A 72,089-nucleotide genomic window follows, 5' to 3' on the forward strand; every position below is an offset into this window, starting at 1 on the left:
AAATATTAATTTTATGATTACAGGTTGCACTTCCAGTGATCAGTAGAGAAAACCTGCATCTTATGAGGCATTGATGCTAGACACAGTGCTTTAAAGTGGATTTGCACAGAGCAGGTCAACCTGAGAAGTCTTCATCAAGGCTTTTTCAGGCAGTTGGCAGATAAGCACCACAGATCCTGGTTCACCATATTTCTGAACTGCAAGTGGGCATTTTTAATGTAAAGAAAGATTTTTGTATGTATTTTTTTAAAATTCTGTGCAATGAGTAAAATGGTTTTAATTTAGCAGTGATGCCATTAATATGCATGTTTAATGATTCATGTTATGTTATATCATCACACCTGCTTCTGGACAGTTACATTGTTGTTTAATGAGATTATTTTCCAGTCTTCTTTATCTCTTAACAGTACTGTGTTGCAAAGGAGTACTATGGCATTGTGTATTCACATGTATCACTTGACTGAATGTAGCAGTGTGTGTTTGTACAAGAGTATGTTTGAGAGATGTTAATAAAATACATTTTTGACATCTACTGGGCACTGTTGTCAATTTGCAATGAAATAAAATGCATTAGGAATCATTCTTCTGGCTCTTTCTTATGGAGGTACAGTTTGTTTTTGCAGTGACTTGCAGCAGCAAAGCTTAAGAGTTTCCTCATGAGAAAGTGTCGTGGGAGCAGAATGGAGGTGTTGCTCATTCTTCCTCCTGCTAAACTCAGGTCAGCGGGGGTCAGTGTTGGGCATTAAAGGGGGATTTGCATCATGGGAGGGGTGATTCGTTTTTCCCACCAATCCAAAGCACATATATGAAGAAAAAACACCCCCAGCTTTAGAGTTGCAACAGTAAATGCACGCCAATAACCTGCACTTTGAAGCTGGCCAATTATTCCATCCATCCACATTTTTATTTTGTCCCTCAAAGCAGAGGTGGGGGTGGGGTGTTTTTTGGTGCCTGATTTCGTTAAAGCAGTCGGCTGATAGAAGGACTTTGAAGTTGATGTGAAAAATATGTGAGTGCATTTTTTTTTACAGCGCGATCAGTGTTTGGTCTCTTCAGGTGATTTGTTTATTATTTAGAAGGATTTACTGTGGACAAATTAAACAGAATTAAATCCTAGAAAAAAAAAAATGAATTTGTGTTTTATTGTCGACCCTTGAAACTAAATGATCATTAGTTTGCTTTCTTTTGCTTTCCTGCAACCATTCTCTGTTTTTTTTGTGGTGCTTATATCTTAATGACATACCGGTTTGTTTGCGAGCCCTGAGAGTCCTGTTGCATCAAGGTAATTGAGATGTTGTGGTTAAATCACCATGGTAACAGTTTTTTTCTTCTTTCTCTCTAATCTGGCTGTTATAAACTTCAACATTAAGACGCTGAAAAAAAATCCGCCTCACTTTCCACTGAGCAAGCTGGGGGCTTTGGAACCAAATGTGTCCTATTAACTTTATACACCAGCCTGTAAAACGTGTGCGTGTGTGTGTGTGTTTGTAAAGAGAAGGAGGGGTCTTATTTTATTCAATTATAGGACTCTTTTCTACCCAAATCAAGGAAGGAAGTTGTCTTGACTGGCAGTCTGGCTGAGTGTGGTGAGACTGGAAACAATAGTTTACACATTCAAATAACCCAAAGTATCCCAAACATCCTGCACAATTACATACTATGGTGCAAAAACACACAAATCCAAATGTACAGCAAAACTGGGAAAGTTAATACATTTTTTGCTGGAAAACTCTTTTATCATGCGCGTTACATATCCATGAGCAACCACCCGTCTGCACTGCTTTGTCTTTAGGTTTGATTTATGCTACTTATCAGTTTTCTTTGTGTTGATTTGTAGTTTAATAGCAGCTCATAAAATCTATGTTTTGTTTGAGAATTATGCAGAATACAGCAACTCTGGTGGCAGAATGTGTGGTAGTGGAAGGAATTTACAGTTTTCTCAAGTACTACACTTGTAATTTACCCTGGATATGGACTATATTTTATTGTTTTTTCCAAATACAAAAGGGACACTAGAGCTGAGGTGTTTTGTTAGATGTTAGACTGCAGTGAAAAAGTTGATCAAATTTTTATCAGTTCCTTTTTGGTTTTCTTTAAAAGATTTTTGTTTATTCTGTTCATATATTCAGTGTAAGACCAGTATTTATGTTAGCTGTCTATATTCACAACGTGATACACATTCCTAGTATTAAGATAATTTTATTCAGTTTAGGATGTTACATTGCAATTATGCATTTTGTTCATAATGTATCACTGTGAAAGTTGTATAAACAATAAATGATAATGCTCATTTTGGGTAATCTTTGTAATAAAACCTAACTTTGCAGTCACTGCAGGAGATAAAAAGGTAATGTGCCTCTAAAATTTAAAAGCAGCACTAGAGATGCTTTAAAATACCTTGGAGAAAAAAAAGAAAACGCTCTGATTTGTACTGCGGAAAAAGTACTTTGTTCCTTTGAATGGCTGCTAAAATGCGTACAGTCATTCACAGCTTTTTTAGTTTTTCCATTGCAAAGGATGAATTGTGTTATTGATGATCCAAAAGTGAAGCATTTGATCTAAAAAAAGAAGCATGGGGAGGAGGAGGAGAAGCAAAATGAAAAGCAAACATCTTGAATCAGTCGAGAACCAGATGGTCTCTCTGACATTAAGAAGTCTCTTTGGCATTTTGGTCTCAGAATGTTTTCCGAGGAACTTCCGCAAAGCGTGGTACAAAGCCCGCAGATATTTAAGCAATATCCATAGCAATTTACTGTTTTATTTACAAACTGAAACATATGTTTCTAGACCTTTGCAGCCCATTCCCCTCCCATATCCTCCCCGTTTCTACACTGATTTACAAATTTTCCTCATGCTATTTGCTTTTCCCTCTCCATGCTTTTTTTTTCTCTTCCCATGTCTATCCTTATTATCTTCATCCATCGCTCATCAGTCAGTCAAATCCATTTACATCCAGAGATGCCTGTTGACAGCACGCTAGATGCCCTGGCTTTACTGTACCCTCAGCCTTTCTGTGTGCGATGCTCTCAGAGCCTGTGGGACCATCATGCTCGCATCTGAAACATTTTAGGGAGACACATATTTGGTGTTTTAGAGCACAAAAGGATATGCCATGGCGGAGGCTGTTTGAAGTGGCTTCATAGGGGGAACCAGAACCAGAACAACGGATTTGAGAAACCATCAAGAAACACTAATGCAATGTAACTTTGCTAGGGCCATCTAATCTTATGGAAGCGGATACTGATTAAATGTGAAGGCAGACCTCTTTGAAGCTGACTCTGTTTATGTTCCTAATGCAATAGCTCTGCTAGAGAAATGCAGCATTCCTCTCTACCTCTCAGGCAGTGCTTTGCTGTATATGTTTAGCAGACTGGATGCGTGATAGTGTCTAATCCTGGAGATCCCAGGTTGACACTGCTTCCAGAAACATGAAGCGAGCAGTGAGAGACAGCAGCGTTTGACTTTCAGACTGTTCAGAAGAAATCATGCTAAAGCCGATTTGTGCTTAAAGCTCTTTACTTTAGAGCCAAGCAGGTGTTTAATGCACTGAAACGTCAAGGTATTCTCTATTTGAGTGGGTTTAATGTGCATTTCCCATGATGAAAAACCGTCATCTTGTCTTGTTTTGTTGGAAACATCCAGGCCTACAGATTTAGTAAACCGTCTCCCTGTCAGCAGAACTTGATAAGCTGAAGTGTGAGATGTGCTCTGAAACAGGATTTTCCCAACCCAATGGGTCACACGGTCATCTCTGATCTGCTGACTCACTGAGCGGGTTGTTGGTGTTTACAAAGAAAGTGAATTGAACATTTTAGTTTGAGCGGCTGACTCAGCCGTGAAAATGGTTTTCATGTGATGATTTGTTATATTTAGAAGTGATCACATCAGCAGCTTTTCTCCAGCCTAGCTGTTCAGAGTCAGCACAATAAAATTGAACTGCAATAAGCAGCAGGTTTGTTGTCATATGATTGAATATGGAAACACAGAAATGCATTTATCTCCATTTATCGGTGAAGTTCAGATTAATTTGCATTTGTTATGTGTTGCTCTTGTGTCACATTATCACTTGCAGAGGGGGATCATCAGACCTGCTGTTCGCACATGTGGACCTGATGTAAGACTGAAGCAACATTTCACACATGTAAGCACGCACACACAAACATCAACCACTTCATTACAACTTTTAGCATAAGTTTGCAAACACAAAATAAACATTTTTGCACATCTTTAATGTGCATGTTTTTAGAAACTGAGCCTAACCATGTATATGAGTGCATCTGATTAACAACTACAGCAAAGGATGATTGTTTATTAAACTAAATGGAGACAAAAAAAAGAAGAAGTTCATTGTGTTAATCACATTTATGTTTACATCAACTGAGTTGACAATGAAATTCCAACTCCACTTAATGCAGCAGATTTAAAATATTTTCATTGTGTTCACTTTTATAGACTAAAAATTTAAAGCTCTGTCCCCAACTAAGCCCTTTCAGGTCCATCATATCTTGTAAACATCATGCATTTCTTCCCAGGGTGCCCTGGAATGAGCCATGCGAGTCCTTATCCAGCCTGACCTGCTGCTCAGTGCACCATATCCCCAGCTCCGCTATACGCTCCACTGGGACTATTTGTAATGTGCCTCGGACGGACCCCAGCACTTTAACACTGTAATCAGAGCCAGAGCAGGATATTAGCTAAATTACACATGAAAGCAGGGATATTTAAAGGAAGCTTGAGCGCTAAATATTATGATAAATTATGGTCTAATACAAGAAGGTACTTCAAGAATTAGACAGGCTTGCACGCAGCAGAGCAAGGATGTGTTTTTAATGTAAGACTCTACTTGCATTTAAAAAAATAAAGTATTCACAAACATTTGGGCTAAATAAAACATCTTACTTTAGGATCTCTTCAGTTGCAGCCCCAGAGCTTTAGATCATATCACGCGAGCGCCATCAGCAGAAAAACTTCACTCCTTCCTCTAAATCTGCATTTTCATTACAGCACATCAAAGCATTTTAAAGCATTTCTCCTTTTAATATTTAATACAGATGAAGGAATAATCAAAGTTTATGTTTGAGGGGAAAAATCTTTTAAATTAGAAGCTGATCATCTAATCTCAGACTTGATGTAATAAGTTTGACATTTGTTGAAATGTGGAGAAGGTGAAAGCAAAACAATGAAATCCAGCGCAGACCAGAAAGAAGCCGTCTGGTGTTTAACAGCAACATATAATATGTTAAATATGGTCTTTTAGAGGGTATGTTAAGGGGAATTTAGTGCATTGGGTTTGTGGTCTTTACGCTGAGCTTTTATTACAAGTTACTGAATCATGGTGTCCAACATCATGAGAGGATCAATCACCATGTGCTCATTTCTGCAAACAGAGGAATGTGTGGACAACATTTTATGTCATTATTTGAAGACTAGAAGAGACCTATATGTCTTACAGAAAGAGAAAATGATCCTTCAGCGCTGGCACATGTTAGAGGAATCCTTACCTCCTCAAGCAGAATTTGAGCTGCTTTTGTTCATTGTTTTCTAACCTTAACTGCTTATCAAACCCTGTATATGAGAAGGATCAGATTCTGCAGGTGAGTCAGAAAACAACACCACACGGAAACCATCTTAATGGGTGTCATTTAAAAGATTTTTCATTGTAGCCATTAAATTTGAAATTGTTGCCATTGACTGATTATCAGAAGTGAACACATCTGGTTTCTTAACACCCATTTTTTAACTCCAAATTTATCATAGCTGTCACAGTCTTGGTCTCTCTGGAACAAAGTTGAACAAAACAATGAGCTGCTTGGGGATACTTAGAACCTGACTCAGCAAAACTGATCATTTAAAATAGATTTAATTATGGAATTATTATCCAGCAATTATTCATAATTGCTATTCATATGGAGTGAAAGTAGCTAATTCCATCATAAAGTGTGGACAAAATGTACCAAGTATCTCACTAGTAAAGTTTTTTGAATCTGGAGATATTTTACATCCAGCACATATTACAAGCTTGTGGCACATCCAGGCGACATTTGGCTGTCATGGATATCTGACTGATTTAACAGTGCTACACAGTGATGCCATCAACATGATGAATGCTTGAGGACCAGTAGCTGCATCTGGCGTTTATATGGAGGCTCCAGATGGCAGGATAGGGTTAGCTCAGCGTGCATAGCAGTGCTGCTACAAGTAAGTGCATGAACGTGTGCATGAACAAACCTGAAAAGGCTGCTGTTTAAGTATTCAAAGTACTATTTAACTTGATAATCTAGAAAAGAAGATGTAGAGCTGTTTGTTTCTGTACCGTCACGTTCTGTACCATCTCCATCTTCAGTCAGTCATCATCCACATCTCTTGCAATAAAAAGAAAAAACCAAACAACAAAAAACAAAACAGAAAACAGCTTCTTACAAACAACCTCCCCTATGACTGTGCAGCTACACCCATGAGCAATCCCCCCACCCAACCACCCTGCTCCTCCTAAAACCCTTCTAAGTGGATACCCCACAGGAAGGGTTTCTCTGGGAGGGGAAATGGGTCCCAGATGTCTGCCTTTCTGTCACTATGCTCCTCCTGGGATGGAGCCCTTGAAGGATGGGTATGAGGTGGGGGGGAGAGAGAAAAGGTGGATGGGGGGTAGTGTGTAGTGAGAAAATGTCAAAAACAGCAGCTCAAGGGGGGCTATGAAACTCTCAGAATGAAGGTGAGGAGTTATTTTGTGACTGGTTTCTTTAATCGGATTTCCAAACACATCAGCGATGATTGGTCACATAGCCGGACTCCTACCAACCGACTACGTCACTGCAGAGCTTCATCCTGTTGTTTCCTGATGGAAATTGAATTGAATTACGAATTTTAAGAAACTTTTTTTTTTTTTTTCCTTCTGAACTTCAAAGCTTCGACTTGACGGCTTTTCTGTGCAGTATTTCTGTCAGGTCAGAAACACATGGTGTAGAGACAGAAAGAGACAAAACATCTACTCTTTTTTCATATCCAAGCTGCACGTAAGCCAATATACTGTATACTGATATATGTATGATCTATATTTGGCTTCAGAAAGGGTTAATTATGACCCCTGTGGAAACAGAACAAAGATGAGAGCAGGGCCTAAGTGTTTAGTGAAACATTATGTCAAGACTCTGACAAGGAAATGAAATGTGCAACATCAATCAGCCTATGAGGATCGAGATCAAACAAGCCTCCACACTCCTGCATCTGGTTCTGTTTGGACAGCCTCACTTTTTTCCCCCTTCTCCTTTCTTCTCCTTTTCCTTTTCCCTTTTCTTATTCTTCTCAGCTTCCCTCCCTCCTTTTCTTCCCTTCTATTCTTCTTTGGGCCACAACATTCCTGTTGGCCTACCCGCTACGTTAGCTCATTTTTTCCATCATGGTGGCACTGAGCCATGCTTTTGCTGAAGGTGAGCGGCAGCTCCTGAGATTAGCATCAGCAACGATGACTTTCCTGCTCTTCCACTGTGTCTGTCAGAGCTTGAGTTGAGTCAAGACTTGACTTAACGGGTTATGTAAATTTAACCTTAATGTCCACTGTCTCCATCTTGCTTTGATATTAGCTGTTTTTATTTTTTTTCTTTTCTCTTTAGAGATGATTTGAACTGGGATTGAATTTCTTGAAGTTCACCATCGTTTTGTTGAAAGAAACGTAAACCAGTGCAAATACATGAAGCTTATCAAGAATCTCTGCACTGCTCTTTGCACGTGTACGATACTTAAATGCTGCAGAAATATCACACAAATTCTCTACAAGCTGTCAGACGAAATCTAAGAATACAAGGACTGAATTTCAGCTTGTTTCGCTCCTATGCTGCTGAATGCACATACACATCATGTATGCTGTCATCAAAAAGTCTGAAATTTCTTCAGCTTCAAGCAGCAGAAAACTCCCCACCGGATGCGCCGCAGTGATCTGTACATGACTCATTCAGTCATGATGCATGTAGGTATAAATGGCTGCTGCTTCTGGGAAACTGATACAGTGCATTCATGGATTTACGCAAGATTACATGACTGGTCAAAACTGCAGGCTCTACAGACTGAACAAACAAAAGCGTTTCTCAGCAGGGCCCACCTGCTGTGTCACAACTGCCAATGCAAGGAAAATATGTCTAAGTGGCTGCAGATCCATATGTGTTGGCAGTGTGTGTGTGTGTGCCTTGAGGCCATGGATGGCACAATTAGGTGCTCTCTCACCTCTGCAGGCTGGGGTCATTGGGCCACTCAGGTCAGCGGGTGATCCAGGGTCTTTCCTGCGCTACCTTCCTCACCCAGCCCAGAGGAGTCAAGCAGCGATAATAAAGAGTTTTGTGCATAAAAAGCTGCCTTAAGAGGGGATGGAATTTTTAAAAATGAGTTTTTTATTTATACATCAGTTTTTACAGATCCAGTAAATAACCAGGAATGAGCTTTTCTTTATGTTGCATGTTCACGCATCTTCACACTTTCCTACACACCTATTGGAAGCTGCTGTGGTCAAACATATATATGACTTCATAGCCTGTCATGGCTGAACCGAAATTTCACATCATAAACTACATAATTCCTCTGCTGAGGTATGATTCAGTGCCAGTTTTATTATACTTGGTGGTGATGTGGAACATGAGAAAAGCCATGACACTCTGCTGTGAATACCTTTTGTTTAAACCTGCAATATGGACACAAACTTCAGGACTAAACTCTCTGAGTGCATTTCTTGTTCAGCATGAGAAGTTCCTGTAATTCTTCCAGTTCACAGTATTTTCAATGACACATCCCACCATGAGATCTGTAGCTCTGTAGGTTTGTTTTTTTTAAGTTTCTGGTCATCGGCATGATGAAAATAATGACAGACAAATGTTAGCGTGAGCTCAGTCCTGTTTGAATGGTAATGGGAAACATTAAAATGCGACAAGAACAACATGTCATCTATAAAACATGTAGATTTGCTGTTAAAAAGGTTTTAAGAGTGTGTTTCTATAATTACTACCGTGATTGAAGATGCATCCAGGATCATGCGTTAAAGCGTACATGTGGTGACTGTCAGAAAATCAAGGTTTGTGTAGACATGAGGATGCAGGCGGACTGAAGGTCCAGCCCAAATCTGGAACCCATAAAGCCTCAGACATCTCTGCAGCATTAGACACGGCACTTCCTATTGGTTGAGAGCACCACTTACCCCTTTTCTCTATCACCCGCCCCGCTAACACATGCTTCCTGCTTTCACGGCTGTCTTGGACGGAGCCACACCCTCTGGAAGTCTTTTGAGCCAATCGCGAGGCACCGTCGGCCCCCGGTTAGCGTTTGGTTATAAAAGAAGCAGAGGTGGACCTGCCTGTCAGATGGTTTGTTGTTGTTCTGTCTGGCAGACTGAGGGGGGGGATGCAAAAGTGAGAAATTTAACAAGGTAACCAGGAAACAGGACAACTTGAGGCGTCCAGTCCGATGGAGCTTTAGCAGCCGTGACCTTGTTCGACGGACCGGAAGAATTTTACTTCTCAAGTTTACCAAGCTGAGGTTTGTTCAACGTTTTGACGAAGGCAAACTGTTAAAGACAAGCAGTTCAGAACCCTTTCTTTCTGGCGGCATTTAGAAGATCATCACTGGACATTACAATGAGAGAAGAGGTGTCCTGCACCAATTCCCCTGAAGGAGGGCTGGGGGCCAGCGAAGAGGAGCTCGAGAGAGGATCCAAAAAGATCATTCAGCCAGGAAATCGAAAGCGTTCCCCTTATCCTAAAAAGGACAGCCTCAGTCAGGCGGAGGAGAGCAGCACCGGCAGTCCCAACAGCCTGCTGCCGACTGGGCCGAAGCGGCTCAAGAAAAGCCCCTCAACAGTCGTGTCATTGGCTCCCACATCTTTGGGCCCCAGGCCGGAGCCGCCCTTTGAGGAACTCCACTCTCAGCGAGTTATTGCCAATGTGCGAGAGCGTCAACGCACCCAATCCCTGAACGATGCCTTTGCCTCTTTACGCAAAATCATCCCAACGCTACCCTCGGACAAGCTGAGCAAGATCCAGATCCTCAAGCTGGCCTCGCGCTACATCGACTTCCTTTACCAGGTGCTGCAGAGTGACGAGATGGACGCCAAGCTGGCCAGCTGCAACTACCTGGCTCACGAAAGACTCAGCTATGCCTTCTCTGTGTGGAGGATGGAAGGGGCCTGGGCCATGTCCACCAGCCACTAGGACCCTGCAGAACTTCTCTCATACACCCTCTCATGTCCATATCTTCACCCCCCTCCCAACTTTGTCTGTGTTTGCATCCATATCCCGACCTCTGACCCTGTGAATTCTTCTTCTATGGTCTGCTCTGAACTAAAATCTTTGCATACTATTACGATCCTACATGACTGCTGTGCTGCACACTGGTTTACTACCCCCATTTTTTAACTTTTACAGCTGAATATATGACTCTGCAGCCTTCCACCTCTGTTCCCCTCCACTATTTCCACTTCACTCCCTTGTCTGTTCCACAGTTTTGACCAGTGCAGCAAGTCACTCTACTGAAGCCCCTCAGGTATGGACAACATACACAAAGAAACACATTTTTACACACAGCGAGAATCAGGAAAACTATTACTATTTCTCAAGCCATTAACATTTGTTTCCAGATTTAGTTTTAAAAGTATTTTAGTACATTAGTTTCAGCCTTACAGTTCAACAAACAAGTACTGGAAACAAATACAGAAATATTTGGAAGACTGGAAAAAACATTTGGATGTCTGTGCAGGTGACAGACTTGTGTATCACCTGCACAGACAGCAGTGACATTTTATTCTAGGTTAATGTTCTTTTATTTCAAAGTAAATGATTTAAAGATGCATTCAAATGAGTGCAGATAAAAGCTATGTAATCAGAATGCTGTGCAGGCCCACGATCGCTGACAGAAGGCCTTCTCAGCTGCCACGTTTGAAATATAGTCAGAAAAAAACATCTGTTCACTCTTGTAGTTTTGGAAAGGTTCAATTTCAGGGAAAACACACAAAAACAGCCCTAAAAACAAAGCAATAATTAAATAAATGTTAATCTAATAAATAATGTTCTTAATACCGTTGGTCAATAACATGAGATGTATCTATGCTGCAGTTTGTGCTTTATAAAACCTTCATAGTTTTCTATTACAGTAACGATTACATTTCTCAGGTATGTTATTATTTTTCAAAATGGTTATTAGTAATTATGCAGCTCATCATTGTTTGTATAAAACTGTTGCATTAAATTGATTTGGCTAATTATATTCTGCAGCCCAGATAAAATCCAGCAATTAAACCAAATTGTTCTTCTGTGTAAATAATTCTGGTTGTTTGGCAGAAAAAAATTACTTTTTTCTTACATAAAATCATTTTAAAATATACATGCATGTAAAATCAAATCAAATCAAATAAGATAAATACCCAAACCAAGGTTTGAATAATTATAAATAAAGTTGAAGTGATAAGTTTATGTAGAATATTAAAAATACAAATTTTAATTTTTTTCAATAAATTTTTCAAAGTTAGTTTAAAGTTAGGAAAAACTAATTATTACTTATTAGTAAGAAATGTCTTTTTGTATCTTTGTAACATGTTTTTGAACATGTATAAAACAATCACTGTGTTAATCCACAAACACTGATCAGCTGAAGCAACTTTTCCAAAAAATATGACAAAAATGTAAAACATTAAGAACAACAAACATGATAAATGGGATCAGTTTATGCACCAAGACCCAAAATATCAAAAGAGCCTCTCAGCTGTCTAACTTTATGAACTGAAATGAACTATTATCACCATTGTAATCTATCCTCTCGGGCTCCAGTGTTTGACAGACCTCTGATGAATTTAAGACAAATGTTTTCCTCCACAGTCTCCGGGGTCTGTTTTCTTTTTGCAACTATTTTAACAGACACCAGATTCCTGCACAGGTACAGCATGAAAGGAGCAAAAGAAAGGGAGAGTGAAGGAAGAAAAAAAAAAAAGTAGAGGCACGCCGGTCCCTCTCCCCCTGCAGCCTTGCCCTCTTTCCTTTAGGATCCTGTATCGTGCAATCAGGCCTCGCTGGGGCCCAGACAAGCAGGAACCTTTAGATTGGAAACAGTTGTGAGGTATTAGGAAGGTGTGTGTACCAGGGTTAGGGTCAGGCGCTTGGGCCTGTGTATGTCAGTGCATGTACATGTGTGTCCTTGTGTATGCGCTGAAACAAGCTTTAATTAGCGGTGCAGCAGTGTGTGCGGCTGAACATGTGCGTATATGTAAACAGGAATATACTCATAGATGTTTTTTCGATGATTATATCTCTCTCATCTCCGGATTTTAGTTTTTTTTTTAGCTTCAATTCCATCAAAAAGGGAGTCAGGAAGCCCTTCCAGAGGGCGGTGAAAATGATGTAAGGCAGAGACAGTGTAGATGTGATTTTTTTGTGTCTGTGTGACACACTTTTTCATCCTCTAGCTGACAGGTCAAGGTAAATACGTTTCCAGCAGGCGCATGCACTGACAGATCTTGGAGCAGACCTCTAAGTGACTGCAGTCTTCACACAGTTACACGTTATTCACTGTAAGAATCAATGAATCACAGATTATACTCCAAGCCTACATACATGTACACATAACGCTGTCCAGACGCACACATGTGGCTGCCGCCCATGTGCTCACTGCAGGTGTTCAGCTCTGAATCACTGCTAAACCTCCAGTGGCCTCTGCAGCAGACATCATCAACCTCCAGCAAGTGGTGCAGCTGGAGAGCTTAGGCTCCTGCATGTGGAGCCAAGTGTCCTTGAATGCATCTCTGCAGCTATTACCCACCACTTTACCTGCTCTGCCTGTTATCATCAGCTCTGCGGGGGCCACCACAGAAAGTGCTAGAAACCTGAGGCTTGCAGCTGACCTAAACCTGCAATTTTAGGAACAAGATGAAGCTGGAAAGGGTCAGGCAACTTCAAAGGCGGAGTGTGCATGAACATGTGTGTGACGAGAAACACTGTGCAGATAGATAAGGTTGTGTGTGAAAAAACTCAGCGCTCCTCTGTGGTTGACAGCATTTTGTGCAGGAGAGAAACAACATAACTAAAAGCTAAGACAGTCAGGAACTTAAAATAATGAATTTTCATGATAGTGAAGCCAAATGACTTAATGATGGGATTGTTTAAGCCATAATGCATTTGACTGCATTATGGTGCATTATCTTCACTTGCTCAGTAGATGAGTGGAGCAGCGGTGTTCTGAAATTTAAAATAGCTCCTTATATTTTCCTTTGAGAGCATGCACACAGACGTTTATGAACTCATATGCATTAAAAAAAACACAATTTCAAGGCATGTGGGTTTCTGCCCCTGCGTGAGACTTTCAGAATATGTTGATTGTTTGGTTGAAATAGAAGAAAACAATACTCTCTCTTGTGTTTATACTATAATCAATGCTTCTGGCTGCTCCTTCCTCTACCGGAACTCTTGCCCCATGTGTGTGTGTGTGTGTGTGTGAATGTGTGTGTGTGTTTTACAGTTTGGACTGACAAGCTGTTGGATGCTCTTCTGTGCATGTTAAATCTTTGGCTTTTTCTCCTGGCTGATCTGGGACCAGATGTAAAGTCTTCTGTGGCTCATCTACGTTTTTAAAAGCCTCATCCAGAAGTCATGGCTTCTGATAGTCATCTTTATTTTTAGAGCTCCAAACTGAGCTGAACGCAGGTGGGAGGGTTGTGTGTGTGCGTGTGTGTGTACAGTATGTGTGTGCATTAGATTGCTGTATGCCTGCCTGTACATGCATTCATATGTGTGGTGACCAGACAGCTGCGGGGAAAGAGGGCCATGGAGGAAGGACTTGAGATCTGACACGTAGGCAACGAAAGGCTGCATAATTTGGGCTCAGAATGGATCAGGATCTGTCAAACATACTCATGTTTTACAACTTAGAAGCAAAGAAGCAAAAATTCAGATAAAAATTTGAGTTGTTTTGAGAAATAAAACAAATATAAATACTTCCCTTTCATTATATCTAAAAAGGTTATGTTATAGTTTATGCTGCTGTTTGTTAATTTACACATTCATGCCTCCATTGGCTTGATGGAAGTCATGTGGATTGGATTTGTGTGTCTCTGTATGTGTTTCTGGAAGCACGGAAAGGCACGCTGTAATTAGAGAGAGCTTCGGATGAAATGTTTGCTTGTTAAAACAAGAAAAGTTGAAGTTAAAGAGCTGCAGGGATTTTTCCACTTTCCACTAAACACAAGTGTTTGTTTGCTTGTACACACATTTTATGACCTCAGCTCAGCCAAAGTCCAGCAAAGTGTGTGTTGAGGTGAGTGTTTTAGCCTTGACTTTGGTGTGTGATGTTAACTCATCTTTCTGTCTCTCTGCAGAAAAATCGACAAACGGGAAATCCTCCAAACTCGAAGAAATTTTCTCCCGCCTCACCAAACCCCCCCTCCGCCGCTGCCCCCCCAACCCCCACTTCTTATTTTTCTTTTTTCTCTGGACATGTGTTTGACTCGTGACAATATAATACAGCCAAATAGCTTTCACTGAAACTCAGTGTGAAGACGTGACAGTCCAGTGAACAGATGAACTTTCTGAATGATGAAAAAGAAAAAGCAAACAAATAAAAACAGCTGGCCTGCGGTGACAATGAAACAAAATGGCTGCTGGTTCGAGTGCCTTCTGTAACACCCTGATAGCCATCATCCACCCAGCTCGTCTCGCTGGATGACTCACTGCCTGACAGACATTAAGATGACTAATGATAATGGCTCAGTGATGGTTAGAAGGCGGTCACAGCCAATGAATGTTTACAGCTAAAATGCTAATAAGCTAATCGCTCTGGCTCTCATGGCGGGAAGAGCTCCAGGAATCTGACGCAGATTTTCTACTTTGTTGTGCTGCAGTAACTGGATAGCTTTTGAGTTTTTTTTTTTTTTTTTTTTAGAAATACATCTTGTTTGTGAATTTTGTATATGCACACTGTCATAAAACCCTGTTTTTGCTTTACTCTGCTTTAATGACAAACCACTGATCACAGTTCAGCCACTTGTTTGTTTTTATGTCAGCTTGGCTGATGTTAGCGAGAGCTACAGAGAGCTGTACTCTGAATGGCGGCTTTAAAACATCTCCTTAAACTGATTTTTTTTTTTTTTTTACTGAATAACTGAAAAATAATGCAGCGGAAAGTTTCATAGAAAATGTGCCAAAGTGTTGATGAAGTGATTATACACACAGACACACACGCACACACACACAGTAGAACAGATTCATTTGGAAGTGTGTAAGTAATTGCTCTTTGATCGTGCTTCTTTTATACTGTTGTTCATTTTGCTTTTAATCATGTGTCCTGTTTCATCTCCTGTGCACAATAAAAATTTCCTTAATGCTGTAAAGAATTGCGGTATTTTTATAATCAAAGGGGTCATGCTTTACCGTTTTTCTTTTTTTGCCCCAAAAATTCAAAGGTGGGAGGAAATTGGAAAGAATTTAGTCATACAGATGACAAAGAAACAGACAAATTAATTCACATGTACATAATTTATCTTTATTAAAGACTTTTTGGAACAACATAGAAAAGTCAAAAGGCAGACAAGAGACAGAACAAAGGTTATTATCTACACTGTACAGAAACAGTCAGTTATAAAGAAAATGGACTTGGCCTGCACGTTTATTTAAGCTCCACGTTTTAAGGCTTCCTTCACACAGGTTGGTCATGACAATTCAGTTGATAATTTGGTCTCCTGATACACACAGGTTGAATTTTTTCAGATCAAATACAAAAATAGATCATTTGTGTTAATTAAGACAGAAAGATAAGACATAAAGTTTGTCAGGTTACTGTCATTAAAACTATTTAAAGCTACAGTCCACTGTCAGGTTGTCAAAACCTGCAGAAACAGCTGCAGTCACCGTCATGTGTTTTCACATTTTTCATTTCATTAAGCGACATTGAAAAGGTTTTGAGGTGCATGCACAATGCAACGTGAATAAAACGTAGCAGAAAAAAAGGCAGACATACTGTATTAGCACCAATATAACTGCGTTAGACACGCAAAAACCACTTCAAAGACACAAAATTTTAAAGTATAAATACACGTCATGTCAAATGAATCTGTTTATATATCTGTGCTTTTGGTGCTTTTTGACTGTTTGGAAAGAGAAAAGAAACATTCACAAACTCTTCAAAGTCTTGGAAGTTCTTTAAGCCGTGCCAGTCCAAGGACAGCACCTTGTTCTCATAAACTTTGGTTGCACTTAACCTGTGTCCACTTTCACTGTGTGCATCTCATTGTCTGTCTCTTTAACTGCGTCAGTATTGTTTCTCCAACCCAACTGCTAAGATGCCATTGTTTGGTCCGGGGAGTGAAACACCCCCTGATGCTGACAATAAACCGACCAGCTTATAAATGAATAACAAAACACAGATCAGACTGTCCTCAAGATAAAAATAGCAAACAAAATTGAAGAAATACAGCAGGAATGCTCATCCACAGGAAAAAAAAACACTGGTCCACTTAACAAGAATATTAAAGCTCAGATTTTGAGACTCAAGTTATTCTGAACCCTCATCTCTGTGACCAAGCTAAGTGCACTTTATGTTTGTGTGAAACACCATCTTAAATGCTTTGGATGTCTCATCCAAAATGTCAAAATGTGATCTGCATTGTCACATGTACAATCATTACTGAGTGGTCACGCTGCACCGAGGCATCATGGCTGGTTTCCCAATGATTAGAGGTATAAGCTCTTCACTGTGACGAACGCCATCAATGCAAACTACAGTATGTCTTTATATTTAAGATGCACTTTGTCAGACTTGTGTGTCTTCTTTTATCTGTCAGGGAGTGAAAACAATAACTGCAGCTATCTCTTGCTGCATGTGCTCGCCTGACAGGCCAAAAGGAAAAAAAGAAAAAACAAAGAGAAAGATTTAAGAAAGCATGTGGACATAGAACAATATGAAACATATGTATCTCAGACTTCATTGTAGCTTCACTGGAATCCTTAAAAAATCTCAAGCTGATGGTCCCAGAAATGTGTGCGATATGTCAAACGATGTGATCTTTAAGTGAAGTAAAGCTACCAAGAAATGATATGTTTGATTGTCAACATGCTTTTCCTTTTTGCCTAGTTGTATAATAACACAGTGCAAGACAAGTAGGAAACTCTGATGTTTTTCCTTCATTTGATGTGTAAAAATGATATGATCTGGCTTATTTACAAGTGAAGGGAGCGTGCCTTCTTCCCCTCTGACTCCACTTCACCTTCCAGACAACAAGAGCCTGAGAGCTGCTGCGTAGGTTTCGCTAGAGTCACGAACAAAGTCAGCCTTTACAGTCACAGGGTTTTACTTTCTCATGTCCATGCTACGTCGCGTTGTGCCGGGTGCTACAACAGAATAAACATTCTTCATTAAGTGAGAGACGATCAGAGAAAATCCTGCAGAAACCTCAAGAAAGTAAGAAATGGGCCAAGATGAACGCTGTTCCTCAGTATGTGTGAGAGTCAGAGTTGTCACACTGCTGCCAGTAGTTACGCAGGACTTTTTGTGCTTCCAGTGATGATCCAATGCATAGCTTTTTATGTGCATGTGTATGTATGAGTGTGTGTTTCCACTGAGACTAGTTTGAAGATAACAGTCAGGAGCTTTTCCTCAGAGAGAATCACTTTTCTCTGCTATGTTTTCAGGCTGTTTCCTTCAAGAAAAAAAAAAAGAAGAGAAATGTGTTTTTATTTTAAAAAGTGCAATATGGATGTACAGCATAAGTGGTGAATGGTAATCCCCACGCTGTCCTCACCTTTCAGATTTGAGGGATCCCATGGATAGAGATGCAATGGCAGAGACTGCCTCGCTGTCTGAGTCTCGTCTGGGTCTTGGTCTCTGTGCCTGCAGGTAGGATAAATCCACTGTGGCAGCCAAATCCCTCACACTCTGCCAGTATTCACCTGCAGGAAGCAAAGGGATGGAAAAGGAGGGAGAGGAGGAAGGAAGCAGAAGAGAAAAGATTAATGGCTTCAGTCGCTGGAATTTCACCGCTGTTTTCATCCTGAATTGTTCCTTGAGGGATCGAGGCTGCACTATCAGGAAAAAAAAAAAGACTTGGTGTTTGATCCACTCGTTGTTGCCGTTTGATCCGAATATAAGCAATGACTGCAGAAAGAACAGCCTTTCCGACTAAATATCCCTGTTGATCGTTTCGAAATGTAAACTCTGCTTCAGTCTGTTCGCTCAGGGCCATCAGTCCCGTGTCACACAGTGGAGAAATAAGATAAAAATAAAATAATCAATGATTGCAAACGTGTTCCTCTGTAAGTGTGTGTTCTGCTGTGCATGCATCTTGCATATACTTCACCCCAGGCCTGAATTATGGGCTTAACATTCCTGCGGCTATTCAAATATTTTTAATTAATCTAATTTGGTTGGGATAACATTTGTGTGCAATCAGGAGGGGATGTTGCGAAGGTCGTGTGCCAGAAAAGTGTTTGAAGATAATTGGAGCCAGGGCAGCTGTGAGTGTGTGTGTCTGTGTGTGTGAGGCGGCTGGAGGGAAGGATGGGAGACAGGGATGTAAAGGAGGCGAAGTGGTCGGAGAGCAGGAGCAAAGAGGGAGGAGTGCTAAAAGGGGTTAGAACAGTAATACAGTGATGACGTTGGGTCCATCGCAGAGAGTTAGATTAAACCTTGACTGAAATGTTTTTAACCTTTAAAATCCAGGTTAAAAACATTTCTTTTGTCATGTGTCATGTAAAAAGTCTGCACAGGAACTTTTAATTGATATTCCTTTTTTATTATTTTAATATAATTTATGGCTTTATTGTGATTTTTGCTATTTGTTGTCATCTTTTATGCTTCTTTACATCATCTGTAATGCTTTTAAAGTTTCACAAAAAGCATTGTCTTTTCTATGAAAGGAGCTGTATAAATAAACTCGCCCTGCCTAAAATCATCAGCATTATGTCTTATAACTGATCCAGTCTTTAATCCTGCTGATACAGATTAAAAGCAAAGGTTGCTGTCATTTTAATAAGCAACAATAGAGCAGCAGGGTGGATTAAAATTTAACCTCTTATTGCTTCAAAAAAAACTTAAAAAGGGATCTTATCTTGGCAAACTGGGATACCATTTCTCCATTCTCCCAACCATGATCGATAATGTCTGAAATAAATGTTTAATAATAATAATAATAATAATAATAATAATAATAATAATAATAATAATGTCTTATTACCAAGCAAAGTGTGATATGATTATAGTCCCAAAAAGGCTTCAGGACTTTTAGTGTAACATGACAGCATGCAGTTGGAGCAGAAACAGACCAGATTTCAGCCAATGAGAGAATTAAAGTTCCTATAGCTTCAACTTTTAGCTATAATGAAATCAATTTTAAATCCTAAAATCTTTAAAATATGACAAAAGATAAATGTGTATCAACCAACACCATGGAGCACCAACAACTTGACCAGATACAGACCATCTCCTGCAAAGTATTTGCAAATTTACTCCCTTTAAAACAGCTGAGGGAAATTTATTTTCAGCTCATATCTATTACGACAGTTGCTCTGCTTGTTATTTGCAAGACTTTAAGTTTCTTTGATGATGCACCAAAGAGTCATCACAGACAACAGACATCACTCACGGAGAGTTCCAAACCCTGCAGTGGTGTATTATAAATAAGTACACTCGCTTAAGTACAAATACATATGAACAAAGTTAGGGTACTTGAGTCTTTTTCTTTGTCCTAATGCTGAATCCGGCTTCATTATTTTATTTTTGCTTTATTCCCTTTACTTAGCAGCTTTGGTGTCTTATTACGTTACAAAATTTTTCTCAAATCAGGTTTTAATCTAAAAAAATCTCTTTTGTTCATTATCAAATTGTCAAATAGCAAGTATAGTAATAATGTTTAGTAATAGTGTTTCTTTTTATTAACAGTGTTAAATCATTAAAGTTGTATATCTGCCTTTGTTATCTCACCTTGAACCTGGAGGACCCTCTGCAGTGAACGCACTGCGTTTTCACATGGCTTCTGGTCCAGCACCGACTGGGACAGCGGCTCCACCTGAGACACATTGCATTTAAAGCGTGCAACATGCGGAATTTATCTGTCAGAAAACACCTGCGTTTCTATTTGTTCATTTATAAAGCTCACCTCCATGCCAAGCAAGGCGCTGACGCAGGCTTCAGAAGCATCACAGATAGCTTTGAGGTCATGCCCCCCCTCCAGAGCAAGGACAACCCGGCCGCCTGCCAGTGACATCAGCTGACGGGTCAAAAAGCCGAAACCTGGTAGAGATCAAAAACACACACACATGCTGAAGCTGAGGAAGGGGAAAAAAAAAACGATAAAATCAGCCGCACTGACAAACTGATCACATCATTATTTGGACTGGTGAGTTCTGCTTTGTAGTTGCCTCCCCGCTCCACACATGTCCAGTTCAATATTTACCACATAGACAAGATTCATGAAGAGGACATTTGTTTAGGGATAAAAAGATAAAAAGATGTCTGCCTGAGCCTTACACTTGGCTGTAACCTTGTAGCCTCCCAGTGAAGGTGCATGTCCTTCCACAGCATCAAAGCCGGCTGACACCAGTACCACATCAGGGGAGAACTCGTGGGCAATGGGCATCACCACAGCTCTGAGGACAAAGAGAGAGAAAAAACCAAGGCAGTAAACCAAACTGCTGGGTTGCACCGCTTCATCTGGTCCGGCGGGAATTTGATCGCATATTTAAGAAGTGCTGCTTTCAACAGGTGTTCATGATTTGTGTGAAAATAAATGAATACAATATAATAATGTGTAAAGGGAAGTCATAGAGTTATTAAACTATTATCAGAGCACGATCAAACAGATTGGCTTCTGCAATGAAAAAAAGAAAAACTCCAGCTGCCTGCACAACGTAACACAAGAGCATGGAGGCGAGTGATTTTCAGCTCTTTATAACATTCATGTAATGAAGGACTTTCCTGTTAACTGCAAACATTTACTTGATTGTATACTCTCTCCATTTAAAGATGATGAAAAGAGAAAATGATCAACGGCAGCGCTCCAAATGCTTGCTCTTAGCTCTAGATCCACCTCTGATAGGCAGCCAACACTAGGTGTGGCGCACGTCCCAGGTGTGAATGTGTGCAACTGTTTACATGTGCAACAGTCCTGTTGATGAAAGAAGTAGGAGTTCTCTGCAAATATATGTATATATGTGTGTGTCTTAAAATAAATCATAGCTGCAACTAAAGATAGGTGACAAATGGTGAAAAGGCGTAAACATATAGAAACATAGTGTGAACCCTCCATGTTGAGGAGCCCTGTACCTGCTTTTAAGCTCTGTCCTACTTCCTCGTCTCCTGCTGCCAGTTATTTAGCAAGAGTGCACGGCCCATGCCGCACTTGATTCTTTCTCACTCACTCTTTTTCTCTCAGCGGCAGTTCAAAGGCATTTGTGTGCGTCTGGTTCCTATTAGGAGCTCGTCCCTCTTCTCACGTCACTGACAGCCAGCCATCTGGGATCCATTGGGCCTAATTACGCCGCCTTTGGATTCCCTAACAATGCACCCCCCACTTCTTCTCTCTTCTTCTGCACTCGCCTTTTCTCTATAGTTCATTGTTTGTCAGTAGAAATTTAAAAACGTCGAAGAAAAAAATGAGCATTCGCGGTACTTGCATGTGTACTACCTGTGATCAGACGCAACTTAAACTGTGAACATTCCTCACATGGATGTACAAATGAATAAATTTAAATTTCAGCGCAGCTGAGCTTTCTCATGATTGTAATGGAGTCTTACCAACGCTCTTAACCACAATATTTCTCCTGTCACCAATACACACCCAAAAACAGACGCACTTCATCAACAGCAGTTTTCTGTTCCATCCCAAAGAGACTTGCGCACACACACACACACACACACACACACACACACACACACACACACACACACACACACACACACACACACACACGTGGTCTATCATACTATCATGTACAAAATGAATGACAGAACTGGCACCAGCCTAGAAAAACTTAACTGCATAATCATGGAATCATGATGCATATAATTTTCTGTGTATACCATGTTATGCATTTATTCACATCATTAATGCCAAAGCTTTCTGAAAGTTCATTCAGACATAATGCATGCTGACTACACCTTAGACTGTCTTTAACTAGAACTGTAGTAACTCTTCCTGAGGAATGCAGGTCCCCCACAATGACAAATGACAGAAGTCTTTGCCTGGATGAGCATCCCGGACATTGCAGCTGCACCGTGTGTGCCACAAACCACTGGACCACCAGGACACGACTCCGTCTCTACACAGCTTGGATTTGATCTATGTTCCATGGGTAACACACAATACGGTACAGTACTATATTGTGGTTAACAGAGGAAGTTTTACACATGAAAACACTTGCAATTTCCTAAACTGGATGAAAAATAGTAAAACCAGACGCCTGCTCAGGAAAAGACCAGTTGTTACTTAATTATCATCCAGAGCTCCAGTAAACACTGGACTTAGTGTTTCCAAGCCTGCCTATTGGGTGGATGGATTTTACCAGTATGGGTTAGCTCATTAGCATCCTTCCACTGATGAGGGGCCCACCCACTGTGTCTGCTGCATGCAGCACCATGCAGAGCTCACATACCATTTCATTCATCTGGTGGCGAGCCAGTGTTGCTGACAGATACATTTTATGTTTATTACAGTGTAGAGCAGAACCAAACCATTTTCAATGGGGAGAAATGAAAAGTGTGGTACGAGCAAGGTGTGTCTGGGTAACACTGCTGCATGGCTTTGTATTTAGCTGACTTTTCCCCAGTTTCATCAAAACAATGCTTACTTTCTGCAACAGCGGCAACACATTGGCTCGTATCCATCTAGAGTCGAAGTAATGATGTGTTTTACACAGAAGCTCAAAGCTAAAACTGTTTGCACATACTGTACTCCTGCCTCATGCATGGAGATTGTACTTTGTCTTGCTGTTTGATAAGACCACCAGGAGGAGGGTCACAGTCTGTTATGTATATAACACAGGCCTCAGAATGACCGTGAACAGCTAGAAGGTACAGAAAATGGATGGATGAAATATCCAGAATACAAATTATTCTGTATTTCCAACTTGAATTGAATATATCAACCCAAAAATCTCCACAGGGAGCAATACTCACACAATATGTGTAACGTAGCAGACACATAGGAGGGGTTATGATATGATAAAGGGGTTACTCTATGATACACATAGAGTATCAACAACATGATGATAGGAGGGGATCAGAATCAATAGGAAGCTTAACGGTAGAAGCTGTAGAAATTAATATTTCTACACCTTAGTGACAGAAAACTGCTACTTTTGGTGGCAAAGCAGCGCAACAACTATACTCTGACTAAAGATTGAATACAGTATGTGCAACTGCATATATTATGCAGGAGTAAACACGCTAAAATCTAATACATCCCTTTGATTTCTTTATTATTTTATTTTAAAGAGCAAAAATGATTAGTCCCTCTCTTTAACTCCTTAATGCTGGGGTTACAAATTTACATCAAACCACTTATAACTTATGCTTCTTTTATTTATTTATTTTTTATATCTAGGTATTCAATGTATTTATTTGCTTTAATTAATTCATATTGATACATTCATGTCTATATATTTCTTCTTATATCAATCTTTATTTATTTTTAACTATACATTTATTCGTTATTGAATGTAACATATTTTGTTCCAGTCCTCCAGCTTTGTCCTTAGAAAATTGTTTAAAACAGCTGAGGCATTTAGGGTATAAGTTGGCATTTAAAGACATAATGCAGTCCAAAGAAAATCACAGTTATAGAACATTCTCTCACTTATTCCTGCACCATCAAAGCCTCATGTGCCTTGGACTAAGAAAACAAACCTGCCATCAAAATATACAAAAACGAGGAAAATAAGTTCATGAGACAAAATGCAAATAATAATATTAATGAGTATTTAATAAAAAAAAACAAAAAAAACAAAAAACAAACAAAAAAACAAACAAAAAAACCCCCCAATCCATACAGCTAAAAATGGCAAGAATGGGGCTGATTCTGGAGTTTGGAACCAGACAAGGATGATTCTTTTGTTTATTAATTTTTCCTATAGCGGGTGAAAAATTGTTAAACCAGAAGAATCAACTGATCTGCCACCAAATCTTATAATTTTCCTTCAGGATCAAAACTGGAATAAACTCCAAAATAGCTTCAGAGAAGGAAACGTTTTAACAGAGTAGGATGTCCAAAGAAAAGGCGGCCACAGAACAAGTTGTCTTAATATTTGGGGGCTTTGCCATGAGATGAAAACACCTTCTACTATAACACAAACCGAGTGTCAGCAGGTGCTTAGTACCGATCTAACAGTGAACTCTTTATTTACCTGAAAGCAGCCAGGTATTCTGCATCACCCATTGGAGGGTTCAAACCTCCAGTCCATCCGACATTCACGTTGAAGCCCTCGCCTGCACCTGCACCCACCTGGATGAATGGAGACAGAAAAACAAAATAATCTGTGAGTTAAAGTTAATGAGTCCCAGAAATGGTTGAGAAACTTGTGACAGATTTGTGTCAAATGTTCACAAAATCCACACCGCTGTTGCAAAATTGTGCATTGCAGCAACCTAAAAAAAAAAAAAAAAAAAAAAAAATGTCTGCATCTCTTAAAGGAAACACGCGGGAGTAATTATGATTCCCAAATGAAAGACGGATGGTTGTTAATTCAGCACCCCTGTCCCTCCGTTTTGATTTTGACACAATTTGTCAAAAGCTCTTATAAATCACTCCGAAGCACAACAGAGTTACACCCGTTTATGATTCCTCAGCTTTAGACTCCAGTTTATCTCGCTGTGTGTGCGTGTATGTGTGTGATGAAAGTTTTACATGTCTGGTATATATGACATGCCAATGTGCCCCGTACAATGCAACTCACTTTTACATGCTTTAAATGAGTCAGCTGATGATCCAAAATGCCAGGCAGAGTGGATGCAGCTCCTATCAGGGTGACCTCACATACTCAGGGCAGAGAGTGAACTGAGGTCTGAGCCTTGGAAATAACTTAAGGATTCTTCTCTCTCGCTCTGTAGTCCTGCTAGCAGCCATTTAGCTGTTCCCCAAACCCTTCACCATCAGTCAATGTGTTAGTTTGAGGGGAGATTGAGGAGGTTGATTGACACACTCTTGGCAACAATGCGTGGTAATTTCCTTTGTGTGCAGTTATGTGTGTGTGTGTGTGTGTGTGTGTGTGTAAGGGTGTGAGAGGATGCTTGAAAGAGAAGGAATGCTGATGAGCATCGCAGAACGTCTGTCTCCATTCTTCTCTCAGTGAACGGGATGTTCACAGGGCAAACCAAAAACACATGAGGCCTTGTGTCCTCTGCCAACTGGTAATGTACCCGCATGCACACGTACGTGCACACGGATACAGAGCTGTACACACAAATTTTCTGCTATAGCTCCGAGTGTCTTGCACTTTTCTTTGTCCTCTTTCATGTTTCAAGAGTTGCTGGACTGGATTAGGCCTTCACTAGTTTCTGTGAGGTTCTCTGCACTCGCTGTTATGACTATGACATCACAGCCCGACCCCATGGTGAGTTATATACCTACATGGGGGACAGCGAGACTCCAGAGGTTTACCACACTGCTCAATAGAGGTTGAAAGTCCACTTAAGGCAAAGCCACATCCAAGCCAACAAAGTGTTTTATGTACCGTCCTTCATCAGCGGAATTTATGGAAAAACACTGAGTATTATTGTGGGGGAGGCTGGCAGAGTAAGAAGAGGGAATGCTGGGATTGAAAGGGTGGTGAATGCCAGAGTGGGATGAGGGTCACCTCATCTTACTGGAGACAGTCACCACACTTAGTTTCTAGTATGACTCGTGTGTCCACATCCTGCAGAGAAGACTGTACACTCAGACCCTGACGTTTCTCTGGTAAAGTATCAAAATAACCTACACAGGTATGCAAAAACACAATAAAACATGCAAACGAGGAGTTCACCAGGAAAATAATTTTGTCTAAATCAGTTGTCATGCAAACAAACTGTGTTTTTATCTGAGTCATACTGAGCTGGAATCACACTACATCTATAATAGAAGATATTTTAGGGTAAACATTGAGGCGTTAGTAAATAAGCATCAGTAAAATGTTGGATCTTATAGTGACAACTAAAACTCATGACATATTTCATTCCAAAGCTTTAACTTATTTAGAGCAACCTGATCCATTGTTTGTTAAAGGTACAATCTGTAGTCATAAAGACATAATATTACCACACATTAATTAATGACTAGTTTTGAATTATGTGGATTCACACATGATTTATTATTCAAAACATTTTTGACTTGAAAAGGACATCCTGCACAAAAGACCCTTGGAGGTACTTACTGTACCTCTAAAATAATAAAATTTACTTCTTGGAAAACATATCTATCTTCATAAGACATGATTGTTTTGAAGCGTGCATCTAAAGAAGTAAAATTAGCAAAGAGAAAAACAGCTGTATCAGTATTTCAAATCATCTGTTCTGCAGAAAGATAATAGTTACAATAAAAACATTTAAAAGTAGAAAAATGCAACGTTGCTGTGGGGGACTGTTTGATATGTGCACATACCTCACATGGATCTCCGCTACCAGGAAAAAAGTTGCCGTTATCATAACGGTGCAGAGAGATGTACAGCACACCTGGGTCAGTATAGAAGGCTTCCTGGGTCCCGTTGCCATGGTGAACATCCTGCACAATAATAAATAAGGAAATTAAGAAGCTGTCAAAAACTGCTGCAGGTATTTTACTTTGATGCGTTCCTATAGTGGCATAACCAATCTAAAAGAGCACAATAAATTTTACACTACACATATGAAGCACAATACAGTGAGCAGACTCTGCAAAATATCACTAATCCATTTTAATCTTTAATTTTTAACAAAGCAGGTTATAATCTGAGTTTGATGTGGCGCTGTGTAAGAAAGCATGCATTGTGCAACGACATTGTGCAGACTCATATACACACATGTTGAGCAGAGACAACTAACTGGCTGTGGATCAATATCTGCACATGCATGCGTGGGTGAGCATTCATTTGCCCGTGTGCAATTTTTATTCACACACTGTAAGCATATGTGACAGTTCGGCTCACACATGGATGACAGAAATAATTGTCCAAATTATATAAATGATGATTAGCAGTGCTACTGTATTTGGATCCATATTTGGATTCATAATATGTTTGTGTGCCATCACATGTTGCCCATGCAGGAACCAGTGACGGTGGTCATGTTGCATGTCCTCACCCAGTCTATAATGAGGATCTTGCTGACGTTGAGTTTGTTCTGGAGCTGCTTGGCAGCAATGGCCACAGAGTTGAAGAAACAGAAGCCCCTGTGGACAAGAAGACAGGAAGAGTGGCAGCCACATGTATTCATCAGAACAGCAAACTGATATAGCAAAATCCCCATATGAACCTGCAGAACCTCTGAGATACGTCTCAGCTGCTCTTAAAGCTGTGACACAGCGCTGACCCGCTAACAATTTCTGCAAATGTTTTAAGAAACAAGGATGCCTTATTTGTCATGATTTTGCATGTCATCTTTCTCATCTGACAAAGAAAAATGGCTTCTCATCAGATTACTATGCTGCGTCTGAAGCCCTGCGCTCCTGAGAAATGCACAAGCCACTAATTAAGTGACAAACAGAAAAACTTATAAATTCAGTCCACATTCGTAACGATAACGCAGTCAGAGCAGCTGTCGGGAGGTGAGGGATGATTTCGGAGAAATGAAATCATAACTTCGAGTGGCAGTCCCTTAAACGTTTGCCGAATATGACAAAGGTATGGAAAAAAGTGTTGATGTGTGAAGAACAATGGAGGAATGTTGGAAAAGGCAGTGTCAGCATAGGCTTTAATGTGTGACTGCCTAAATGTGTGTGTGAACTGTATGGATTGTATGCTGTTTAAACTCTGCTCATCAAGAAAAGTCATTATCATCCCATAAATAACCCATGACAAGCACTGCTGAGCTCACACACACACAGTCCCAGCTGAATGTGGTTAGTTGGCTAATGCTTCCTATCAAAGACTGACACAAATCAATGCGCACATATATACGCATCAACGCTGATACACACATGTACAGAATACACACGCGGGCAGTCCATGCACACATGCTCAGCTCTTTTGAGGTGCTTTGCTTTGTGTCCTGAAAGCATAAAAGCGTACCACCAGAAGAGGTAGTTTGCCTAAGGCATCAGGCAGGTAGTACACATCACACAAAAACACGTGCACAAAAACGCATACGCACACACATTAACACATAAAGGCTGAAGCAATCTCCCCCCCTTTCCCTCCCTCCCTCCCCCTCTCTCGCCTTCAGAAGTAAAGCTGATTTGTAATAAACGCTTTGAAACACTTTGCAGGCCTCCTGGCTCCTGGTACATGTATGTGGTTGTGTGTGTGTGTGTGTGTGTGTGTGTGTGTGTCTGTGTACGCTGCTGTATTTACAGAGGAAAGGAATAGGTTGCATGATGTCCAGGGGGCCTCACTACTGCAAAGCCATTCTGTAAAAAGGACAAACAAAGGGATTGTTTACTTAACAAGGCTACACTGCAGCTTTTCACATTCTCAACTTAACGTCGCAGACGTTATAAAATATTTAGCTTCAAATACACACCTTCAACTCTCTCTGTGCCACCTTCAGTGCCAAGTCTGTGACACACCCTGCGGCGATTCTGGAAGCAACTGCTGTGTGATGTTCGTTCCAAACTGTATCAATGTCTGCCTGTTGGTGACAAAGGAGGAGACGCAGCATGTTAGCTAAAGATGCAAATGAGCTGAAATGACAAATTAAAGTGTTACTGGGTTTACTTGAATTTATGAATGAGTGAATGAATGAAAAATGTGTGACACTTTAGTCCATTTATCACAACCACACAGGACAGTTTCACCATAAGTATGAGTCAGCAGCTTTTTCGCTGACCCATCAGAAATCTATTATTAGCTTTTCTGTCTTTAATCCTTTAAAAACTGCAATAAAAGTCTATTTTTTCATATATGAGGTCTTTACTTGGTCTTTTAAAAATTGTAACAAAAAAACATAACTGTTTTTTTGGTGAATATTTATAATTTATTACTATTTTTAAAATTATTCTAGTGTAAGCTTCGGCTTCCTGGTATTTATTAGGGGGCAGAATACAAGTACTGGAAGGTGTTCAACGGGATTTTGAGCAAATTTTTTATCATAAAGTGATGCAAAATGTCTCAGAAACTTTATGTATCAAATATGAGATGTTTGGCTTTATAAACTGAATTCACTTCGCTTTATTATAACCAACATTAGTATAATTCATTCATCACATTATAACTGTATATAAAACTACATATAAAACCAAAGCATGAAAAATGACCCGGATAACAAATGCAATCATAATAAATAAACCAACACATGAACAAATAAATCCCAGAATGATTCTCCACATGTATGATTCTTAAATACAATTAAAAAAATAGCTTTTAACTTCTGTGAAACTTCAGAGACTTTTTCCTTCTTCACTGATCTTTACCGTGTTGAGTATTTTGCACAACCCCCAGCTCGAGTTTGCGGTCTACTCCATATTTTAAAACTCATCTCTGGCGGTATGCTGCTGTTTTGCTGGGAACAATGAAATCAGAGGAATTTCTTTTATCACGGACTTTGCCATCTTGTTCCAATCACCCCGCTTCACCAAAGCAGCCAAAGGCCGGAAATCCAGTAAGAGCAGTCATCTTATCAGCTACCACCCAGTCCCCTTCAGATTTTCCTCCTCTCCTCTTTCTCTTTTTCTTTATTTCTGTTACGATCTATTCACTTCAAAAGAAAAGTATCTGCAGCATTTTCCCCACATCTCACCTTTGTACACACTTTGACTTCTAAGGTTTCAAACTTATCTGAGCCAAAAACAATAGCATGTATAATTTGTAGTATCATTAGCTAAATTGTGTAATGAGCCATAATCAGCCGTGTAATGTTTGCTGCTCAGTAAAGCAATTAGATAAGAGGAAAGATTCCCACATGACTTGTTTCTTAAAAAGACCATGTTAGTGTGTGTGTAGCTGCGTGTGCTGGTGCTGTGTTGATGTGCAGCACTCACCCCAAGTCCTCCGCATGGTAACTTCACAAAATTTGGTTGAGATCCTGGTGGAGATGGTTTACGGTGATTTAAATGTTGATTTTTTACAGATTTATTGTTAGATTTTTCAGTGTTATGACTGATCTTACCTGCAAACTTGCGATTGTCCAGCTTGAGGCGGCTAAGTGTGGTGTTGCCAAATAGGTGCACATGCTTTTCTGAATGGACTGATTGCAGCTCTTCCAGGCTGGCCTTTCTGCTGCGAATACACTTAAAAACACACACATATGGTATGTTTGGCAACTCGTTCTCTCTCAGTATGAACTGTAAATGATCTTAGCTGTAAATTGAATTACGTTCTTCATACTTCACACTGGTTCTTTAGTCCCCTCTCATGCAGTCTAGACCAGATGCTCTGGATCCTCCCTGCATGTTCAGGGTGGCGACTGTTGTCTCCACAGGTACACTGATGCTTTTGCATCTGCACATCATAAACCAAACCTAGACACACACACACACACACACATCATTATCTTCATCAAACTCCTGTATTCTCGCTTTGACTGTATTTCAGTAGCTCTCCTGACTGAAACAGTAACAGCTTACCTGTTGTGTAACGTAGCCTGACGTCTGTAGCAGGGCTGGACAGTGACATCGAGGGTATGGCAGTGGATGGATGTGAAGCAGGAGGCAGGGAGGTGGACGTTGGTAAGGATCGCGACCGAATCACAGGTTGGTGCTGATGTTGGTGAGGCCACATTATTGTAGGCACAGCCAGTGAATCTGGCTGCAGACCTGGTCTGAGGATCACCTGCCTCTGTTCCACAATAACGTGAAAAGAGAAATGACAAACAGTGATGGAAATGGAAGTATTTAACAGCAGCTGCAGACTGCTAGGAGTAAACCTCAAGACACTGAATGTGGTGGTCTAATGCTTCTCACCAGTAGAATACATTTACAAATGATCTGGACGATTTAATGCTGCACACTGAGACCAAGCAAGTGATAAAGAAAAGCTGGCACTGCCAAGCAGGCTGCAACAGCCCTGTGTGTTGCATCTTAACTCCCTGCTTGGATTAATGAAGCAACAGTGCCTCCTGATGGTGAAGCACAGTTCAGAAAGTGAATCTGAGCAAATGGATGCATATCATGACTTAGCTGCTGCAACTGTTTCCACCAAGAGGTCGTAATCATGTCCAACTGTGTTGTTTGCTTGTATCAAGAATGTAACAGAACTGAGGTTTTCCGTTTTGTGTGTGTGTGTGTGTGTGTGTGTGTGTGTGTGTTTCAATGATAAACTAATATTTCTCTTTGAAGAAAAGGAAAAAAGTCATGAATCTCTTGTGTGTGTGCATGTGTGTGAGAAGGTGAGCTGTGTGTACCTGATTGAGAGCGTGCGATGGCTCGATCAAGCTCTCCCTGGAGGAGGTAGTGGACTCTGTGTCATAAACGGAGTCTGTGCTGGCAGAGCTTTGTCTCCTACGGTGGCCATCCTCGCTCAGGGATCCTGGCTCAGAGCCGCACACAGACCCCGTCCCTGACCCTGGTGCTGATCCGATCTCCTCCAGGTCCATGTCCTCTGATGGGATCTGTGTCAGACGAGGCTTCTCTATGGATTTGCTATTCGGCTAATTCAAAGGAAAAGTTTTACATTATTCAAGTCTGATAGTCTTAAACATGCTCTTTGTTAAACAAACTGGTGATACAAAGAAAAATATACAACTCTATACTTTAAAAATATATATTTTTTTAATTAATCCATTTTGGATCATTAATGAGTCAGTCTTAGAAAAACAGCACCATTATGCCGTCTCACCTTTGTCAGGTGTGAATTCAGTTTGAGTCTTTCTAATCCACTCTTATAGTATTGCAGAGGAAGTTGGTGCTGGTTTTGCAGCTGATGGTTTGCATGCAGGGGTAGAAATGAGTGGCTGTAGGGTAGCGGCTCTGAATGTGTTCGCTCCACAGGTCTGTGGGAGGACAAAGGGACTCTCCTGGAGGAGGAGGACAGGTGAGGATGCTGATGATGAGGAATGGAACTCAAACCATGAACTGCAGGGAAACAGAGAACGGGACATGTTAAAACAAGGTCTAAAAACGAGGCTAAGAAAAGGGAAAAGATTCAGAGGGGGGAGGGAAAATTGCAGAAAAAGAAACAGAAAAGGACAACAAATCAATGATCACAGTTTATATAAATGTGATAATATAGTAGTGTGTTTTATGAGTTGTGCATTTGTCGTGTGTGACTGCATCTCTTTCTTCTGCACACTAGAGAGCACCCTTCAGTCATTTATAATATTCAGACAAATGACAACCACAGACACAAGACTTGAAAATTCCTACTGTTTCTTCAGCATCAACATACTGAACGCATTGTAGTTGTTTTTGAATGGTCAACTTCAGACAAAATAACACTTCCTGTACTGTTCTGTCTGTGTGTTGAGCTGGTGTGTGAACACAGATTAAACAGCGAGCCAAACTCGTGTTTCACAAGCCAGGAAGATGAGTGTATTGCTCCTTTATTTTCTTGTTTTTACAAGTTGACGCATGAAAAAGCGAGTTTAGCTGTAAAACAAACAGCAGAAAATAAATTATGAGATCAGCTAAACTTCTAACTGGAAGCTTACGTTTAACCTAGACTTCTTTAACAATTAGCACACATTCAGGACAGAATAAACCAGACACCTTAATCGTTCATGTCTACGGCAAACATATTAATTTGCCAAAATAAACCCAAATAAAACACTTAGAGACGTTGTTGTCTTGTGGAAAGATGATAGAAAAGTAACTTGGAACTACTTATAACATAAGTATAACATCACCTAAAAAAAAAAACTCACAAGAGACAAGCTGGGGGTGCAGCAGCCCAGTGTGCGGTTCAATTAAGAGCACTGGTTGCAGATGCTGAGGAAGAGCCTGACTGCTTCCTTCCAGAGGAAGGTAAACAGGTTGCACTGCCACTGGTCTCGGTACACGCAAGTCAGCCTGGGTACAGAGAAGAGAGACAATGAAAATAAAAGTTTAGATCACCGTTTCCGGAAGCCCTTTTTCAACTCAACTTGAATTAGCAAACTGTACAATCAGAGTATATTTAAATGACTTCCTAATACTACTGACACAGGACAGAGATAAACTACTCAACAAACATGTTTACTCTGTCATCAACACTAATTCTCAAGATATGAAAGCACCACATAGAGCAAAAGGGAAGTGAAAGCTTGAGAATACCACATGTGTCTATATGTGTTTGAGTGTGACGGCAATTTTTAGCACTTCACTCTTAGATAGAAATGGACACGTAAAAATGTATTTACATGCACACGAATTGTCCTTTTTGAACCGATGCTTTATTCAGGAACTTTTATCTGTGATATAAAACTTCAACAATGCAAAGGAGTCTTAAAATGCATCGCTGCTTACCTGTGCCGGAAGTCCTGCAGTGATGTTGGGCATTGAATTGGGGTTGGTGGGCAGGGAGAAGTGTCGTACGTTACCGTTCTTCAGCAACCTCTGTGAGGAAGCAGAAAATGATCAATCATTTAGAAAAATTGTACAAATAAAGAGACAAAGATGGTTTCATATTCCATGTTAGACAGTAGTACAGGGCCACCCGTGGAAGAGTGTTCTGCAGCTTTAATTGTCTTTATGCACAGTAAAAGAGATGTTTTAACTTTTGACTGACTCAACAGATACAATATGTGACGTTTCTCAACAAGTGTTGAGAAAGAATATGACATGAAGCGAAATGAACGTGTCTTTGTAGTTTCCCATCAAGCTTTCTGAGGTCTCCCTGTTTAGAGTCTCTGGGAAGCTGATTTAACTGCATTAAGCACACAATGCATAGGTAAAACTGCACACAATACACCACAAAGCAACAGAACAATGCCTTGTACTACCAAGATAAAATAGAGGCAAATAATACAGTTCTTTTTGTTCTTGTATTGCCTTGTACTTTATTATATCTGTATTGTATTGATGTATGCTTAACAGAGACTAATACTTAACTGTGTGCTTTTATTATGGGTAAAAAATAGCTATAATAGGAATATAAAGTCAAGGCTCACCTCATGAGCCAGTGAGAGGGATCCATTATCTGAATGGAGGCTGTCATTTGGTGAGCTGCACCCTGACGCTGAGGTGCTGCTGCTGCTTGGAGAGGAATCTGAGGGACAGAAAGTACGCAATACCAGACACCATCAAAATGGTTAGAAATAAAAATATAGAATATGGATAAAAATCATCTCAAGTGGGGGTTTTGTGTAACTTTCAATAAACTTTAAAGATGGCACATGATAGTGAAGAGCTAATAAAACAGAAGCAACTGATGAGAATGACATGGCGAAATGCAGATATTCATACCCAGAGTTTCTGTCCTGTGCTTGACAGCAGGAGGGGCGCTGGCTTTACGCTGCAGCGGGCTAGGTCTTGTTGTGATGAGTTTCTTTAACTTCCATTTCAGTGTGGGCTCAGAGACTGCACAAACACAAACAAACTTGTAAAGAAGCATGTGTGTGCATGTAGCTCACAGTAGAATCAAGTTAAAGAGAAACATGCAAATTCTTCAGTCCTGGTGTCTCAAAACCTTTCATTTATACACTGGTCAGTTCCTTTTTAAACAAACCAATCAATCACTTGCGAGCTCAGAACAGATAAAACCTATATTTGTGTTGTAGCCGTGCCAACAAAAGCACCGCAGGGTGTGTGCGTGCAAAGGGTTCTAGAGCAACGCAAATAAATAATGATTAGTGGACTTGCAGAAATGTACAGGAAGGAGGAACTCCACTCCCACTCTCATTCATACAGTGACGGGAGACGTGCTGTGGACTCTCACGCAGTTCATTTTACACATACCTTAGTTAAAGTTATGTAACTGCTTTGTGTCTCGCTGTTGCTTATGCTTGTATGGCTGTTCAGCCAATCTCTGGCCCTGCAGGCCTGATGTACAATGAGTTTCATTCATTTAAATACAATAGATGCACATGTGTATGTCCATGTTATTCATAAGTTTCTCCTTCTTTAGTGCAGAAAATATTCACAAATCTGTTTAGAGACACTTAGCAGCATGCCAGGTCAGGAAATGTTTGGATGAGCAGGGCAGCAGAGTAAGATGACGGAGCCTGACTTTGGCTAAAATGCATATAGAATAAGGACACATCTGAAATGGAAAATCACAGTGACTTTCACTGATTTAACCTGAGGGTGGCAACTTCGGTCACAAACAGTCGTCTCACCTGTTCTTCGCAGGGCGAGGTCCTTGCGTTGGTCGCAGGATGTAGGCTGGTGCTTTGGGGACATGGCGGGAACCGGTAGCCTTGGTAACCAAAATAATATCAGTCAGATTGTTTCACAAGTAGGTACAACAATAGTTCCTTTGTTTACATCTGTCTCTGTAGTCATTAAAAGAAACTTCTTCATCAACTTCTTTGAGAACGTGTCAGTATAGTTTCACCAGGCAGGGCAAGTGTATTTGTATAGAACAGGGTGAATTGCCAATACTACACTATAAAACAGAAAAATGATAACTCTGCAGAGAATCTGGTGTAATTACAGCTCTGACAGGGAAATTTTTGCATGAAAGGGAGTTTTTTCCGTCCCACTGTCGCCAGTGTGCTTGCTCAGGATAGGAGATTGAGTTGGACCCTCCAACTCAGTCTGTTGGTTTCCTTATATAGGCTATTATGAATTGGCTTTCATTCTGTTTTTTTCTCTGTCTGTAAAGCGTCTTGAGATGGCATTGCTGTGATTTGACGCTATATAAATAAAGTTGAATTGAATTGAATTAAAAAATCACTGCTGACATTCTCACCTGTATCCTGGGGGTGTACTGCACTGGCCAGGAGTGACCCTGTCATGGGTAGGCTGGTTTCTCATTAAATGTTCCCGAAGTTTCTGCTTTACAAGTGGACTGGCAACTGCACCTGCCAGACAATAAAATTTATCTATGAGTTGTTACTATTTTTAAAAGTGAAATAATATATTTAAGTCTTTAGAAGGAACTATAACGCTCTGCAGGATTTTACAAGCAGGAGCGAGGATATCCTTTATTTTTCTTGATAAGCTCTTAAGTGACTTAACAGCAAATTTCCTTGAAATGTTAACAAGTTTATGCTCTAAACATAAAAACCCGATAGTAGCATTAAATACAACACATAAGACTCACTCTGCTCCTTTTTACTTTTTCGAATCAGCTGTTGCAGCTCTTCTCTTTCCTCCTTCTCCATTTTCCTTTGCCTTTGTTCAGTGTTACACTGAAAAGGAAAAAAAATACATTAATGCAGCCTTGTTGATTCAGTGTAAACAAGCAACTGAGAATTACACAAAAGCAGTTGAACGCTGCTCCTGTAACAGGATGTGTGCATTAAAGAACTGTCACCCAGAAATAAACACTGAGAAGGTGGTCGGTTTACAGCAGCACGGTCGTCTTTTCACTCACTTCCACTGGAAATTAAACCTGGGTACCGCTTGTGGTGAAAACAACCTTCTTTTTCCTGTGGCTGATGTGGAAGGAGGTCTGTCTCCTTCATATGAAGTGCTCCTCACACAAAATAATCTGCTTATGCCACATTATGTGACAAAACCTCAAAGGTTTCTTGGCATATTCTGTAACTATGATGACCGATAATAATAATAATGATAAGAATAAAGAAAAGAGATAAACCGTTAGGTTTCTTTGGTACTAACTAGTTGGTGACTGACTTTTATTTCCCCATCACCAATCTGTGCTGCCTCGAACTAAACGGCATTTACAGGAAGGCAGCAGGAGAGTAAAAACGTAAAAGCTTTGTTGCGATGTGGCATCTCGTTTCACACACTGGATGTAACCACAAAGGCTTGAGAACTGGCTCCATCGTGAAATTTTCTCGCAATGTCAACTGTAATGTTTTCTGACGATGATGCCTGTCACGAAATCTTGCATTTGTGTATTCAATCCCTGTTTACGGCTCTGAACAGCACAAGAACAACAAGGGAGGACCTCTGTGCTCTGATTGTGCTGCTGAATCTTTCTTTCTGAACCAAAACCTGCTTCTTGTGCAACATTTATGTTGTCAGCGAAGACAAATAGATGATAATCACCAGATTATTGATACATCTCTATACAGAATAGGAATTATCAAAGCACACCTTTGGGTAAGATCAAGTATAGGTAAGATGAATTTGATGCCCTCTACAGGCATAGCATTAACATGTTTCCAGAGCTTTTAGGGTTTCCCGTCTGCATGCAGGTGGTTTTCTTCGTAAATGCAACTTTTTTTTAATACACACAAGGGAAAAGGTTTTGTGTTTTATTTGAAAATGTTGTTGTGTAAATTGACCTCACCTGCAAGTGCTGCTGGGCAAACTGAGAACAATGCTGAGTGGTGAGGGGTCCCAGGAAGAGCAGAGAGTGGGGGGCCAGCATTGCCGAATTTTGTCCTGAATGTAACAACCTGGGGGTCACACTTAAGTCCATGGATTGCTTCCCATTAACTGGTGATGGAACCTGACGGCTGATGATCACATCCACTACAGGAAAAGTGAAAACAAAGAAAGGGAAAAGTATTCTTAGTGGCTGAAACTCTGCTGAGTGGCTGAGTTTTTTCTTCATTTATATGTTGCAGTAAATTTCCTGTCGTATATGTAACCATTTTCATGTCCTGTCTGCTGCTGCTTTCAGACAGATCATCATCAGTGTGAAAAACTAAAAATATTTGATGACTTCCAGTTAAAAACTGGAAGTCTTCAGGGGAAATATACATTTCCTACTTGTTCAGAGGAGACAAACATAAAAAACTGGAGCACCATGCGCTGCTGGTATTTGCAGTAAAACCACTAAAAGAGCATGTTTAGCATAATTTTATGTCAGATGCCGTCTTACAGTCTGGGTTTTTGCAAAGCAATATTATTCTTAGTTAGTAGTAGTAGTAGTTATGTCTTGTGACTTGATGTTCTGCGGTTCGATTCCTGCTCCCCTGACGGGAGATACGATTGTTCCCTGAGGCCAGGTCCCAAACCCGAATAAATGCAGGGCGTTGTATCAGGAAGGGCATCTGGCATAAAACAAGTGCCAAACGTTCAACTGTGTGATGATTTTCTGTGGCAGCCCCTTCAAAGGGACATGCCAACAGGGAAACAACAACAACAATGTTATTTTTATTTACAGGTTCCACTTAAAATCTACCCGCCATCGTCCAACACTTGATTCAGAAAGGCAAATGAAAAGGTGTTTGTTTATGTAAAAGTTTGAAGTGCATAAAAGGGAAAAGTTTTTAAGGGAAGGGTGACAGGGAACTGGACAAGAAGACTGTTTCACCGGCAGGAATATCCCAAATTTAGCAAAACACTTGAGCTAAGTTTCAGTGTACTAATGAAAGGCAGGTGCATTTAAACAGGTGCAGGACAGAGAGAAAGCTTTCATTTATATCACTTAAAGGTCAGTGTCGGAATCAGTCCATATTTTCACCCTAAATGGTTTAAATGTGGCCTGCATGGCCCAGTTTTCAGCCGGTGGTCCAACCAGCTTGGGTTAAAACTGGCAGGAGGGCTAATAATAACTAGTCAAGCTGGAAAATTTCGCAAGTTGTAAGATCAAACACTAAAGTATGTACAAGCACACGGTAACTTAATGCTGTTTTTATGCGCCAATATGACTGACACCTGAAACCAATAAACATGCAGAGGAATGTTTCGGTACGAATACAAAGGTATACAGTATGGAAGAAGACACCTTGCTCCCTCTGGGGTAGAGAAGAAGGGATGGATGTGGAAATTTACTGAACCTGTCAGTCTGAATGACTGAATAGATATCAGCATATACAGTAATTCCTGTAAGTGGATTTACCTTTAATGGCCAAATCTTCTGAATAATCCTGCCTGTTCTGCACTGCACTGCGAAGCACTGCCTAAAACCTCTGACTGGATCTGAAAGTTGGGTTTTATCAAAGTAATTCACTTGTTTCAGAAGTTACTGAGCTGACAAATACACACATAAGTAAAGACACTGGTTTAAACAGTTTGAATTAAAATCAGCTCCAGCAAAAATGGCATAAATGCTGCTCACAGTGCTTCATAAAGTCCAGATTGATCAGAACTGATTCTCATAGCTGGTACAAATCAGCTATAAACCAACCTCTGAATCCTGCTATTAGTCTCATCAGGCCTCAATTCCTCATTTTAGCTCCGAAAAATCACTCTGTGTGTGAAAGCATCTTGAGTTGACAGAATTCCTCTGGTAAACACAACGCTCCCACACATTCATTTATGTGGGTTATATGAGATGTCGCAGTAGGAAAAAAACAAAAAAAAACAACCCCCCCCCCCCTTCCCAAGAAACACAAACTAGTAGGGAGTTAGTAACACCGGAGCGGTTGGTTTCAGTTCTTTAGCTCGATACGGCGACTGACAAAACCCCACAGCCTTGTTTTCATGTTTGCTGTGTGACAGTGAGAAAAGCAAAGCTTTGGGACGGAGCAAACTATCGTTAGCAATTTGTTGCACAGCTTGCACAAGGAAGAGCGTGACAAAAAGCTTAAATGTAAAATGAATGCCGTCAGTTCTCCTGCATCACCAGAATCTGACCTCACGAGGTGCTGGAAGAGGACACGTTGGACAAAGCGGAGTCAGAAATATCATACCCATCTCACATTTAGCTGCTTTAAGCCTGGAAGACTGTGTAATGTAAAACATTACTGAGGTTGATTGGATTTGTTTTTCTAAAATTTAGATGTGTTTGAGTTTTATTTTTTATATAAACTGAAAAAAGTGCAACAGGAAGAACCAGTTGCAGCACTACAGTATGTCTCACCCGAAGAGTGTTTGTGGGTTTTCAAAGGAAATCAAATAATAACTGAAGTAGCAGGATGGTGATAGTGGTGAGGACTCGGATAATCTGCAAACACTTTCTCATAAACACAGAAACATACGTACGATCGAAAAACCCCTGAGAGAAAGATATACAGGAAAAAACACTCCTGAGGTATAATTTACCCAGAAAAACAGCAAAGGTAAACTTCTATTCACAAACTGTGTGAAGATAAATGATCATCTCCTGACATACACGTTCCTTCCTGTAGATTTGTCCTGAACTGTCAGGAAAGATTCATTATTATTATGCATTTGATGACAAAAAACAGCTGGGATAGAAACAGCAACTGAGACGGTTGTGCAATTATTCCCTGCTTTAAACAATGAAATAACAACAAATGGATCACTTAAATACTGATCATTACAAAGAGACATTATATTTAAAAAGATTTAAATGAGAACAACTCAAAACAAGACTTTCTCATAAGATTTCTCCGCATTTCTAGCAAAAATCAACAACAAGAAAGGTTTCAGAAAACATGAAAGCCAACATTGTCTCACCACCTCTAGATTATTCTTTAGCTGCAATGAGCTAAGAAACATTACTTTAGTGAAAAACTCTAGATGTGCTCTGAGTTTTTGCACAGATGCCAAAGATTTTACCTGAGGCAAAGTTTCAGTGACTCGTTATATGACAAAACCAGCTTGGTCACTGCAGTGTGCATATAAAGAGCCAACTAAACACTTATTATAAGCTCTCTTCTGCATTGACCCTGAAGCGTTTCAGACGCTCATAATAACTTCCTATCATGTTACACAAAGTTCCGAAAGAGAATTCATAGATTGTACAATAAAAAATTACTTCAACAGCAAAATATTTTTAGCTATAATTGCTGCATTGCATGGTCTGTCGTTGATCAACTGTGCTCTAAAAACATAAGAAACATAAAATTAGATGATAAAATCTGTAACACATAAAACATGAGAAACATAAAATTAGATGATAAAATCTGTAACACATAAAGAATAAGGAGAAGTACAAGCTGATAAGATCTGTGTGCATACTTCTGTCTTTCTTCTGAGCGCCGTGGTGCTAAAAATAGCAGGAGACAAACTTCTGGTTTCTGTAATAGCATATTTGTTTCACACCATCATCCTCATTTCTGTGGGCCCTTTTGCAGCAACCCACTGAAATACTGACATGAATGCACATGCACGCACCACGGACACACATATACTTTACTGCTGTGCACACACATACTTACAAAGAAACAGTGACTTCCTGTTTCTAAAGTTAGTCTGCACCATAACATCCTCTTGGTTCATTTAGGCAAGCAGAAGCAGCTATTTTGGTTGAATGACTTCGCTGCAGCTCAAGAGAGTCACAGATATCCTTCAGTCGTATTTTATCCACACCGTGGCTTAAATGTGCTTTGTTTGTTGAGAGTGAGCTCCACGGTGGTATTGGATGGAGCTGGGTGTGGAAGTCACAAATCAGGTTAAGTGCTAGTTAGTGTGACTAAATACATAAACATTTGCTGCAAGAAGGCCAATGGATGGTGAGATGTGCAGCTAGAGTTCAGAGGTAAAGCGCTGCATAAATGTAAGGAAAGGATATAACTTTAGTTGCCCAATGCATTAATTGCATGCCAGCTTATTCTGCATGCAAATTCATTGTGCTTGACTGATGCTTTTTCTTAACAGACACACTTATGCAGATGATGACATTTGGTAAACGGTAGATGGACTTGTACTTCTATAGCGCTTTTCTAGTCATACAGACCACTCAAAGCGCTTTACACTACTTGTCACATTCACCCATACAACACACTCATACCCTGATGAGCACATCGGGGGGCAGGACACTTAAGACCTAGGACACTTCAGCATTTCAGGGAAAGCCTGGAATTGATCCCCCAACTTACCAGTTGAAGGACAACTGCTCTTCCTCCTGAGCTACAGCCGCCCCAATTGTACATTTGTATGACAGCTACTCCACCATGCTGGCCACCTTCAGCAGCACCTATCCCTCCGTCCTTTTCTTTGTCCCTCCCCCTTCCTTATAGGAATCCACAGCTGCGGGGCACATTCTGTCCCTCTGCTTCCGAGCAGCTGGAGTATCAATCTCCTAACTTGTTCATCCTTCTGTGTGTGTGTGTGTGTGTCCATCCCGAGCACCCACAAGCTATTAATAGCTTGCAGTTGTTTCTTTTACGTATACACAGCAGGTCTTTGTGTTTGCATAAGTGGGATCTGCTTGTGTGACAGTTGATGGTGCGTACTCGTGTATTAGTGCATCAGCGCTGGCATGTATTAATAGTGCCCATTTGTTTCCTCTGAGGGAGGACTGTGGCTCTCTGTGCAAGCTTCAGGACATGTGACCATACTAATATATTTTTAGTGTCACCTGTCAGTAAACACTTGTGTGATTGTGTGCATCATGCGATCATACAAGTGCACATGTGTTTGAGAACACGGAGTTTCTCCGTTGCTGTTTCGCAGCATATTAATAGCGCTGCACCACTTGTTATTATGAGTGTTTAACATGTGTGCATGAGTGCTTATAAGTGTATTAATAGCGTTCCCAATTGCCAACAAATGCTTATGGATGTAAGGGGTTTGGTGAGTGACTGTAACTCCAGTTCAACTCCAAACTTTTGTGACAAAGAATAAGTCTGCAAAAACCAACCGCTACACTGGTAAAGTGATTACATGACCTTGGACAGGTCACCGGTGCATCGTAGGGCCTAGTTAAGTCAGTATGATACAAAATTAATCAACTGTTTAAGATTTAAAAATACAAACATCAACACACAGTTTAGTGGCTACGATAGAAAAATAATATAAATCACTGCATCAACGCTGAACAAAAGCAACGTTTGTTCTTATGCATCGCATCCACAGCTGTCAATCAAACAACATCCACATCTCATCTACTGCCAAAGGCAACACTTCACGTCTGGTAGTTCAACCCCAATTTCCAATATCACTACCCTGAAGCATGGAAAAGGTAAAAACTATCAAATTGATCATATTATCAATGGCTGGATTGACACAGCAATATTCCTCAAGTACATTCAACCATTTAAGATCTTATTCTGAAGAAGACACTGCCTTGTTAACAGCATTTAATGACTCACTTATAATGAAAAAGGTCATATTCAGGGTAAGAAATCCTCCATTAGACCCATGTGCATTGTGTCAGTCTCAGTCTCATTAAAGTCCACTTCAGTAGACATGTAGAAAATGTCCTTACACTGTCGAGTCCACATGTTCCAGCAAAGTTTGTGGGGAAAAAAAAAAACTCTTTATGGGAAGACATATTGTCATTTAAGTTTTTACAGGAGCGGATTTAAGTTTTCAACCATCCTCTGAGGTTCATCTGCAGATAATCCAAATCTTTCTTGTTGATCGTTACATTTTTATCTTAAACCTTTAGAGTCCAATGTGATGCAGCATCGCTTTATGGTAAAAACTTGTCTTCTGTCCTCAAATAGATGCCAGGAAGCATATCTTAATAATAATAATATTGACATATCACATGATAATAGATGGTGCATGTCCCCCCATTTTGCTCATATAAGATAAAAAAAAAAATACAATTCTTATTATCTTTTCATGAGTCAGGATTAATACTCATAAATGCTGCATGCTTCAGGAACAAAAGACTGCAAACATCCTTATAATTAAAAATAAATAAGCAAAAAACTATAAGCCACAAGATCTGCAATTTACTGGTCCAAGTTATTTATATCATCATTGTCAGAAAGTTTGCTTTTTACAAAAGGATCGGGATCCAATAAATAGAACAGATAGACGTCTTTAGGACTTCATTAGTGTCTGATTTAGTCATTGTCTTGATGGTTAAATTGGCTCCACCTGTGCAGCTACACGTTATCTCATTTATCTGCTGTGCAGCTCTGAAGGACTTGGATCTATACATATTCTATTGATTGGCCAAGCATATTCTCTGTATTTTTTCCAGGTAAATAATGTTCAACATTTCTTAACATGGGTTGCATAAGTGCAGGTAGACCGGCAGCATTATTGCTGTGTAATGCAGTCAAACCAGTCGCGGGTATGAATGTTTACAGAGTGCACCACTTGTGAATTGGCCTCTTCTTAGATCAAATGCAGAACAAATCAAGCTTTAGTCACCAGTGTTGTTCAAAGGTCACTCATTTATAAATCTTCTCTCAACGTTATGTCCTCAAGGCAGGGCAGAGAGAGTTAAAGAGTCTCTAGTTCACCGTATCACAAGTTTGCATGCTCTTTAATGTGATTCTGCAGCTTGATTTCATACAGACAAACAGACTTCCGATTGTTGAAACTGTTTCATTATTTTGCCTGTGGGTCGGACAGGGTCACAGAGGAGAACATAGCTAAATATGGCGGAGAGTTCTGTCATAAGATTGGCACGAGTCTGAAATTTATCATCACAATATGTGATACAGCTGAAAAGAACTGCTTTCATATGCTAGCAGGTGCTTATCATTTAAAACAGGTAAAAAAAAAACAAAAAACAGTACATCCGTACCTAATTACACACCTCATTCATATATACCACATACCCAGTATCATGTTAACATTGCCCTCAATTATGCAAATCAGACTTGAGCCATGACTTGACCTGACAGGAACATCACCTGACTTCCTTTATGCACTTTAAAAAGAACTGCGACTGATCATTCAAGCACTGCCTGACTCAGGCCAGTGGTCTGCACCCCTCCTAACCCACCCAGAAAAATCCACCCATGCTCTCTGTTCTGATATCAGCAGATGCTACATGAAATCCTGCCTCTGCACACCCACACACACACACACAGAGAAAAACTGGCACACATGCTTGTTTTTTTCCAGGTGAAAGCTCACCTGCGATGAAGATGATTTGACTGAGAAAACAGGTTCTCCCATCTACTTCCTACTATTAGTCACCGCTGCGTCAGTATCACACCGTCTCCAGTAACATAGCCTTGTTATTAATAAGTAAGAAGAGTGTGTACACAGAAGGACTTCTTTGTTTTAAATCCACCCTGCAGACAGTAAGAATAAAGTTACTGTCTTGTCCAGCTTTAACTGTTAGTTTTGATAAAGTTACTGTTGATTTCTGTAATACCTCCCATTTTCTGCTCTTTCTCTCTCACTCACACACACACACACACACACACACTCACATGATAAAGAGCAGAGTGATGGTCCTTCTGCTGTGTTTTTGTGGAGCAGAGTGTATCAGTAGTCAGCTGAGTTGATCTTAAATCAGGAACAGGAAATGTGATCTGGGCCTCTGACTGGTCCAGAACACTGTCCCTATTGTCAGTGCACTGCTGTGGCTCACACTGGGAAAACACTGGGGACTTTTAAAGGTTATCTGTCCTGTGGAAAGGTTGATAGTCCCTTATACAAGTGTGTATTACAAAGGGATACCCAGAAAGGAAAGTGCATAATGATTTAATGACTCTACATGCTACGCTTCTTGTTGTTCCTGTGCTTTTTAATGAAAACGTTGAGGTTTACCTGAATTTGAGAAGTTGAAACAGGAAACAATCTACTGAGTGAAATTGTAGTGTTTTCCATTTATTCATTTACATTATCTGCTTCTCATCTACAATGAAACGTTAAATGACAACACAATTTAACTGTGATCAGTGTGACAATGCAGCCATTTGTAGTCATTTTACCAGACTAAGAATGTAGAGTAACAGGTGGTTTATTTTGGGGTTTAATTGGTTCTGTTTGTGTGTGATTGATATCTTATCTAAGATTCAGTTAAAGTTCCAGCATTTTATGAACACGGGTATATAAAAAAATTTAAATTACTCCTTATTGAATCTCTTTTTCACATTTTTCCTGTTTCGTGTCATTAAATTTTCATATTTAAATGTCATGAATCTTTATGTTTCAACAACAACAACAAAGCATGCCGCCTGTTTACCTATTGAACGCTGATAAAATGTGATAAATGAACCCAGTCAACTTGTTAGCTTTAAAGTGTACTTATTATGGAAAAACAATCCCCTTTTCTGTGTTTCAGAGAATATAGATTTCGGCATATTAAGGCTTTATGCTCGATGATAAATACGCATTACAGAGTTTTTGTCTGTCCGTTGTATTCACTTTGTGTAAATTTTTGCACATTTTCTGGGAGCTTGTGGATGTCCCTCCCAACGGCGTGAATGGAGATGTACCACTAAGGAAACATGGGAGCACTGTTGAGCAGTATAGGTAACATTAGCAGCAAAAAAAAAACAAGTGAAGAAGTAGCTGTGATGTTTTAAATCACCCCATACAACGCTCGAAGGCACTGCCTCCTTTTAGGTTTCTCCATGATCTCCTTTTTACCACCGTCGTGTTTGCCATCTGTTTTTTTTTTTTTTTTTTTTATCAAACTCGGAAGTGACCTCTGGCAAAAAATCAATTTTTTTCTTAAATGCTGGACAAAACAAAAAAAAAAAAAAAAAAGAAAGTGACCTCTGAACTCCGCGCTACCCTCTATTGGATGTACTGTCAAACATCTTTCCCGACTTAAAGCACGCATGCAAGTACATGGGCAATATCTGACAACATTTGAATAGATGTACATATTTACGTACGCAAATGGAGCGTAAATGAGCCCTTAAGTTACTATCGGCTGAAAAAAAGAACACAACACAACCCTGTCTCTCCTTTAATTGCCTCACAGATGGAAAATATCACATGGACTGGTTAGATTTAAGGAATATTAATACATAACAGTACCAGCTAATAAAAAATATATATATATATATATATATATATATATATATATATATATATATATATATATATATATATATATATATATATATATGTGTGTCAGAATGGAAAATGGTATGCATTAAGCGACAGTTTATAACATCAGCTTCTAAAAACAAACAAAAAAACCAGAAGAGTGGACTGACACAGTGAAGCCAGTGGTTTATTGATGCGATGGAGCAATTACAACATGATTATTGTCTGGTCGATTACCCACCATCTGGCTAGTTTATCACATGGATGACAACAGGACTGCGCCTGAAAAAGAGATCACCATAGTTTTCTTTTCTACTGTAATAACATGCTTCAAGACTTACTGAGTGTTCTTTTTTATTTTACTTTTCAAAATATTTGTATGATTACGCAAAGGTGTATCACGTTCTAAGATAAGAGTAAACTGTGTGAAAGACAAGGAGGAATGGAAGTGTCAAGACACGGCTGGAAAAAGAGCTTTTTTTGTGTGTCTGTAGGTAATTTGGGAGAAAAAAACATTTTATTCAGACCAAAGAACAGTTGTGTCATCTTGAGTTGAAAGAGGCATTGCATCTCCTTTTTATAACTGCGGTTCTCTACTTAAGAATAAACTACTACCACTAACTACCAACTGTACAAAGTGAAACTCAGCTTCATAACTTCAGTGTAAATCAAAACAATGCCGCTGCCTTTTAATAACTCTCATCAGCACAACTATCTGATAGGAATGATATGAACAGAAAGCATTCCTAACAACTAGATAGGCCAAGGTGTGACTGGTAGCTGATGTATATGAGGAAAAGGAGACATTTAAATTGACTCCAAAATGTCTTTGTGCACCACAGAGAGAGAGAGAGAGAGAGAGAGAGAAAAACACAGAATAACCAGACATTTAGCTGTGTTAACACAAAGTGACAAGCACACATCAGGTGAACAGAATGATGAACTTAAAATAAGTCAGAGAGAAAAGCTTAAGGGCGGTATGAAAGAGCAGAGGAGTGCAGGTGGTGTTGATTCCTCTGGCATGGTGCTCATGAAACTAATGTAACTGTATCTGTGCAGCAGCACAAAGCTATATGATCTCACCCTGTGCTGAGAGAGCTAACACGGACACACGAGAGAATCAAGCCTGCTTTTAGTTTGTGTTTCATTTGCTACAGCTGAAAAAGTTCGGGTGGGACAGTTTGATTTTTATTAGCTTTGTCACATATAAGCAGAGAATGACAAACATTTGTTGGCAATAATGACTGAATCAACCTTTCAAATAAGAAGAGAAACAGATCTAGAAGGGAAATCTATACTAACACTCAAAATTAGCTCTTAATACCGTAACTACACAGTTATTAGTCCAGTTTAACCCCATGGGATCTTCAGGGAGCGTTTAATTGGACATTTAGTTAAGTTATGTCCTGCATATGTCTGCGCTTGCTAATAACACTGTGGACACGTGCGCTTTCCTTTATTTTGCTGTGAATAACAAACATCTAAGTTACTGCAGCCACAGTATTTCAAGTCAAATCCCATTTAAAAGCGTCTTAAAACAATCGTTCAGTTTCCTATTCACAAAAACAAACAGCCAACAAGCTGAGGAAGAGGCAGCTTGTGCGCAGAGCCGAACATCGCCTACCTTCTGGAGGTGAAGTTCACGCGCACCAAGCAGCCGCGGTCCAGCAGCTCATCCTCCTCATCTGCGGTGATTTCTTTGCTTTTCTTCCTTTCTTTACTAAACTGGCCTTTACTGGGACAGTTGGACCGACTGTTCGTAATGAAACCAAGAGCGCGGCGCGCCGCACGCACGCACCGCTGACAGCACGTGAAAGAACCAACTTCAGAGCTTTAAATAGTTTGTCTGAATAATGTCTGAGTCGTATGAGAATGAACGTCCACCATCAGAGACTGCAGTTGTCTGTTTGTCCGTCTCCTCCTCTTCCTCGCGGAGAAGCTGCTAATAAACCCAGCTGGAAGTCTCACTTTCATCTGTTTGCTCCTGATGTGAGGGCTCCATCTACTGCTGCTGGGATGCTCCGCTCCGTGTGTGTGTGTGTGTGTGTGTTTACTGGTCGCTTTTAGCGTCACTTCTGGCACAGAAACAGTTAAATGCACAGCAGAAAATCCCTGTGTTGTTATAAAAAAAACGTTTACTCAACTGCTGAAGAGGAAGTATGTTGCTATATTTAAAGTTCAAGTTGACAAAGGCTCAGAGATGTAATAAATAAAGTATTCTGATGCATTGTAATGGGTTTACTGTAAAACATTTCCTCCAGATGAAGCTTTACTGCACAGTATGCATCAGCAAGACTTCCGGCCTGCCTCTATTTCTGCCAATATAAAATTACTTTATTATATGAAGGGTTATATGTGTAAAATCTAAGAACTTTTGAGTGAATTATGTTTTTTCGGTTACTCACAGACTCACATTTTGGAGTATTGATGTTGTTTCACATATGGCAGAGAAAAAAAAACCTGATGTATCCAGCAAACCCTGCGTTTTTATTGTTCAATTAAACTGAATAGGAGTAGGTCAAGTTCTTTTCATTTTTTATTTTAATATTTGAAGCCAATTATGCTTCAAAGAAACTGTGTCTCACAAGTAAAACCATATTCTGGTTCCAAAATCCTTAATGTATTATTTGAAATGTAAACATTTTTGTGGATTTAGCTGTATCGACTGCAACAGGGGGAGACCAAGTTTCGGTCCTTAACATCCACCATCCTGCAACTTTTAGATGCAACTCTTGTCCAATACACCTGAATCAGATGAAAGCCTCCTTCCAGACCTCTACAGAGCTGCACGACGTGCAGAAGAGGAATTCAGGTGTGTTGGAGAAGCGATGCATCTAAAAGCTGCAGAATGGTAGAGACTTGTGCATCCCTAAGTTACATTTATTGGTGGGATTAATGCCAAAATCTCTGACAGAGACCAGTCTTAATAATTTCAATCAGTGGACACATAAACCCGAACCAAGAAAGTCCACAAGAAAACTGACAAGAGAAACATTAACACACAAACCTACTGAGACATTCATGGCATCTTAGTGATGATAATGTTAAGTTTAAACTGGCTATTTGTGGGATAACATGGAATATTTTTCAACTTTTTGGATTTGATCCAAGGGTAGTCCCCAAAAGAGTGACTTATTGATCTAAAAATATAAATAGCAGGGTCATTTTTAAACCAGTAACTTCTCAAATTTAAAAAAAAAGAGCTGCTTCATATTTATTAGAAAATCTTTTGAATCATTGACAAAACTTTGCTTTAGTTCTAAAATGTAATTTGTTTTCTGTTTTAGTCTCAAACCTTTGCAAACCTAATCAATTAGTTTATATTCTAAAAATATAAAGTTACGCCATGCAGATGTTCCCAGTAGCATTAATCGTGGCTCCATTTCTGTTTAAGTTTAATGACAGAATTACACATCAACACCAGCACGGACAGTAAATGGAATTTAAGCATCATTAAGTGCATGAATGACACCAGTTTTGTTTTTGTTTTGTTTTTTCAGACATTTCAAATCTGTGGAAAATTCCCTTTAGCTACAGTCATAAGACTAATGTCCTGTGGAAAACACACATAAATAGCCTGCTCATGCTTTGCTACACTCCCAAATACACTGAAATACAGGTCCTGCAAGAGGATTGTTCTGAATGAAACACAATACAATGAGTCATTTTGATGACACACCGCACTCTCATCTCTACAAAAATAGCCTGCTGTAAAAATGACTGACATGAATCAAACAAAGCATTAAGAAATGTGCATTTAACACTGTTGTTGTATGTAACCAGCATTAACTTTAGATTTAACCCCTTTGGAAATAGTCCTAAAGTCACCATGGCAACACATAGGCTTTAATCTAACTGATTAAAGCCTCGAACTGAAACACAGAGTCATGAGATCAGGATTAAAACTGCCTTAATGTGCATTTTGAGGAGAGAAATGATTAGAAATGTGGCTGCATGAACATAAGTCATCCTGCATTATGGAGAGTTTAAAGGGATGAAATCATTTTGAGTAACTAAAGTAATCTGTTCCTTTTTCAGGTCTTTTAATCTGTGATTATCAGACATGCAAAGACATATGGTCACTGTATTTTATCTATGTCCATGTAGTAATGCTGATATAGTGCTAAACTGCCAGAGCTAAACAGTTATTTTTATATTAATGATGCACAAAATATAGAGAATAATAAAGATCATTTGCAGGAAGCAGGATGTGATAATGGTATATTTATGCTTCTGTTGTCTGCTTGTTATATATAAGGATCACGCTGTTCAGGCAGCAAAGAAGTAATGCAACGTCTGTGTCTTTGGGATAGTTTCAAGGCAAAGATGGGATATTTTTAAGTGAGGCGATGGAAGAATATAAATATGGTGATTTGGGAAACCACAGATTGTGTGAAAATAGATTAAGTCAGGAGGAAGGCTTCAATGTTCTTAATGAGAAACAGGGTCTGCTGCTGAGCCCTCAGACGCTATATGAACATATAAGACATCCTTTATACAGTTAGTTCCAGCTCTTTCCACTTCTTAATATTTTGATGACTTCCCTGAATTGTATTTTTAATTTGGGATCTGACCATCATGTGAACCCACCGTACAAGGCAGTTCTGTTTGAGATCACATGTGCATGCATACGTATAAACTGAGACACACACACACTTCCAAGGAAATCTATTTCCACACTGTTTTCTATTCTCACATGTCCTCCTCCACACCGACATCTTCCCAGTCATCCCCCTGCTTGTGGCCAAATCCACACCGTGCCAAGTAAAGTTAGCCTCACTGGATCCAGAAAGATAAATCTAATCTCTGTGAATACAACTATTTAAACAGTGAAGTGGGTCAGTTTTATTTTGTTTCATGTGACTCAGGCTGGTTTTGCCTCTCTGACGGAGACAGTAACTTTATCATTGTCAAGATAAATTGTGTACCTAAGGGGAAAACTCTGGTCTGAGCTTTTGGGGGAAAAATACATTGAAAATGCTATCAACAACAGTGTTTTTTTTTGTTTTTTTTCCCCCTATAGTCTTGGCAGTCCATCCGACGGTCACAGGGCCGGCTGCGGCCTGAATAATTTGAGATACGTTCAAGCAAATTGAATTTCATAACATTCCATTTTGAACAGCACATTCTTCAGACAACTATTCCCCCATTTGCAGATGCAGAAAGCGCCTGGAAACAATTGCTCCTGAAATTACGGCCCAGAAAACAACCAATTTTACACGGTTATTTGAACATTATACTGTAAATAAAAAAAAAACTAAAAAAAACTTATGTATTTACTTATTACAATTTCATCATCCATCATCAACATATAATGAATCATGTCAAAACCAGGACAACACCTACGACTGTGAGCCCGTTTATTGGTCACTGTGAAGGTTTATTTGCACGACTGATGACATTTCTACCAGTAAATCACCCTCAGATGTCAGAAGAGCTCTCCTCTTCTATCGTTTACCCTTCAGCGGTTACCAGACTGCCTCTAAATGAGAATACCCACTTATAGCATGTGCTCGAGTATGTGTGAGGGCATGTCAGCCTACTTGTGTGGTTGTGTATTTGCATGTATCATCAACAATACCCTAGAAAGAGGGACGGTAATTTGAAGCTTAATTTAAACATCCACACTTTACAGTACAATGAAAAGGGCAAGATGCTGTTGACAAGATCCTAAAAATCTGGCCCCTAGACTCTCATAGCAGCTTAATTTTCTGCAAAACTCCCAGAATAGCAAAGAGGACGAATGACACATGTGGCATATGTGGGTAGAACTCCAAGGTGGAGGTTTGTGGCCAGTGGGGCTCACTCTTCTTCCAGTCACAGGAAGCCGGTAGGAATGAGAGGAATGCAGTCAGGCAATACGGTGATGGAAGGAGCAGCAGTTGCAGGGCAGATTGCCAGAAAAAAATGAGAAAAGAAAAAAGTCCAGGAAAAGATAGGGAGAAAAAGAAAGTGATCAGAGGCTGGAGAAAGCTGGGGTGCAAATTAAGACATATAATCGTTCCTGATAGTATCTTATGTTGATAACGTGCACAATACAAGTGGGGTCAGTAAGAGGAATGACACAGCACATTACAGGGATCTGTGGAGCGTGTGGAGTCATCAGTCGGATAGATTTCCTGGTATCGAGTGGACGATACGAACACTAATCTGCACTGCAGCAGATATTTATACAGACACAAATTCAGGGTAAGATATAAAAACAGCACAGATGTGCAAGCAGATACAAACAATGTAATACAGACAAAACCTGCAGTGTGCTTTATGTAAACACCACCAGCTTTCTGTTTCTGACCTCTTTCAGTTTTCAGTTGCTCTTCTCTGATTAAGAAGCTCTTAAGGTTCATTTTAAAATAATATTTATCATCAGCTTAGATTTCATACCAATACAAAGCAGATGTAACTGGATATTAACTGGGCTGCCACATCCCTGGAGCATCAGTGGTTGTGAAAATCTGGATTTTTATCTGAGAAGAGTTGCTTTCCTCATTGTTTCGTTGTCTTTTACCTGTCTCATGCACCAGATTCATACCTGCAGATCTTTTTAATCCTTTAAGATCCCGGTCTACCATTAGAGGTAAATTTGTAGTAATGATGATGAATTTCTTTTAAAAATAGTGGAAATTAACCTGCCAGAGAAATCTCTACAAATTGGTTTGGGCATGTAAAACCCACATCAAGTGACTGTTATGATATTCTCAACTTATATCACAACAATTGACTAAAATAGATTTATTCTGATTATTCTAAACAAATGAAAAGAAACATTTTCTCTGGCCTTTTTCTTTGTGGGAACTGTAAACGGTTCAGGAACAAACAACTCCTAACAGTATAAATAGTGTGATTTGTTAATATGGATGCAGAAATGACAAAGAAATTCAACTAAGCTGAATATCTCTCCATTACTAGAGATAGTTTAAAAAAAAGGAAAAATAATCAATTTCATACATAAAACAGGGTTTGAAAATGAACTGGTCTTTCGTTGCTTTAAGTCTGCACAGTGAAAAAAGCAAAGCACGGGTACGAGCAGCTGCATGGTGGCTTTGAAGCGAGAAGGTGCTGGAGGCTCCTGACAGCGGTGGGTTGCCTCTAAAGCCTTTCCACTCCCAACAACACAGAGAAGTGTAACCACAGAGGGGAGCGACAGAGCTCGGCGCTCGCCTAGTTTCTCTGGAAACTGACTGTGTGACACTGGAAAGTGTTGCTTTACAACGCCTTCACACTCCTGCATGAGCAAGTGTGGAAAAAATTCAAGAGTCGAGAACAACGTGTAAACCTTTGAAAGGTTTAAGATGTGTGTTTTTCTTTTTTTTTTTTTTAATGTTAAATTCCGAGTTTGTGAGGTGACAATTTCACTGAAGCTGCAGTAAAATTAGTGTTTGCTTTAGGAAAAAGTCTCATGCTATTAAAGCTAATGGGACAAAAAGCAGATTTCTGATCATCTCCTTCCTACTTGGTGGTTAAGATAACATCTAGAGAGGAGAGCAGAAAGCAAAAAACCTTGAAGTGGATCAGATTTCCACTAACAGGAGCTTTCAGCTATGTTTGAGTAAATCTTTAAGCTCCATGTGGCTTTTTCACCATGACAGTGACGACTAGCTGCTCCTTTTTAAGATGATTGCAGTAAAACTTCTCCTCCACAAGATGGGGATATTCAAATGAATGAATTATTTACTAATTAGACACAAATAAAAGCCTTTTAAGATGCTAAAACTGGAACTAAGGTAGCTGAAAAACATCCAACAAATCACCCAGACTTCCAGAGAGCCTTCCTCATTACTTCACTTGACATCACTTTTAAGTCTCTCCTGTCATGAAGAACCTTCTGCAGACCGGCCCAGACTTAATAAGAAATGAGATGTACTTCTGGCTCAACACAGTGCCATTTTTTTAGCGCGAGCGAAAAGAATCAGAAAGAAAACAAAGATGCGTTGATGCAGAATTCCAGACACAAATAATGTCTTTTTTTATGGCTAATCTTAAATCTTTTGGTGAAAGACAAATGTTTCAGATTTTAAAAGGAAACCCACAACATTTTTAGATGCCCCTCAGTGAAGCTGTAGACAGAGCTGTGGTCTGAGACGCTGAGAGAGTTCATGTCCCAGAGGGCCACATTTAGCGGATTGTGGTCCCCTAACCTACTGTCCTTTGACCTGTACACACCAAACAAACCAGAAGCGTGATCATTTATCTTAACAACAAGAATAGAAACCCTCAAGCTCAAGAAGTTATTTCTAAAGTTTCAACACTCAGGCTATTTCTTTGTTTTCCTCTTGGTGTCCTCAGAGTGGCTTCAGGTCTCAGTGTGTCTCAGAAAAAATGCAACAAGTAGTTATCTTTATAATAAAACCAAAGTACTTTAAAAGAAAAAGTCTTTATATAATGTTTTATATAACCAAACAAAGACAGTTTATTAGTATGGAGGACAAACTGCAAAGCATCAGGTTGCATTCATTATTTCTAAAACAATGAATGAAAGTTATTATTTTATAAAGAAAGCAAAGAGGAAAAGTCTGATTTATAACACAATAAAGTCAGAATAGAGCGAAAGCTGGTGTTTTTGGGCAACCAAAAGCTGAGATTGCACTTCTTTCTTCTAATGCTGAAATATTAATGTAAAAATCCTAATGGAGGAAAAGAAGTGAAAAGCTGTCACACGTGCACAGTTTTGATATACAGAATCGGTTAAACCTGTAAAGCCAAATGCATCATAATGCATGCAGCTTCAGAGACACTTGGCATCACTTTGTGGTAAAACTGTCCTTGAATTCCTGTTGAGCCCAATCTGATCCTGGCCTTCTGGGCACTAATCAATAACTGAAAGCAGAGGATTACACTATAATAATTTTGACACGTCACGTGGTAATAAATGCTAAATATCCCCCCCAAAACTGTTGATTTTTCTTACATTTTATTCAAGGGATAAATGAAGACCTCCTTTTCAAGAAGTTGGATTTTTCTCATCATTTCTTCATGGGTTGGGCTTTAAAGCATGAAGTAAAAATGTTTCGATTGGGGAAAAAGATTTGATTTAGAATAGATGATGTTTTCAGTCGGGGGATCTTATCACATCAAACCCAGTTTTATTTCTAAAGCACTTTTTGTGCATAAAGCAACACAAAGTGCAAAGATATGACTGTCACAACCCCAAACTGGACCTGCTATCCCTTGATCTTAACTACTCTGCACTTATCTCACTCAGCGGCTGTTTGCAGAGAGAGACTGTTATTTTGTGCCTCTCTAATACTTTGGACATACTTGCTCTCCAGGGTGGGTGGTTCTGTTTCCAATTTTCTCCCCTTCCCCATCCTAAGAATCAACACTTCTAAAACCAAACAAATGAAACCAGAAAAACAAAGTTCAATGTCGTGTGTGTGTGTGTGTTCGTCTTGCATTATTTTTTCTTTTTTAGAGAATTTCTATCAGCTGCAACACTGAATCCAGCAGAAACTCAAGCTTCTCCAAACTGAACTGAACTAAACCAAACCATTTCCCAGCAGGAGTATCAGTCAAGTTGAACCATTACTACACCCTGAAAAAACATCTGCAAAACAGCCAAAACATTCTGTTTAGCAGATAAAACTGAAACACACCGCTGGTTTGTTCACCTTTTCACACATTTGCTGATTTTAAACAGATAGAAATGCAAAGACATGCAGCTGTAGACAAACTTACCGCTTTTTTGGGTGCTGACGTTCAGGGAGAGGTCCCTACAGTTCCTGCAGCAGTTCAGTCAGTCAGAGAGGCAGCTGCGGGACAGAGTGGTCTGCTCGGAGAGGAGATAGCTCCTGCTTTGACAGGGGAGTGGTGCTGCAGCCCCGAGCCTGCTGTGCGTTGACAAACAGAGTCACACCGTCAAACTGCTTGACACTACGAGCTCCCTCTGACTTTTCTGTGTCTTGCACTTCCTCTCATGTGAGCTCAACTTGTTCGTTCTCATTTTTTCTGTCTCTTTCTCTCTCTCTCTCTCTCTCACACACACACACACACACACTTAATCACACCCCCTTAATTTTCTTTTTCAGGGAGGATACAGTTGCTCTGCTCTATCATTCCCCCTGTAACTTTCTGGCAGTTCTGCCCCTGCTCTGGAAGCTCCGAGGGGGAGGGAGGGAGATAAAGGAGGGGGCTGTGGAGACTGTGTGTTGTAGAGAAACAGAGTGCGACAGATTGTGTGGTCATTTGTGTCAGACAGACAATAGCAGGAAGTGTTGCTTCAGGATGAACAAAGTACACAGGACTAAAATAAAGAAAAGTGCAGCAAGCAGAACTTTATTCCATACTAAAAGAAAACACGCTGGAGCAGCTCTGACACTTACTAATAATACTAAATATAGTACTAATAGTACTTTTGTATTTGTGCAGTGATTATTTGTATGCAGACTTTTTGTGTACTATTTTCTATGGGTGGGAAAATTGAATTGAAAAATTGAAAATTGGGATGTTTTTGCTTCACAGTTTTAAAAAATCATTTTTTTTTCAAATAAATAAAAATTTTTATCATTTTTATTGATCTTTTAACTTGTCATCTTGGGCATTAAAGCAGCAGAATGATGGTCTGGCTACTGTGTTTTTTCCCCCAATTGAAATCAAGAAAAATGACGAGCAAAAAAAAAAAGGTTTTATACATTTGTTTTTTTTGTTTTTAATCTACAAAAATTAGCAATATCAAAGAATTGTGAGATTCGCAAATTCAATCGAATCGAGACAAAAGCATAGCGTCACAGTCCTACTATTTTCCTAGATAATCTGCACTTCTTGATAAATGTTAAAACATAAAAAAACTTTAAGATTGTTCTACTTAACTGTGATTATCAAACCAGACACACACACACACAAACACAATGAAAACACATGACTGCTGTTGAGAGGCACAAATATGGCATTCATGGTGATTGCTTACACAAGGAGACATATTTCACTCTCCCAATTACGTTTCAAACTGAGTAGAAAACCAGGAAGTATGCTCACTTAGTAAACAAACTTTACTGATTATAAGTTCTGTGTGATTCCATCTTCCTGAAAACACACTGGAAGGGCATCCACCACAATCATTCATTACTTTCCTTCTAACTTGAGCTGCCTCATCGGTGACAATCACAGCTTGAAGTGATGTAAGGAACATAGATTTGTGCATTTTTTCTCACACTGCAAATTGGGTAAATGTTTTGTTTTCTCGGAAATGCAAGCGGAAAACACGAGTTGCTGAATGTGGTTTTGTTGGATTCACTGAGATGTTTGAGGAGTGCTGCATTTATTCATTTTAAGCTGCAACATCAAAAGCCCAGAAAAAAAAAAGGAAAAGGGTTTAATTGTGACATAGCGGTGAGTTACTGAAGGAATATTAAGCATAATGGGTTTAAAACGTGTCAAACTGATTTTTTTCAGAAATGTTTACAATCCTGACATCTTATTTTTAGCTCAGTTTAAAAAGTTAAAGGGAAAGCTTAAATCAAACTAATTGTGATGGCAATGCTTTTGTGCTGCACGGTGGCGTAGTGGTTAGCACTGTGGCCTCACAGTAAGAAGGTCACTGGCTTGAGTCTCAGCTGGGTGGGACGTTCCAGCGATGGCCTTTCCGTGTGGAGTTTACATTTTCTCCCTGTGAATGCGTCGATTCTCTCCAGGTTCTACCTCTCACCACCATCTAAAGACATGCATGTTAGGTTAAATGGTTTCTCTAACTTGTCCCTAGGAGTGTGTGTGTGTGTGTGTGTGTGGTTGTTTGTCACCCTGTGTGACCGCTGTGATGGACTGGCAACCAGTCCGGGGTGTACCCTGTCTCTTCCAATGATTGCTGGTATAGTCCCCTGCTTCTCAGTGACCCTTACTTGGACTGAGCAGTTAAGAAAATAGATGAATATCTTGTTCTTATAAAAGTTTTTTTTATTAGTGTCGCAATGATATTTTGATTATAAATTAGTTTGGTCACTTAAACTTTGAAGTGACTATCACATACTTTAACAGCCTTAATTTAGTTTGTACCATATTTTTCTTAGCTATGCCTCCTTGACAACAAACTTATTTCAACTATATGCAGTAAAGGTTAATATTTGGTTAATATTATAATCTCATATTTAATAAAGACAGGCTGCAGCTTGTGTTCTGTGTTTTTTTTATTTTTTTTTATCAAGTCATCAGCATTGTTTTTTCTTGTTTTTTTTTAACTGCCCTTATTGGATCCAAGCTAATCCCACCTTTCTGCAGACAAAACAATGCATCAGTCAGACATAACAACACAGCAGAGGATGATGTCTTGAAGCTGAACCAACACACGTTAGCCCTGCTTGACCAAATTAACCTGCATTGATTTTCGGCCGTGGTTCACGGTTTCTTCTGTTCATAGTTGAGAAATACAGCTAAGAGGTTGACAGTCCGTCTAACCTCAACTGTTGTGTGGTCTGGCTCCCTCCGCTACTGCGCTTGCAGCTATGGATTAGCTTTCTGGTTCAGATGAAACTTCATCCTTTGGGAAAACACACTGACCAAAGGGAAGTCATGTTTAGAGGTTACGACCCTTTGTCGGTGTGTTAAGCCTGAGGCTGGCTCTCCTTGGTCTCAGTTTCTCCTCAAACAAACTTTGAACAGAATGTAATGTTCAAACTTATGCAAAATGTATGAAGAAAACAGTGATATGAGCAATAAATCTGATATGGTTGGTATGGTTTTGGAAGGAAAACTGCAGTAGAGGAACAAGCATTTCATGAATTTCAGGAAATGCATTCGGCTGTTTCAGTATGATTTGTTTAAACGTCTTCTTGAGGCCATTCACCACAAAATCCATTTACAATTAAGTTCATGTGAGTTTTGATATGAATTTAGGGAAAAAAAAATGATGAGCATTTTACGTGCTGATTTTCCAAACACTGAACAGTTCTCACAATCTAGTGAAATCTGTGGTAGTGGGACTTTAGTGGTTAAATCCATACAAACAGCCAACCTGTCCCTTTTGGAAAGCAAAGAGGAAAAAGAGAAAAGAAAAAACACTTCAAGGCTGATAAGCAGCAGGTTCGGAGTCCTTGAGGAATACAATGGGATCTGCATCATCTGGAAACATGAGGTGCAGACCGTTAAAAGTTCTTAAATATCAGTGTGTGTGGAGGAGGAGGAGGAGGAGGAGGAGGAGGAAAGGGGGGGCACCTTTATCTGCCAGAGCAGTTGAGAGAGGCCACAAAAGAGAGGAAAATACTGGACACTGCTTATCAGCTTGAGAATAGCCATCTTTTTTCCCCATTATCCACTTTCAACTTCATCTACTTTATGATTGCTTTTCATGGCATTTATGAGGATTTTATTTGGAAACATTTAATGTCTCAGAATCACATTTGCTTCAGAAAAATCTTTCTATTGTTATCTTTGTCCTGGGAATGATCATAAATGCTTCAATACCTGAGCTGCATTAGTGATTCATCTCATTTTTAATACAGTACAGGAATTATTCTTCAAGTAAACATTCTGATTCACACAGCAGTTTTCTTTAAATGTAATATAATTAAAAAAGAAACAAAACTAAAAAAAAAAAAAAAAAAAATTGAAAAGATCACAAAAGGTTTCTTTCTTTTTTTAAACAAAAATGGAAAATAAATAAATAAATACATATTTTAAAGAACACAGCTATTTTCTTTTGCTATCTTTAAATAAAATATAATTTATAAAAACTAAAAAAAATGAAAATTAAAAAGATCACAAAAGGTTTCTCTCTTTTTTAAAATAAAAATAAAAATAAATAAGAAATAAATAAATAAATTCATAAAATAAATAAATATTTTAAAGAACACAGCTGTTTTCAATGCTTGCGGTTCAGTGGCAGAAACAACAAACAGCACCGCTGCTGTAGAGTCCACAAAGCCTCTGATGACCTCTTCAAGAAACAGCTCCACCAACCGTGTCAAACGTACTCTCATACATCCGAGAATGTTGGTTGTTGTGCTTCTCAGTTTTCAATCAGGCTGAGCAGCGAGCCGATCCGTCTCGAACAGGAAGGGGGAGTTTCCTGAAAGGTCACGGTTGTTCCAGCCAGACCAAACACTGGCTAATTGCTTTGTTGTTTGTCAGGTTGGTGCCTGTTTTTGGGTTGCACTTTTCCTTTGTTTAGCATTCCCAAGTATATTACCTGAGTCTGGGCCTAAAAGATGGGAAGGACAGTAAGAGGAAGTTTGAAGAATGGAAGACAAAGAGGAGGAAGGTCAAGTATGGAAAATACTGGGAATATGAGGGCAGTGGTTGCATGATGGATGCCGTGATTAGGCTGTGAAGGGGGCCCCTGACTTTACTAGACTCTCAAGCTAAAAATAGCAGAAATAGGAAGGTGCTTATGGGACCCAGGGGGGAGAGGACTGGAGGGGATGGGACAAGAAAGGACTGCACTAACTGGTGACAGACAAACAGCTGGAGGGATGTGTATGTGTGCATTTGTGTTTGTTTATATTAGAGGTCTACGCTGCATGCAGCTGTACGCCGTCTTTCTGGTTTTCAAACTGTAAGATTGCCTCTTTTCATTACACATACACACAGCAGGAAGGAGTGTAATGGGTCCCTGACAGCCAGAGCCTTAAAAAATGAAAGAATGTGCAACATGAGGCAAAAGAACAGCTGTATAGAGGGGGGCTAAACACGAGGGTGGGGGCAGTTGATTCACAGAAGAGGGGCGGGGTACAGCCGCAGAAGCAATGACGAAAAAAACTTTCTGAGTAACACAATGTGAAAGGGGTGGACTCCTCTTGAATCAACAGATTTATTGGTTTAAGTCAGATGTCGGTCTTAATCGGGTCCAGAATGTTTCTGGCCGGGACTGGAAGCTCGGCAGATGTTTTGCTCAGCTGTCGCAGAACTGATTCACAGTTGGGTCAATGTGCCTTCTATTAAGTTGGTTCTGTGCAATGAAACAACCTTGGGAACTTGAATGGCTCAGAGAGGCTGAATGAACAAGTCCAGTGCAAGGACAACAAGCTGCAGATCCCCTGTGTGTGTGTGTGCGTGTGTGTGTGTGTGCGTGTGTGTGTGTGTGTGTGTGTGTGTGTGTGTGTGTGTGTGTGTGTGTGGGAGGAGGGAGTGGAAAAAAACATGAAGTCACCCTGACTACGGTGGTACTGGCTGTGTAGTTTTGTATCTGGACTCCATCTTGACATTGATCCATCCATTGGCTGTTTATTAATGCATTTAAATATGTACATTTATGAGCTGTTTGAGATCTATTTTGGAGGGAGATGTGGCTAAGATATTCATCTCTACGTTGTGTTTTTGGTATCTTTGTCGCTGCCTGTAGTTATATGCTAGAAAGCATCTGCATGTGGTTTATTGTGGCACTCCAATATTTCAGAAGGCAAGTTACATTTTTTGTTCAGGCTGCACACACTGTTAGAAAATAGCAAAAAAAAAACAAAAAAAAAAAAAGAATGTGGCAGTGCAAACCACAAATATCATGAGGCAGAGCAGGAAGAGCACAGTATCAAACATGTATAGCAGGTACAAACATTCACTCAGACAATTTTATCAGCTTCAGAGATCATTGAGTTTTTATGTCTTTTCTCTGACTTGATCCAGACAATTTACTGTCAGCGCACACCTGGATCGCATGCGTTCACTTCGCTGAGAAAGTTTTTACCTCTGAAGCTTCGCTTCTTGTGAAATCCCCACCTCCTGAAAATACCACCATTGTCGTGGTTGGAGATGACACCTATCTCAGCATCTAAAGTGTGTATGTTGGTGTGCGTCTTCGTATGCTCGACATCAAGGCTGTGTAGGGGCTACATGTCACAATGCACCTGCGCGCCGGCGGAAGCGCAGCTCCCCCAATAACCACAGTATGCACTCATACACAAACATACACAAATGCACACTGGCCACCTGTGCTTTCTCTTAAATGTCTGATAATATTTGAGTTGTCATGAATGCATTCTTAATGCAACAGTGCTTCGTCGACAGGTTATGAATCCTTTTTTACCTTAAACAAACTTATATAAATATACTAAAAAAGAATCTTTCTGTCATGTGTAGATCCTGAGAAACATTTCTTTGAAGGTTTCTCATGTCATATACTGACCTAAATATTAATTTTCTTAAAACTCATGCTTGTTGTCTCATGCTGCTTTTTCTTAATTAAACTAATCAGTGTACCATGCAGTCAAAATTTCCTGATATATTTGGAAAACATTTTAAATAGCTGATATTTTTCAAATTGGATGATTATGTTTTATATTACAGTCCAAGTTTCTTCCCTTCAATTATTTCCAAATTACTTGAAAAAAGTACTATATAATCAAATAATGGATCACCTCAAAGATCACAATCTGTTCAGTGACTGCACGGCTTTCCGAATGTGTACTTCCACCAAGGGCCGTATCACTGGAGCTGTATACATAGATTTTTACAAAGACCTTTGATACAGTCCTTCACCTTTTCTCATGAATAAACTTATGTCATTTTACTTTTATAGACATGCTCCTGGGTTTAAAATGTGTTCAGTCACATCATAGCTACTTGAGTGTACAACGGACGTTCCTCAGGGCACCATCTTGGGCTCCCTTCTTTTGTTAATGTATATATAATTACCTTCACCATGTGCTCAGCCATTTTAACTCATTGTTGTAAACAGAGGAGCACATTTTTTTTTGTATCTGGTCCAAATACTGACATAATTAACCATAAGCTCAATAAAGACTTGAAGTCCATACATGTGTGTAAAATAATTATTTAATAATCAACTTTTAAAAAACAAAATGCACGTAATTCCACTTTGCAGGAGACAGTTGGTTATAATAAATCATGTTTCCAACGAAAACCAACCCATGCATACGTGGAAACTCTGCACAGAAAGACCCCCCCAGCTGAGGTATGAACCAGTGACCTTCTTGCTGTGCTAACCAGTATGCCACCATGCAGCCATTTACCTGAAAACTGAACCAAAAGTGATTTGTCTACAGTGAAATCGGGTCACATCTGTCTCTGTCAATTTACATGACATATTTACAAGCAATAATTCTCTCTACTGTGTCATGATATTTACCTTTTTCTGACACTCACCCTACAAAATTCTGGTGAGACTACCACAGAGCGGTTAGGATCCACCACAGGCTACGAGGCTGGACTCACCATGATTCTGCTCTGACACTTTCAAATGCACCAACCTGGTGGAAACACTAAATTATATTTCAACCTGCTCATTAGATGCCCATCTGCAGTGTTAGCTGTCTTAGTGCCAAAAACTTAAGTTGTGATATAATCATTGAACCAGATCAGTAACAAATGGACTTTTGCTGGTACCACAAGCAAAGATTTTGCAGGCGTGGGCAACTCCGGCTCTCGAGGGCCACAACACACTTGGCAAACATCAGACGTAATAAGCAGACTGATGCGGAACTTGACATTAAACTAGTCAAGCTAGTCACTAATAAGTCTGCTAATTAGCCATTGATTTGAGTCAGGTCATTGGATATTTACTTTGTTTCAGATTTACACAAGCAAAAGATGCTGAATAGATCAACAGTTTCTGAAGTACTCAGACCAGCCGGTCTATACCAACAACCACGATACATCCAAACTTACTTAAATACCTTTGACCATGTTTACATGCCTAAATGCATTCAGTTGCTGCCATGTGATTGGTTGATGATCTGTTTGCGCCACCAACAATCAAACCTAATAATGCACATGTCATTTAACAAATGTAAAATAAGTAATACTATTCACAGTTTTGTTATCATATCATGTTTAATGCAGTGGCTGTAGTGCGGACATAGCAGCTGTTCAGATAGTCCAGCGTGCTCTCTGTCATTGACTGCTTCTTTCAGATTGGTTAGTATCATGCCAATAACAGCATTCTTCATGAGTAAAGGACTAAGTTAATTACAAGCCAGTACGAAGAAGCCATCCTATCACTGATTGTGTTGCTGGGAGGCAAAAAGATGTGCAGCCAAGATTTCTTTTTCTAGCATCCTTTACATTTTAATGGGAACCTGTTTAGTCTCATCATCCCCGATCTCATCCACCGCATCATTTACAGCAGGAGTGCCCAAGTTCCGTCCTCGAGATCTACCATCTGCAACTTTTAGATGCAACCAATGGACCTGAATCAAATAGCTGAATTCCCTCTTCTGCATGTCGTTCAGCTCTGCAGATGCCAGGTAATGAGCCATTCATTTGATTCAGGTGTGCTGGACAAAGGTTGCACCTAAAAGTTGTAGGATAGTCGATCTCTAGCAGCAAACTTGGGCACCCCTGATTTACAATCTTAGCAAGAAGCTTAAAAAATAAATTCATGATTCACTACTTTACATTAGCACCCTTCAGAGTGTCCAAATGGATTCTAATACTTACATGGATATGCAAGAAATGAATTTACAGCTGCCAAATGATGGAAATCAATTACACAAGAATCCCAAATATGTATTGTAAATGTTGATCTAGATCTAGATATGAGAATTTAAAATAGGTGCCTCATTCCTAATTTTACTGATCTTCCATCATCTTTAGGGACTGCAGCAAAACAAGAGATGAAATTCTTTCTTCCATCAATCACAGCTAAAAAAAACTCTACATGTGTGCTTGAAAGATTAGAAACATGAGGTAACAGTGAGGTGATCTGCCAGAGGAAGAATAATGTGATATTGATAAAAAAAAAAAAAAAAAAAAACATTTTTAAATTGTAAGACTTTCTGACAGAAAATAGTAAATTTCTATACATTTTGCTCTCGTACGGGACTGTACTGCAACCTCTCTCCTGCATACAGACTTGCCTTCTGTTTAGTTAGAAGTGCTCTGTTTGTGTCTGTATGTAGAGCAAGGTGACCACAGCGCTGATAAAAGCAGCAACAGGTGTCCCCCTGCCTCCAGCTGTGATCAGAAACTCTGTGGCTTTTACTGAGAAAATGCCCCGCTGCAGAGACATGAGCCCACAGCGTCGAGTTCTTAACCTCACACACACATTCAGACCATGTCTGACTGCAATTAGCAGATTGCATATTTTGCAAAACCATGGCGGTGACACACATCAATGAAAAAAGCATAAAACAGAAGCATCTGTGCCATAACGTGTCAAATGTAACAAAAATTCTTGAACTAATAGTTGACACACAAGTCATCAAATCAAATCAACATTCAAAACACTTTGCTGACTTACAATAAATGGCCAAAAGTAATCGGTACAGCTAACCTGTTGCTGTCACACAAAGTTGCCTGGGACTACCTTAATGAATGGTGTCAACATGGAGGTGGGAGTGTGATGATATGAGGCTGCATGAGAACAAAAACATATTGCAGCAGTTGAATGCATAGATATATAATACCGGCCAACAAGACAAAAGAGCATAAATGATAACTATCACCTTGTTAATAACCTTTGCCTTCAGTAAAACATGTATTTTTTAGAGCAATATATAACATGTCTTTAGAGAATAATAACAGATTTTTACAACTTTCTTTTTAAGTTTGCATATCACGGGTACCCTGCATATTGAAGAAAGCTGAATCTGTCATCAGAAACATTTGAAGCATTGAATAAAAAATAAAGATTTGGTCTCTTAAAAGGAAGTTGTGCTGACCCAGAGCCATGGAGAGAACTTTACACACATAACTGATTTAAATGACAGTAAAACATATTAAATAACATATTCAATATTCAATATAAACATAGACTGTTAAACCAAACTACATCATAACATCTTGTCTCACCCAGTGAAAACAAACAGGCTTATACACTGGCATATGTGCTCTGTGGGCACCAATTAAATGTCAGAGTCGAGTTAACCGTACCAGTAAGTGCACTGGACAGGAGTGGGTTGCTATTAATCCAGGTACAACAGAGCAGGGTAGCATGATGCAAGTTTAGCTCACTGTAGCATGCTTCCTTTTTTGTGAGGCATACAATGGAGGATAAAATAACTTCTGTGTAACTATACATACAATACTTAATCTAAAAAAAATCTCAGTAGGTTTACAATCAGGCTGTTTGTACAGTGGGAACGGTTTCAAGTTTTATTAAATATCTGTAATTGGATTGTAGAGTAATATTGAAGCCCTGCCAGCTAAAGATCCTCATGAAAAACAGTCTGTAGATGGTTTTTAAAAATGCCCTTTGGACATTTAAAGCCATAGACAGTTTTCCAGTACCTTTAATCCCTCCATCTGTATGCAGCTAGTGCTTGGGCCTGTATTTTAAATCAAGCTAAACTGTTTGCTTTCACATTTCTTAAGACCAAATATGTAGTTGTGCAATTACTGAGCGGTGACATAAGACAGTAAACGTGCTTTCAGTTCAGTTGTGTTTCTGGTGAATTCTATTACAACATACAGTCATTACCAAGTACACATACAAGTGACCTATTTACAAATAAAAAAAAAAAAAAAAAGCATTAACGCACACATGTTACACTCTATAATGGCACAATTTTTTGTGAAACTTACATTTCAGTGGATCTGCAAACCCCCTCCTCTGGCTTGCGGCTGTACATAGAGCAGTTTTCTGTGTGCTTTATGTGAGAGTGTGTGTATGTGTGATCTCGGCAAAGCTGGAGATGTTCAGGAAACCACAGAGACAGTCAGCTGGAGCGCCACACAGTGACATTTAAGATCATCTCCATATATACACCCACACTATGAACAGTAGTCAGGTGGCTACTTCGCTCTATCTGCAGTGTTTAAACCTTTACTTCACGTGTATATTTGTGCAGGTTCACTGTGCAGGTTCACTGACGTGTTAGTTTTCAGATTTACTTGTACTGTACTTTTAAATCTTTTTCAAATAAGTTCTGCATCTTCCCACTTAAACTCTAGCCATTTACTGTATTTGTTACCTGCAAAAACTTTTCTTTTTCTGAAATAAACTAAACATAAACACCTACAGTACAGTTTTTCTATGTTATGAAACATAATACTTTCTTTTAACCATTGATGGGGTGGGACAAGAACAGAATGAGCCGTGAAAAATGTTAAAATAATTGTGCTAATATGCTAATTTTATCACACAAAGATGCTAACGTTAACATGCTAACATGCTAAAGTGTGAACAAATATAAATATTCACAATCTTTGTGTAGGATGTTAGCATACTAGCACTTTTTATTTGGCTAAATTCAAGAGAAGCTGAGGTTAAAGACATCAGTTCTACAGGTGATAAACTAAAATAGAAGGGAAGTCAGGGGTTCGAGGGAAATTTGGCCAGCCAGACTAGTTTTGGCCAACAACTAAGAAAGTGTGAACGGTTCCTTTGGGTTAAAGTTTCCACCTTAAAGGAAACGTAAAACCAGTACAACATAATTTCACCTTTACACCCTTGACTTTTGTTAGGGGAGAGGAGTGGTAGCCTAGTGGTTATAGAGGTGGACTTGGGTCTGGAGCGTTTGAGTCAACATAAACTACCATGGGTCCTTAATCCCACACAAGAGAAGCCCACTTCTCTCTAGTACACCTAGAGATACGAAAAATCTGACAAAACTCAGTAGTATTGTTTTAGAGTCTTTTGAGTTAATGTAGCGGAAACTGACTGTGGAATTCAGTTTGTCAACAGGGATCATGTAAAATGTGTTTTGTTGAAAGAATATATTAAACGAGTCTTCTTGCTGTACATATTCTACAGCATGAACTGCACAAAAAATCTATTTTATGACATTTCATTTTATTCATTTCATCATCTCAAGGTTTATTTCAAACATGTTTCATTTACAATATTCACAATATCTTCACATTTCACGTCAGAAACGGAGTAGGCAGAAGTATAAACTTATAAAGAACTACCCATTCCTACTGTATGTTGTAATGCTCCAACTCTATTACATTACTTACACATCCCATTTCACAACAATAATAAAAAAATAAAGATTAGCACATATATTTCTGGTTTCAAATACTATTACATCAACATCACAATTCTTTATTAAACTGCTGTCCTTCCAGCTAGTTATGTAATATTTGCATTTTCCACCTTCTCTTAAACTGGTAAATGTTTTTAATTTCCTTTAATTGATCAGTTAAGCTCTTCCATAATTTTACCTCTGACACTGAAACACACATACTTCATAAAGTTGTTATATACTTCTTAAAGTATGATAGCTTCATTTAAATAAGAAGAAAAATATGTAAATGAGCTGATTTTGTTGACAGAGTAAATCAACAGGTAATAATTTCTCAGTGTTTGGTTTATTTTTTGCATGTGTACAGTTTAGGATCACGGTCATTTACAGTAAAACATATTAAAAGCACAAGACACTTACTGTAAGGTTAAATATGTTAAATATGTGGTGTAAACTGCACAAATCCTGACGTTGAATATCCTGACACCTCCGAAATCCCTTTGACTTGGGCAAGAAACTTATTCTCAGTTTCAGAACTTAACTGTGAAAACTTTCATTCTTTTTCAGAAGATCTGATAAGTGCTAGAGTTTTTGTGGTTCTTGACTCAAATAACAAGTCGTGATGTTACTACAGGGACTATTTCCAACTGTCATCAGCTTGCATTAAGCAACAGAAAACAGCCAGAAGCCATGCTGAGAAAACCAAACCCCAAAAAACAGGTAATTTAGTTCATTTTTCCCCTTCTTGTGCTCTATCATGAGAGATTTCAGATAAAACCACTGAGTGTCTCAACAACTTGAGGGGGGTTGTTTTCCACTGTGGTATTCCTCCTACTATGTTTTATTTGATTAGCATAAATCCTTTTTCTTTTTTTTTTTTTTTTTTTTAAATCCTTTTTCTGAAACGAATATTTTTGGCAAATTTTTTTCTCTTACATGACACAGCTCAGCGATGATTACAGTCTGAAACTTTATCGAAACAACCAGCCCAACTTTGTTACAGCAAAGATGTAAATGCCACTGTCTTCACTTACACTGTTGGATTCCCCAAGTTATTCCTGGAAATGAAACATGTAACCTTTCTTTTCTATGCAGTTTCAGGACATAACAGACAAAGTAGACAGCAATTTAGAGAGTGCAGACATCTTCCAAGCAGCTCATTTCCACCAATACTGTAATTTTCAACTTATGTTGTCGTACTACAGTCATTTAATGTGGATACACTATTAGATTCCAGAATAATCATAATGAATCTACAGTGTCTTGCAGTGTTTGCTCTATGTTTATGTCTTAATTTTTTCTCTTGCAGTGATAAAAAAAATTCCAAAGATCCCATATTTTTTCCTGTTCTGGATGATACTATCCAGAATTTTGCAAGGGTCCAGATCTATCTTTGATATCTTGTAGAACCTGTTGGAAACTTCTTCTGGATTCATTGGCCGAGCACCCTGACCATTTAGAATGAAGTTATATGCATACATACAGAAAATTGCCCTGTCTCACAGTGATGAAGAATCCTTCAAAACATTCCTGAGTCCAGATGGTGATCCAGATCACTCCCAAAATTTCATGGAATCTAAGTTACATCAAGACCCGTTCTCAGAAAAATAATCATGAAAATCCAACCAGTAGTTTTTTTTTTTAGTAAATTTGCAAACAGAGAGATAGATAAACGGCAGCAGAAACATAACCTCTGGCCTCCTCCTTGGTGAAGGTAATAAACAAAACTTGTCTTCTGAGAACAAAAAACAAAAGAGAAACTTTATTAAAAAGTCATGGCCAAAATATGACCATATAACCATTTCCACAGAAAAATGTAACATACCTTTCAACTTAACATGTGCTGCATATTGTGATCTCAGAGTCTGGGTATCATCACACAAAAGAAAATAGGGAAATGATTAGATCAGGGTTGAGATTAACCTTTTGGTCTCCGTTGCTTCTGGGCACAGTTCTTTAGTATTTGCACTTCATAAACTATTAATAACCCAATCACACTTTACTTTAAATCTCTGTTTATAAACACAACCTAAGAAATAAATCAGTGCTTCTTCCTACTTTTCACCCAAAACTCCACCTGTAATAATGTGAGGCCCATTATAGAAACCACATGACTGAAGTCACTAAAGAATGAATAAACACTGTGGTATGTGTGTGTGTGTGTGTGTGTGTGTGTAGAAGGGGAGGGGGTATAAATATAGGGCACGGGAAAACCTGAAGGAAATTCCATTAATGCCACTTTGTAGACAATATTTTTCAAGGAGAACAATTCCTCATACACACACACACGCAGACACACAATGTTCATTAGCAAAGAGGGCACAAAAAAATGACAAAAAAAAAACAACCCCTAGTTGTTTTTCTTTCCTCTTTGGAACAATGTCCAGCTCAGAGGAGGAAGAGAATAAGAATAATAAAAAAATAAAAAATACTAAACATGTGTTGACAAAAAGAAAATTCCGTTGTATTCCCTCTCAATTTCATCAACATGTCTTTTTTTTCAGTTTCATTCTTCACTAAAACATAATTCATCCTTTCAAGTTAAGTGATGAACCGTTCCTCAGACTCATAAAATGCAGGTTTATTGATGTTCCACTTGTATGTATTTCCTCTGTGTCTCCACATCTAATTGTGGGACAGCAGATGGTTATTTTACCCCACGGAGGGCCTGAGAATGGAGGAACACTCATGGGCCATGCAAGCGTTCCTCACATTCTGAACTAAAACCACATGGTGGGTTTAGCCCTAATGATATTTGGATGACTTGCATAAAGGGCATCCGACATCCAGTCTTGATAAGTGGGCACAAAATCTGTAGGAAAGACTGAAAAATGGACTTTTTCTCTTTAGCTTCACAGGCAGAGAGTCAATGCATAGCACGAGCTTCACATTACGGATCTGACTGCAGCATTTTCTTTCTGCTTTATCCTTTCATTGTGACTGCCTGTTTAGTTTGAAATAAAACTCTCTGTGTCTGTCTGACACGCACACACACACACACACACACACAAGATATGAACACAGAAAACAACACGCCCTTGTTATTACTGGAAAGTCACAACTGACATCCCCCTGCAGGCGGCTATGTGGCAACTGAACGCTCATACTCCAAGCCAGGTCACAATAACACAACTCTCACACTATCAGTGAGCACATTTGCAGCTCCAGTATCAGCCGCTGATGAGGACACCACCCGTCTGTATTAATACCCCCTCAGACAGAAATATACGACTGCCTTATTGTGTTTTCACACTGAAGTAACACTGGAGTGAGTGTGAGTGTGTGTGTGTTTGTGCTTATCTTGTCACAGTGACCAGTGACTGCCTCACCCAGAGATCCTAACGAAGTCAGGAATTACCATTTCAACAAACAGTCCAGACTGTCCTGGTGCAACCTCGGTAACCATGCAGTCAGACTAGAAATGTTTGGAAATGATCCGTGTTTATTATCTCAAGCAGATCTTTGTCTCATTGTCTCTAATCTGATTAAATCATATTATAACTAAATCATCCAATATTTTAAAGATGTACTACTAGCCGTATTAGTTTGAGTTTTTTTTTTTTTTTTTGTCCAGTATCTGAACTGTGGAGACAGCACTCCTATATGACCACCTCATAAAGACATGAAGAAGTGATATGTCGGTACAGTGATCATAATAACACACACCAGGAACTGCACTGAGCTACTGATTGCTAAAAACAGGTAAAAGT

The 72,089-nt window shown here is 39.4% G+C and overlaps 3 protein-coding genes across 5 annotated transcripts in view; 2 read left to right on the forward strand and 1 right to left on the reverse strand.

Annotated features, from left to right (window-relative positions):
• LOC306757265 (heme transporter hrg1-A-like) overlaps positions 1–496 on the forward strand; it is a 5,558-nt gene extending 5,062 nt beyond the window's left edge. The window contains exon 3 of the mRNA XM_079242267.1: positions 1–496. This exon is cut by the window's left edge and continues 591 nt beyond it. The gene's annotated coding sequence lies outside the window, so the exon portion shown is untranslated.
• Positions 497–9,614: 9,118 nt separating this feature from the next.
• LOC306756683 (twist-related protein 2-like) lies at positions 9,615–10,187 on the forward strand (the record flags this gene model as incomplete). Its single annotated transcript, XM_079241509.1, has 1 exon — positions 9,615–10,187. One exon carries the CDS (start codon positions 9,615–9,617, stop codon positions 10,185–10,187), a length of 573 nt encoding a protein of 190 aa, XP_079097635.1.
• A 5,357-nt stretch (positions 10,188–15,544) lies between these two features.
• On the reverse strand, positions 15,545–56,387 carry LOC306756856 (histone deacetylase 7-like). Of its 3 annotated transcripts, none has more exons than XM_079241754.1 (25): positions 56,270–56,387; positions 37,386–37,570; positions 36,228–36,315; positions 35,874–35,985; positions 35,299–35,378; positions 34,427–34,540; positions 34,132–34,229; positions 33,488–33,577; positions 32,908–33,052; positions 31,884–32,119; positions 31,450–31,695; positions 30,674–30,884; positions 30,435–30,568; positions 30,217–30,337; positions 30,089–30,132; positions 28,633–28,740; positions 28,464–28,519; positions 27,256–27,343; positions 26,579–26,698; positions 24,348–24,445; positions 20,476–20,594; positions 20,105–20,238; positions 19,930–20,014; positions 17,753–17,900; positions 15,545–17,650 (listed from the first exon to the last, which is right to left on the reverse strand). In XM_079241754.1, the coding sequence occupies exons 2-25, from the start codon at positions 37,515–37,517 to the stop codon at positions 17,608–17,610; spliced, it is 2,850 nt and encodes a 949-aa protein (XP_079097880.1). In that variant the 5' UTR covers positions 37,518–37,570; positions 56,270–56,387; the 3' UTR covers positions 15,545–17,607. The 3 variants fall into 3 exon arrangements, with proteins under 3 accessions (XP_079097880.1, XP_079097881.1, XP_079097879.1); XM_079241755.1 differs by lacking the exon at positions 56,270–56,387 and adding an exon at positions 48,219–48,353 and having other exon boundaries at positions 35,874–35,979; XM_079241753.1 differs by lacking the exon at positions 56,270–56,387 and adding an exon at positions 48,219–48,353.
• Positions 56,388–72,089: the final 15,702 nt, after the last annotated feature.

Source organism: Telmatherina bonti (assembly GCF_933228915.1).
Source record: "Telmatherina bonti genome assembly, chromosome: 6".
NCBI classification, from domain to species: domain Eukaryota; kingdom Metazoa; phylum Chordata; class Actinopteri; order Atheriniformes; family Telmatherinidae; genus Telmatherina; species Telmatherina bonti.

Excerpts from the sequence above, each read along its gene's own strand:
- LOC306756856 (XM_079241754.1), bottom strand. The coding sequence starts at position 37,517 with ATGGACTTAAGTGTGACCCCCAGGTTGTTACATTCAGGACAAAATTCG. Across the intron at positions 35,986-36,227 it reads AAAAAGTAAAAAGGAGCAGA|GTGCAGTTGCCAGTCCACTT; the intron begins GTGAGTCTTATG and ends ATTGTCTGGCAG. Across the intron at positions 20,239-20,475 it reads CTACAAGGTTACAGCCAAGT|GTTTCGGCTTTTTGACCCGT; the intron begins GTAAGGCTCAGG and ends GATCTCTACCAG.